This window comes from Solenopsis invicta, chromosome 5 (genome assembly GCF_016802725.1).
Source record: "Solenopsis invicta isolate M01_SB chromosome 5, UNIL_Sinv_3.0, whole genome shotgun sequence".
In the NCBI taxonomy this organism is placed as follows: Eukaryota; Metazoa; Arthropoda; class Insecta; order Hymenoptera; family Formicidae; genus Solenopsis; species Solenopsis invicta.
In genome coordinates this window covers 4,565,664-4,627,500 of record NC_052668.1, presented here as the reverse complement: position 1 = coordinate 4,627,500, position 61,837 = coordinate 4,565,664, and the positions used below count along the sequence as shown (strand labels likewise).

Sequence of the window (61,837 nt, the reverse complement as noted above, 5' to 3'; positions counted from 1 at the left end):
ATAATTATTAATAAATAATAATTATAATATAGAATAATTAAAGATAATTATAATTATAAAAAAATATACATGCCTATTAGATAAAAATGTTAATTCTTCTTCTATGTTATTTAACACTAATAAAACATTGTTTTTATTTAGCCGAAATCTCATTTTAAATTCTATTTCATCTAAATCCTGGAAATAATTCATACGTAATTTAAATCTTTTGGGTCTCCTATTTATATATCTTATTATATCTTCATCATCAGATGATGATAAAATATTATATGCCATGACTCCAAAACTAAGAATAAATACAGATGACAATATGCATAACTTCAAACAATCTCAAATGTCGGCGTTTTGCGTTGCCTTTTGCTTAAACGCCGATCAAACCAGTTAACCAGCCAAAAATGGGCGTTCAGAGTGAACGCCGTTTAACTCACTTGAACTTTCAGTAAAAACTTGGTGGAACGCAAAATGTCGTTGATCGGCGTTTAAACTGTATTCAAATTTTGAACCACGTTAGAGGAAACAGGCATATATGTTTGAAATTGTAAAATTAACATTTTGTTAAAAATTTAAGTTTCTTCACTTATTAAATACTGAGTCAGCTTGGTTCATGCCGAGTGTTTGTCATGGTTCGCGAAAATATCACGACACCGTGTCGCGATCTCTAACACGGAAATACTCGTATGTGCCATCGAAATGGATCGATACTATTGGTCGACGTATGTTCCTTGCTGGGCGCAAGACGGTTGCTGAGCGATCTACAAGGATCAATGCAAAAAGGGAGCTCGAAGGTCCGTGCGATTAAGAAGTACGCTTCGATATATCGTATACGGCTCAAGCTGCAGTGCTTCCGCGTAATTTGTTACGTGTCATTAACGATTCGTCGTATCGACTTTTGATTGTATGATCGAGTACAACGTGTATCGCGACTGGTCGCAAGAAACGCTGAAATTTCGGGACACTACGCATTTCTCGATTCGTCGAGAAGCGGGTGCACCGTATCGGCATTGCGTGCGGAAGTACGAGGTATGTTCGGAAAGTAACGTTACGACAAATATTACAAATCGAAAAATGTGAATTTATTTATGAAACTTACATGGAATATTACGTAGGTATATAACTATTTTTCAACATAGTCACCATTTATTTCCTTACATTTAGACAGCCGCGGGATCAATTTTTTTATGCCCTCGTTGCACTCGTTTTCCGCCAACTTCCTCTACCATTCGTAGACCGCGTCTTTTACCTCCAAATCAAACGAAAATTGTTTTCCACTGAGATGCTCTTTTAGACGAGTGAAAAAGAAGAAATCAGAAAGTACAAGGTCCGGACTATGGGATGAATGGTTTAAAACATCCCAACCAAACTCTTTTCGTGGGCGAAGGGGAGGGGGAGATTAAAACAGGGACACGCGGGTAAACCTAACCGGTATTTCTGCGTAATCAATGTTTAAATAAACTGTGATAACGCGAAGACCATGTTCTTGACCAATGTTTAAATAAATTTGACACCTTTGAAATGTACCGCGTGTAGGGTGAGGAAGGGGGGAAATTTTTCGGGTCTCGCGGAGGACCTAACCGGAAACAATGTCACGCGGGTGGATTAGAGTCCTATATAAAGAGAGAAGCGACATTGAACTCCCACCTCAACCTTCAGTATCCAATTGAGTCCTCCATCGCCGTTTTGGGACCGCTCTAACGTCATCAAACACCATTCGTATCATTCTGCAAACAGCTGTGGTCACAATATGGCTGCTCGCTTAGCCAATCAAGTATCAATCAGATTACCAATCAGAGCTTTGGACATCAATGTCGCTTCTCTCTTTATATAGGACTCTAGGGTGGATCAAACCCTGGTGGGGCAAGGGGGGGGGGGTTAATCGGGGACACGTGTATGATCCTAACTTTAGTTCTGCGTAATCAATGTTTAAATAAACAGTAATAACGATTCGAGGACAATGTTCTTGACCGAAACCCGACATCTTTGAAATGTGCCGCGTGGAGGCAACTGACCATTTAATGTAAACATGGACCATGTACTTGTCCCTCTTTTTACATAAACATAATAAATCACATTGCAAGCATGGAGGAAGTAATAAGGTGTGCTTATGCGCACGTTTCTTGCAATATCCAATCACAGAACGTGACAGAAGTCCGCCATGTTTTGCACTTTTGACTGTGTACTAACTCACGGAAACACACCGACACAAGAATCTGTTTGTATGAGTTCAAAATGGACGATTTTTGTCACGATGCGCAGAACAGACGAAAATGTGTCCGCAATACGAGCAAACCTTATTACTTCCACCATGATTGCAAGGAGGTGGGTATGACTGTACTTTTGAAATTGGAAATGTCTGTCATCACGAGGGGGGGGGGGAATAAGCGATAAGATGGCGAATATTTTGTGAGGTATGCGCGGTTATTTCCGCGGGGCCCGCCGCCGCCGCCAGGAGGGTTCCGATAGCGCACATCCCGATAGCCCACCAACCAATCATCTTGACTTATCTAACCCAACCTACGAAAAATCTCTAGGCATCTGCCCTTGTGAGTGGTTTGTGTGCTATCGAGATGTGCGCCATCGAGACCCGCCGGCCACCGCCGCCCCCCCATCGCTCGCTATCCTCTAATAATTTTTAGTCAAGATGGATGAAAGAGAGAGAAAAGCGCCAAACAGCTCTTTCAGCTGTGCTAATAACGCATTGAAATAATATTTAGATCTGTTTACGTGAGCTCTCTTTCGTGCGCGGTTGTCGCCCAGTGGCATGTCTAATCTTGCAAGATATCTTTCTTAGTAAAGAGAAGCGCCGATAGTCCGACTTTTAATGGCATGTGTAAATAATATTTAGTTTTGTTTACGTGAGTTCTCCCAGCAAACACAGAAAATAATAGTTATATAACTTGTGTGTGTCACGTTATATAACGAATTTTTACATTCTAGCAATATTATAGTTATGTAAAATTGAATTGTTGATATTACAACACAGTAACTTATAACAGTCATATAACTGCCGCTTATCAGATTTATATAACAAACATTTTATTTTAATAATATAACTGTTATAAAACTGAATTATTAATACGACTCCTCCTTGCCGAAAATGTGCAATTAAAACCGATTAAAACAGAATCCTTTTTAATTGATTTTAATCTGTTTTAATCGATTCAATCCACAAACGGATTAAAAAGTAATCGGTTTTAATTATATACGAATCGTAATTGATTTTAATATCGCTTTCGTGAATTATTTAAGTGTAATGCATAATATAAAATTTTTTTTTAATTTTAATTCATTTGCATTAAGACTCCTAAATACTCTCAGCAACCACGTTTCAAAATCCTGATATTAGTAGAGAGAAATGATATGCTAAAACGCTGAAAATTCTTGCGTGCTATTTTTTAAATAAAAAGCTATTTTGATAAAATAACGTTGTATATCATTTTTACTAATTTGTAAAATTGTTCGGAAACTATTTTTTTCTTGACGGTTCCCTAACAGCAAAACCATTCATATGTCGACTGTAAGTCGACTTTTCTAAGTCAGGCTTTCAGAGTTGACTGCAAGTCGACTTTGCATAGACGTCTGCAGACGTCTTTCAAAAGTTGACTTTAAGACGTCTAGAAAAAGACATTTTGAAATCGACTCGACTGAGCGCCACTGTAGTGAGCGAGCACCGCTGTCACCGCTGCTGCATGTAGCGCCAAGCGAGAGTCATCAAGTTTCTTGCAAGAGTCAATCCGCGTTGTTGTAATCCTACCCGTCTGTCGGGTCTTGTGCTTATTGAATAAAGACTATTAGCTGCAGCCGTTCGGACATACAAAATTCTCTTGTACTCTCCGCTATTTTTTATTATCCATCGGAGCGTGTGCAGCCATACCGGTCATATGCGATTGCCATTGTGAGCCGTTGTTGAGGGACAGACGAGTTGTGAAGTAGGACTATAGTATGTATTTTTTTGTAAAACCATATCAATTAGATATAAATCCGAATATTTAAACGATCAATTGCGAATATTTTAGTTTTGAGATCAGTGGTGCCGAAGCAGGTAAAAACACTGGAGATATGTGTATCGAGATTTCTCTGCCAAAGCATTTCCAATCCATATGGTATTTATGTCGGTGTCGAGGTTGAGTGGCACGAAAACTGGCAGAGTCATAAAGAATTTTACGTGACGGAGAAAAGAAGCTACAACTGAACATATTTACTACAAGTGAGCTTTGTCTTCAAAACAAAAATTAATTTGTTCATTTGAAAAACAACATACGTCAATAACTCTCACTTTTAGAGAATTAAAGATGTTTAGTTTTTACAACTGCAGCACTAAAATTAATTAAAAATTGATATTAATTAAATATTGTTATAGATATTAACATTTTGATTTTGACGCTCAATTAATTTTTTTTTTATTTAAGTTGAATTATTTTTTAAATGATTGATTCAATTGTTTTTTTAATAATATCACTTTCAATTTGTGCATTCTAATTGCAGAAAAGAACACAAGGAATGTACCAGCAATCAAGATAAACAAATTATCCCTCAATATCTTGAGTAAAACAAAGTGACATTCTTTATCCACTAGAGATTCGAGTTGCAGAATGCAAAATAAAAAAGAATATTTTATCTTTGCAGCATCTACAACAAAGGATCCATTTCTTAAAAAGTTAGCTAAGTTCTATAATTTATATAGAAAGAACATTTTACATTGACATTGTATAAATTTAGAATCTATACATGTATACAGGATATTTAACGAGAGGTGAGAAATAAAGATTTTTTTTCTTATGTGACGTCCATATAATATAGTTAAAAGTTTTTATTATTATTTTTATTATTATTTTTCTTAACAAATGCATCTGTATACAATAGTAATATTATGCGAGATAATTTTATATACATTAAGTTATTGTGATATACATATACACACACAAAGTTAAACAAATGCGCACAATACATATACACAGATATACACATTTATATTTGCTTTACATATTATAACAATTTTCTTTCTTTTTTTTAAATAAAACGAATCAAACAAGTAAAAAATGTTATAACATATTTTCCCAATTTCAATATTCCTTCCTTTACAACTGCATAGAATGTCTGTAGGATGGCTAACTATAGTCGACTTATAGTTGTCTTCAAATGTATGACTTAAAGACGTCTCTAAAAGTCGACTTATAGTTGTCGATTAAAGTGGGACATTGTATGACTTATAGACGTCTTTAAGTCGTCTAAAGTCGATTTATGGACGTCCATTTTCCAGACGTCTAGCAGTTATGGCCGACTCATAGTCGACTTAAAGTCGACTTTGTGCTGTTAGGGTTGTCAAGAATTATTAATTGCCAAAAAAAAAACATAGTTTTCGGACAATTTTACAAATTTGTTAACGTGATTTATAGTGTTGTCATCAAAATATCTATTTAAAAATGGTACATAAGAATTGTTAGCATCTCAACGTGTCACATCGCATTAAAATTTGATTTAATTATTGTTGGAATGCAACAATAGTTATATGGGCTTTCTGAACGCGATCAGAGGATCACTAGACAGCGCTAGTGTCTATTGTAGTGATGTGGTATGCCTGTGTGTGCGGTATAGCATTCCGCTCTTTGGCTTTGTTTCTTGTCTTAGAGTAAACCTTTACAATTCAGTAGTCACAATTATTATTCACACGTTTTGTAATTTGCATAAAGTATTTGTTCAGATTAAATCTGTATTGGCATTTCCAAGTGTAATAAAACAAGTTTTATACTGCCTATTTCCAAACATCATTCTTAACCTTTTATAGGTTATGGGCCCAGGTTACGTGGCATAAAGAGAAATAATGGCAGATTATACGCGGTTTAATATTACAAAACTAAACAATACAAATTTCCAAGTATGGAAATGTAAGTTAGAATTGCTACTGATAAGGGAAGACTTGTGGCATACGGTTAGTAAAGAGAGACCAGCAGCACCGGACGAGCAATGGCTCAAAGCGGATAGACAGGCACGTGCTACGATCGGCTTGTTGGTTGAAGATGATCAATTAAGGCATATCAGGGATACAACCAGTGCAAAGGAAGCATGGACAGCGTTGCAAAGTTATCATCAGAAAGCCTCGCTAACGAATCAGGTATTTCTGTTCAAAAAGATCTGTAGCATGAAACTCTCAGAGACCGGTGATATGGAAAGTCATTTGAATGCAATGCTCAATTCAGTGGATCAGCTCGCTGCTCTAGGTGAGGCGTTAAAAGATAAAATGATAATAGCGTTGTTATTGTGTAGTCTGCCGGAATCATATAACACTCTAATTACGGCGTTAAAGACAAGGTCGGAAGACGAGTTAACCATAGAGCTTGTCAAGGGAAAACTTTTAGACGAGGACAGAAGACGGAAAAATGCGAAAGATCATACAGACGAACGCGATGATAAAGCGCTTAAGGCACAATCTAAAAAATTTGTAAAAACTACACAAAAGCAAGACGCGAAAGATGTTACATGTTCTTTCTGCCACAAATTAGGTCACCTGAAGAAAGACTGCATAAAGTACAAGAAGTGGAAAGCAGGAAAGGAAAAAGAGAAGGCAAATCAAGCAGTTAACGAAAATAATGATTCTCACATTTGTTTCGGTGTCAAGGACAGGAGCCGCAGTAAACAAACTGGTATATTGACTCAGGGGCCACTAGTCATATGACCAACGACAGAAATTTTTTCGAGGTACTTAATACTTGCACAAACGAAAACATAACGCTGGCGAATGGAGATAATGCAAGAGTACAAGGAGTTGGAGATGGTTATCTCACTTGTAATGACGATAAAGGTAAACGAAATATAGTACAATTATGGTTAAAGAAGAATTATACGTTCCTACGCTAGAAGAAAATTTATTATCTGTAAGGAAATTAACGGAAAAGGGCCTTCAAGTAAAGTTTACAGCAAAAAAATGCAGGATAATAAAAGATAAAGTTACTATAGCTACTGCAGACCTTAGCGGAAATCTATACAGATTGCGGTTTGATCACAAGGCTTTAATGGCAGTAAACAAGCACACGAAAGATTGCCAACACATGTTACATAGGAAACTTGGTCACAGGGATCCAGAAGCGGTAAAACAGATGATAATACAAGATCTAGTAACAGGCTTGAAAATTGCAGATTGCGGTATTAGAAGCGTCTGTGAGACATGTATAAAGGGAAAAATGACGAGGAAGCCATTCCCAAAGAAGTCATCCAGTAAATCGGAAGAGTCACTAGATCTAATACACACAGATGTTTGCGGACCCATGCAAACGGTAACTCCTGGAAAGAAGCGCTACGTGCTTACCCTAATAGATGATTACAGCAAGTATACGGAGGTATATTTAATGGAACATAAATCGGAAGTAACGGAGAAGATCAAGGATTATGTAAGAAGTATGAAAACAAAAATGAAGAAAGTACCTAAAGTCATTCGATCTGATCAAGGCAAAGAGTACGTAAATGCAAATTTGAAGAATTTTCTACGCGAAGAAGGCATCGAGATGCAGTACACCGTTGGATATGCTCCAGAGCAAAATGGTACAGCTGAGAGGAAAAATAGATATCTAATGGAAATGGCAAGGTGCTTGCTGATTGATGCAGATCTACCAAACAAATATTGGGGAGAAGCGGTGTGCACGGCTAATTACCTACAGAACAGATTGTATACAAAGGTTACAGGTACGACACCATTTGAAAGATGGTATAAGAAGAAACCGTCGTTGCAACATTTACACATATTCGGCTCTAAGGTGTATGCACACACTCCAAAAGAATTAAGAAGAAAATTGGATGAAAAAGCAAAGGAGTTTGTATTCGTGGGTTATGCGGAAAATGCAAAAGGATATCGTTTGTTAGACACGAGTACAGATAAAGTTATAATAAGTAGAGATGTTAATTTTCTTGATGAAGGTAACGAAACTAAAGAAGTAATCATACAAAAGGAACAGAAACAAAAAACAAAGGATAATAAAGAAGTTATATGGAATCCATTAAAAAAGGAAATTGAAAATAAAGAAAGCATTCAAGAAAAAGAAGGTCAAGAAGAAAAGGAGACAGACATACAGGTGGAGAGCAACAGTGAGGATAAAGAGTTACGAAGATCACAAAGAAAAAATAAAGGAGTCCCACCAGATCGATATTGTAACCTAGCATATTATTCAGGAGGAGAAGAATCGTTTGAACCAGACACATACGAGGAAGCAGTATCTTCATCAGACAATATCATGTGGATGAAGAGCATGAAGGAAGAATATGATTCACTCATAAAAGCTGGTACGTGGACATTGGTGGACGAGCCTATAGATAAGAACGTCGTGGGATGCAGATGGGTCTACAAAGCAAAGTCAGATGCTCAAGGACGCATAGTGAGGTATAAAGCAAGACTAGTTGCGCAGGGCTACTCTCAGGAGTATGGAGTGGACTACACGGAGGTATTTGCACCTGTGGCAAGGCACACTACGTTCAGGACGTTATTGGCTGTAGCGAGTAAGCAGAATTTAACAGTTCGGCACTATGATGTAAAGAATGCGTTCTTAAATGGAATACTCGATGAAACGATCTATATGGCACAACCCAAGGGCTTCCAGGTAAAGGGAAAAGAAAACATGGTATGTAAGTTGAACAAAAACATTTATGGTTTAAAACAAGCTGCTAAAGTTTGGAACGAAAAGTTAAGTAGTATTTTAATTAAAGAAGGATATAAGCAAAGTTAAGTAGATTTGTGTTTGTATACTAAAAAGGTCAGTAATGATAAAGTTTATATGATGTTATAGGTAGACAATATAATAATAGCAAGTAATAATATAAAGTATATATCAAACATGTATAAAAGATTATGTAATCATTTTGAGTTAACAGATCTCGGAGACATTAGTTTTTATTTAGGTATTAATGTTACTAAGGATAAAGATGGTATATACAGCATTGGTCAAACGGGTTATATTGAGAAGCTACTAAGGATATATAAGATGGAGAATGCAAAGGAGTCCAAAATTCCACTCGACATAGGTTACAGAAACATGAAGGATGAGTCAAATAAGATTGAAAAGAAGAAATACCAAAGTTTAATTGGAGCGTTAATATATATTGCTACGAATACTAGGGTAGATATAACAGCTAACGTATCGATACTCAGTAGAAAAATGAATTGTCCTACAGAACAAGATTGGATAGAAGCGAAGAGAATAGTTCGTTATTTAAAGGGCACTAAGCATTTAAAGTTAAAATTAAGTTCCACAGAAAAAGATGAAAAGGATGTTCTAGTTGGATATGCGGACGCTGATTGGGCACAGGATATAGAAGATAGAAAGTCTAACAGCGGGTATTTATTCAAATTTAACGGAGGCACAATAAGTTGGGCCTGTAGAAAGCAGACGTGCGTAGCACTGTCTTCTACAGAAGCCGAGTATATCGCCCTAGCAGAGGCATGTCAGGAAGCGATATAGTTGCAAAATTTACTTAAAGATTTAAATGAAAAGCAAGTGTATCCAACTATAATATTCGAAGATAATCAAAGCTGTATCAAATTAGTAAATAAGGATAAGTACAGTAAAAGAACTAAACATGTCAGTACTAAGTATAATTTTGTAAAGGATTTAAGCGATACGGGCGTTATAAGTTATAAGTACTGTCCGACGGAAACAATGATTGCGGATATTTTAACCAAACCACTTGAGCGAATAAGATTAAGGAATTTAAGACAGCTGAGTGGTATGAATGGATAACTAATTATTGTTGAGGAGGAGTGTTGGAATGCAACAATAGTTATATGGGCTTTCTGAACGCGATCAGAGGATCACTAGACAGCGCTAGTGTCTATTGTAGTGATGTGGTATGCCTGTGTGTGCGGTATAGCATTCCTCTCTTTGGCTTTGTTTCTTGTCTTAGAGTAAACCTTTACAATTCAGTAGTCACAATTATTATTCACACGTTTTGTAATTTGCATAAAGTATTTGTTCAGATTAAATCTGTATTGGCATTTCCAAGTGTAATAAAACAAGTTTTATACTGCCTATTTCCAAACATCATTCTTAACCTTTTATAATTATAATTTATGTAATTCTGTAATTTTGAATTGAAATGCATTTAACAAGTGAGTTTTGGCGCCACCACTTGATGGCCACGCCGGAGATTTTCTCGTGAGTCGAGTGCGGCCACATGCGTTATATCTAGGCGCCACGGCGGCCGACTCCCCAGCTCATACTTCAGTGAGACTTTTAGGAGCTGCTTATTGCAACCTCGAGACGAATACTCGCTCTCACTTTTTTCAAACATGATGTGTGTATGTGTGTGTGTGTGTGTGTGTGTGGAACTCTGTTCCACATAAAATTTTGTATTTTTATGTGTAAATAACAATTTGTATTGTTATTTAATTTTGTACATAAATGAAATGTTTAATTCAAATTTAATCTTTTTTTAATCCTTTTTAACGAAAAAGATACAAGAAATATTTTTTATAAATTAAACATTTATTACATTTACATTAATGTATTCTGTTTTAATAAATCTATCTGGGTTTTGATTGGGTTCTTATTTTCAATCGGTTTTAATACTATATTTTCGGTGCAGAAATCCCGATCGATTCGGATTACTTTTTTTTATCGGTTTTAATCGTACATTTTCGGCAGGGCTGTATAACAAATATGATACAACTGTTATGTAACTGTTATTTTTTTTATGAGTGGGAAATTACAACTAACATGGATATTACATGTAACGCACATGTTATATTGCGTGTTACTTTCGATTTTATTTTATTAACATTGCCGTTATGTAACTGTGTTTGCTGGGCTCTTTCGTGTGCGGTTGCTGCCCAGTGGCATGTCTAATCTTGCAAAGTATCTTTCTTAATAAAGATAAGCGCCGATAGTCCGGCTGCTGCACGTTGAAACAATATCTAGATGATGCATGAGGGAAGCGTTAATATTTCGATTGATTAAACAAAACTCATGTTTCAGTTATGACCTAGTTTACACCAAACACTTGACACGCATACTAACAAGTAACTTTCTATTAAATTGTCTTAATTTCGACAATATGTGTAAATGTATACGTGATATCTATATTTAATTAATTATCTTGATTCATATTGTACCAGCTTAACATACTATTCATTAAATTTATTACCGAAATTAAGATAATTGAATAGAAAGTTACTAAATATTACGCGTATCAAGTATTCGGTGTAAACAAAGCCTATAAGTTTGGCGAATGTATTATACGATCAGTCTCGATGTGGATACCAAATCAGTTGTAATAGTAACTCTCTAAAAGATCGTATTATTATTTACTAAGAAAATAGGAAATGATGGAAAAGGATAGATTTTTAAGTACATTTTAAAGAGCATACTTTTTAAAATCCTTTTTATTGTTCATGTAATGCTTTGTTCACAATAGTATCAATAACATAAGCCGGCGGATCCCGATAGCACACAAACCACTCACAATGGCAGATGCCTAGAGATTTTCCGTAGGTTAGGTTAGATAAGTCAAGATGATTGGTTGGTGGGCTATTGGGATGTGCGCTATCGGAAATCTCCCAGTAGAAGCTATTAATTCGCACTCGATTTGTGAATTCGTATCGTAAGATCTGTGCAACATACGTATCGCTTCGCGTTTATTCATGATACAGTTCAAGCGCAATAAATTTACTAAATATTTATATTTTTTAGTGTTTTGTAATCGTGTTTTGATGTAGCATACAATACATGTGCTCGATACAATGTTCTAGATTGAATATAAATAGCACAGTTGCAGGCTTTAGGTAAATACAAGCATCGAGCAACGTTAATTTAACAATATTTTCATCGCGCAGTTTTACGATTTACACGCAAAGTTCGTGAATCGTTAACGATGATGATGATGATGCCTCTGTTGACTGGGCGAGTCGCTCAATATCCACACGTCTCTCGGGGTGCGTTCCGTTTTTTGCATGATGCGCATAGACGCATAGGGTAAGTGCACCTATTATCGTGGCGTTTTCTGAAAATCCCAACTTCAATGTATCTTAAAAAAAAATAAATAAATCAAAAGTTTAAACCTTTTTTTCTTAACGTTTATAAAAAAACTAAAAGAATATATAAATCCATCTATTATTAACAAAATGCAATTTTATTAATATTAAAATTAGTAAAAACGAAATGCGCTTGTCATCGTGGTCATGTACAAATCGTGTACCCGTTTCCACCAATTATCGTGTCCCAAATACCGTTGATGAAAAAAATGTATTTCGTAATGCTGATTAGTTCTCATACTGTGCTTACTTTGTGAGCTACTGTCATCGTGGAGATCGCGTTTTGACAGTTATCAAGAATTATGTGTATATCAAGTAAATTTGTAATTTATAATATCAAAAGCTGTGTATCACGCGCGTAGCATGAAAAAATGATAGAATGATAGTAAACTAAATACTTATGTGTCAAGTTATTTGCACTTTCATTGAAACGAGAATACCGCTGTAATACGAGTACCAACAACATGCGCATTGCACCTAATTTCGTGAGTAAATTTGATTTACTCATTAAATGTATTCATATTTCCATCTTTATTTGATTTTAATTTATTTTACTTTTGAGTTGGTAATTGTTAAGAATACCCACTGCATCTCCGATTTTGACGAAATTAGGCTCATTCGAAGCGTTTTCACTCAAAATGAAAGAATCTGGCAAGAAAAAGTGTCGCTCTGGCCCGCGAACCGAAATATCAATCGTTAAAGTTAGCGATTGCACAGGTTAAGATACCTGTCATCTCGGCGTTATGTAGCGAACTGAGCATGCGCTGTGGTCACGTTTGCATGCTGCTGACCGCATGCGCATGCGTTTTAGTAACTTTGTGGTAGAAATGTGCACGAAATTTGAATGTAAATTTAACGTAGAAACAAATGAAATACAACATCCAGTCAATAAACAGTAGCTAGTACCTGCACGTACCTGCCACATCTACGATGCCACTAACGTTGTTTCAATTTGGACACCTTACAGAGTGTAAGGAAAAATTAATAGATTTTTTAATTCAACACGGTATTTTGAAAAATATAGTCAAGTGTAGTCAATGTGGCAGTGATGTAAATATTAATAAAGAAACGCTACTGTATCGATGTCAAAAACGATACACTGTTAAGGACAAACATAAAAAACGTTTAAGCAAATGCTGTACATTTAATAAAAATGGGAAAGCAGGCAGTTGGTTTGATCGCAGTAATCTTGACGTGGTAACTGTTTGTAAAATCGTTGCATGTTTTCTAATGCTGCGACATCCACGTCAAGATGACTCGCAGGAGGAAACTGGCGTGTCGAAACCTGTAATTGTGGACTGGTTCAATTTTTGTCGCGAGGTAATTAATATTTTTTTATATACTAAGTAAATATATATCATATATGTTAAAATACAGTAAATAAAATAATAACATTATTTCTACTTACAGGTTTGTGTGTTCTGGGCTGATAAGCATAGCGAGAAGCTTGGTGGCCCAGGACGCATTGTAGAAATCGACGAGGCAAAACTTGGCCGACGTAAATACAATCGGGGTCGACTCGTCAAAGGCCAATGGATTTTCGGAGGATACGAGCGAGACACAAAGAAGATTTTCGTCGTTCCAGTGGAGGATCGCACAACGGACACACTTTTAAAGTGTATAAAAGAGTGGGTTTTACCAGGAACCACCATCGTGTCAGATTGTTGGAAGTCTTATGATTGTTTACAACATGAAGGCTTCCAACATCTGACAGTAAACCACTCGTATAACTTTGTCGATCCTCAAACGGGTAAGAAAAATTTAAAATATATCTACCGTTAATTTTTGCTTAAGTATATTATATTAATATTTTTGTATTTTATATTTTAATACATTTTTATATTTACAGGTGCTCACACCCAGCATATAGAGCGTGTTTGGAGAGAGATTTGGGGAAATATCCCAAAGTTTGGAAGAAAATCTGAACATTTTGAGGGATATTTATCCGAATATCTTTTCAAACGCGCCTATAGCCGACTGGAACGCATCGAAGCCTTCTTTGATGTCATCGCTGAGATGTATCCTCCGCTGTCCACCTGCGAGCCTGCAACCAGAGCCGAGCAAAAACCTGCAACTAGTGGCGAACAACCCAGCACTAGCACGGCTTGCTAATGCGTTATTTAAGTTTGTCCTTAACAGTGTATCGTTTTTGACATCGATACATTAGCGTTTCTTTATTGATATTTACATCACTACTACATTGACTACACTTAACTCTATTTTCCAAAATACCGTGTTGCATTAAGAAATCTATTAGTTTTTCCTTACACTCTGTAAGGTGCCCAAATGTACTGTGCAATATTTTAGTGGTATTATAAAAAATTTATTATATACTAATAATTTATTTAAAAAATGTTAAATAAAAATTTTGAAATTTAGAAATCTGTACAATATTTCTTATAATAGCCCAACCTGAATCTTAGTTTTAAATAAAAAATTGTTTTGCATGGAAGTTGAAATTACCGATGTCTGTTTTACAGTGAAATTAACTTTTATCATAATTTACATGATATAAAGCACTTTCCACGTGGAGCGAGGTCTATCCCCATCCCACTTTCTCCACCCCCAGCGTACCCTCCCCCACAGATGTCTGCTTTGCAGCCAAATTAATTGTTATTTTAATTTACATGATACAGGGGACTTTTTACGTGGAGCGAGGTCTACCCCCACCCCACCTTTTCCACCCCCATCCCCACCCTTTCCACCCCCACTCCATCCCCTCCCCCCGCGCGCGCGAGTGAAAACGCGTCGAATGAGCCTAATTTCATCAAAATCGGAGGTGCAGTGAGTATTCTTAACAATTACCTTTGAGTTAAATGTGAAATAATTTTTTTCTATAGGTACTCTTTTTTTAACGAGCTATCATCTATTTTTCGAAACGGTAGTAGGGCAGGCCACGATAATAGGTGCACTTACTCTAGAAGTTCGTTCCGTTTCTCTTCATGCGCACTCGCTGCATGCATGAATCAATTTACCGCCAAGAGTATGACTCCGCTTCTTCCGGTGCATGAGACTGCATGACGTGCCTCACCTCGCGAGTTGAGGCAGTTCATGCCGCTTATGCATTTAGTATATTTTAGCGCGAAATATAAAACTTATAGGTTATATTTGTGTGAGCTTGCTAAAAATGGCAGATGATAAAATTATTCTTCCAATTCTTTTTGGCAAAAAAGAAGAATTGTATACCGTTATGGTATCACCTGAGCAATATAAATGGATAAAAGATGGAGGTAAGTTTTGGAGATGTTATTCTTTTAACTTACAAAAATTTCAGAGAACGTCCCGTTGCCTACGTTGCAACATGGTCTTTTGACCACGTTGCGATTTACCACAATCATTCACAGCGGCCGGTGCCTAGGATTTTTCTACTATTCAAGCGCTGTGAATAGTTGGTGGTCAATTGCAACGTGGTCAAAAAACATTTACCCATACTTTTAAGAATATTATGATGTACTTTTGGAAATTAATTGAATGTTTTCACTCTTATAAATGCTCTATTAGTTTCTTGTTATTTTCTAGATCAAGATGTACTTCAGAAAATAATTAATGAAGAAACAGAAAAAAGAAGTGCTACTACGATCCAACAAATTACAAATTCTAATGATTGTAATCAAAATTTTACAAGTCTAAAATTAGATTCAATTGAAGGTGATAATGTCAAAGAAACTCAAAAAGAAAATGAACCTGAAACAACATTTACTTGGCCAGAAAAAGCTGTCATGCTCTTTTTAGAGTTATATCGTGAACAAGAACATGAATTCACTACTGGGTTAAAACGTCATAACAAAATATGGTCCGAAATTGCTACAGAATTGCAGAACTCAAATTATAACGTTTCTAAAATACAAGTTCAAAATAAGATGTCAAGCTTAAAAAGAACTTATAAAAAAATTAAAGATTCGAATGCTAAGAGTGGAAATCACAACAGTTCTTGGACATTCTATTCCATTATGGAATCTTTATTTAGCAATAAAAGCTGGGTTTGTCCTTCAGCTGTAACTAGCAGTGATGGACCAGCTGAACCCAGTGCATTTCCGTCAACATCTGCAAATTATGAAGCCTCACAATTTTCTTCATCTACGGATAATTTAGAATGTCAGGATTTTGTCTAAACCTAAAAAAGGGAAAGTAGAAATGGTCTTGGAATCTTTCATATCAGACCTAAAAACTAATAAGGATCAGACAAAAGAAGAGAAAAGAAAAGAACGACTGGAAGGAGAAGAAAAAAAGGAACAGAGATGGCAGATGATTGCAGAAGAAAGAAGACAGATGCATAAAGAAAACTCAGAAATCCAAAAATCCTTTGTTCATCTTCTTGGTAAACTTGTAGAAAAACAAAACGAATCTAAATAACTTTCTTAATTTTTTTTTCATATGAGCAATGTTTTGATACTTTAGTAGTTGAATATTTTTTTGAAATTAAAAATATGGTTAAAATATTGTATAAGTATTCATTGCAAGATTTTCTTTATTTTATGCATTGTTTACGAATGTTTAGTTTATTATTTGTGAGTAAGTTCTATAAAGTTCCTATAAATTTTCTTTAAGATTTCTTTAAGCGTTAAGTTTATCTGTATTTTTATTTGCTAACGATACTTGAAATTCCCAAATAAAAAGTATTTTAGTTTCATGTATACCAAAGAAGTAATTAAAAATTGTTGATAAAATTTCTGTATTGATATAATATTTTTTTTTAATATAAGTAAGCCATTTAATAACAGTTGGTTTTCAGTCCGTTTAAACTCGATATGTAAAATATATTAAATTATATTAATAAAATAAATAAAATATTTCGTTACTGACACATGTTATTTTTAAATAAATTACTTCTAAAATATTTTGTCATTTTTTATTTATACTAGTAATAGATCAACGCGATGAGATGAGGTTACACGTTCATTCGCCTATCCTACCATTGTTGCACAATTAAATCACGATACACCTTTATTAGTTCTTTTTTAATTATATATTTGTTGTTATTAATTACTTTTATAATTAATAGAACTCTTCAATTTACAATTCTTATTATTCTGCATATATAAATTGTATTTGGTACCTTTTACATAAAACTTTTTGCAGTAACAAATATAGGGAAGCAATTATTAACACAAACATATATATATATTCGACAGTTTTATATTATTAGTAGATATACAGTATTGTTATAATGCACAAATTTGTAAAAAATTGGGCAGTTATAGTCTGCCTGGGATAAATTGTACATTTTTTTATAGACATTCATAAAAGTTGAGCAATTAATTTATTTAATGATGGTAATGATAAATAGCATTGCTTTTTATGTTAGGAAAAGATATCAAATAACTTCGCGTTTATGTTGTCATTCTACTTTCTGAGTAGTATAAATTTATAATCTATAGTATATCTAAAGTATAGCTATCTAGTATAGTTATCTATAAGACAATTATGATTGCTGTTCCTAACATTATAACTAATATGAAATTATAAAGCATGTTCATTTCTAGCCCACATTCTTAATTCATTCATAATTCTATTCCTTTTAATATTGCCTGATTCTGCTCCAGCTCCTATTACATCAGGTACAGCATTTTCTTCATTTGGATATACCACAATTGGAAATTCATCATTTCGTAGCATACAGAAATTATGAAGAACGCAACAAGCTAGTATGACCTGTGGTATCTTTTTTATATCAGTCAGAGATAGACAATCCAATAAAATACGAAATCGTACTTTTAATAATCCAAAAGCTCATTCTATAGCCATCCTAGTTGAAGACAAAGTATAATTAAAATTTTTTTTACGTGCTGTAAGATGGCCATTATCCCTAAATGGAACCATTACATGCGAATGAATTGAATATGCAGCATCTGCTACAATGTGAGTGTCCAAAGGAAAATACTCGTTTGGTACCTCAATGTAATGAGCCAGTGCAGAATTTCTAAACATTCTTGCATCATGTACTGAAACAACATGTCCTGCATAACAATGGCTGAATATGCATTTTGCATCGCATACAGCTTGCAAGTGAATCGCATGAAACTGTTTCCTGCATATGTATGAAGCAGCATCTTTTGTTGAAACTCTAATTTTGATATAAGATCCGTCAAGAGTGCCAATTACACTAGGAAAACCTCTTGCTTTTGAAAATTCTTCAATGGTGCGATTTAATGCTTCATCTCTTGGCCATCGAATAAATCTTGGTGCAAGACAATGTAAAGCATAAGTTATGCGTCTTACTGCTCTGAATGCTGTGGCTTTTCCAACACCAAATTGTACATGTATTGATCTGTAAAAACAAACGTGTTATATATTTCTAAAGCCAAAAACAAAAAAATATTAGATTACTAAAATTAAAGCAAATACCTGTAAAAATTTGGAGTAGCCAAAAACCATAATGCTATCAACAATTGTTTTCCTGGATGTATTTGCTTTCTTCTCATTGCATTGGTTCGACATAAAGCTGGTTCAATCAAATGTAAAATAATTTCATATGTTTCGGGAAACATTCTGTAACAAAGAAATTAAATTCTTGTATAATAATAATGCAATATTAAATATAATACAAAACGTGTCGTTTTACAATAGGCCGAAATAAACAAGTAGGAGGATTCAATTAATTCTGAAAAAGGAAACAAATCAATTATACACAGAACTCTGACATACGTATATGATTATTGCCTTTGATTATTGTTAATTTTGCTCTGCGACTGAAGAAGACATTGTCGAAATGTTTTGCTTTTTATTAATGCACATATATAAATTAATTACATTTAATATCCTCTCACTCATTTATTTCAACCTATTGTAAAACCACGTTTTGTCCTTATGAGCAATATTAAATATTTACTACTTGCAACTTACCTAGGGTAACTGGCGCCCGTGCGGGGACTACCGCAAACTCAATGAGGTAACCTTGCCAGATCGTTACTCAATTCCTTTTTTGCAAGACAGCACGCATTTTCTGCATGACAAGACTATATTCTCCACCCTAGACTTGGTGCGCGCATTCCAACAAATACTAGTCCGCGAATCGGATATTCCAAAGACCGCAATTATTACACCATTTGGACTGTTTGAATTTCCGTTTATGACTTTTGGGCTGCGTAACGCGGCGCAGTTCTTTCAAAGATTCATGGATCGGGTAACCGCGGAACTTGATTTCTGCTTTACGTATATTGATGATATCTTGATCACTTCATAGAATGAAGTACAACACAAAGAGCACCTGAGAGTACTCCTCGGCAGACTTCAACAGTACGGAATCGCAATCAACCCCAATAAATGTGTTTTTGGTCAAAAAAGTGTCAGGTTCCTGGGACACACAATCAGCACGGAAGGCATTAGACCCCTACCTGAAAAGGTCCAAGCCATCACCGATTTCCAAGAACCAGCAACGGTTAAAGGACTTCGACGCTTCTTGGGCATGCTCAACTTTTACAACCGATTTCTCAAAGACGTTGCAACCATGCAGGCGCCATTGCTCAAGGAAATCTCCGGACGTAAACGTTGCAATAACGCAAAAATAGTGTGGACCCCGGACCCTCAGACAAGCTTTTCAGGAAGTTAAAAAACACCTTGCTCAAGCCACCTCACTTGCATTCCCTGATAGTAAGGCAACACTCTCGTTGCAGACGGACGCCTCAGATACAGCGATCGGTGCAGTATTGCAACAGCGCAGCAACAGAATTTTACACTTAGTTTCTTCACACTTAGTTTCCTCGACACGAGTCTCGAGGAAACTCACACCCACGCAAACTAGGTATAGTGCGTATGATAGAGAGCTGTTGGCTATCAAGCACTTTCGTTTCATGCTCGAAAGACAAAATTTTTACATCGTAACAGACCACAAGCCCCTCGTATTCGCATTTAAGAGGAAATCCGATCAAATGTCTCGCAGGCAAACTCGCCAGCTGCTTTTCATCTCAGAGTTCACGACTGACATTCGCCACATCGCAGGCGCCGAGAACATCGTAGTAGATGCTTTTCCTCGCGTCGACACCATCGTGATGCCAACCAGCCTTGACATGCAGGAAACTGCAGAAGCTCAATCCTCAGACGAAGAACTGCAACAGTTGAAGTAATCCGCAGCAACATCACTAAGGCTAAAAAAGTTTACCCTATCGGAGACAGCATCCACCATCTTCTGTGACACCTCGGAAGATGACATCAGACCGTACATCCCTGCATCATTGCGCAGACAAGTGTTCGACATGGTGCATCAGATGTCGCATCCAAGCGGCAGAGCAACGCATCGACAAATTTCGCAAAAATTTGTGTGGCCATCTATGGCGAAAGACATTAAAGAGTGGGCCCGTACATGTTTAGTGTGCCAGCAATCGAAAATCCATCGGTACAACCACGTTTCGCCCACTAAAATCCCAGTGCCTGACTCACGTTTTGAATGTGTGCATATTGATATTGTCGGTCCCCTGCCTCCATCTAAAGGTTTCAGATATCTGTTAACGATGGTCGATCGATTTACTCGTTGGCCCGAAACCATTCCTTTGCAGGACTGCACTACAGATACGGTGGCAAAGAACCTTTTCACTCGCTGGGTAGCCAGGTTCGGTTCCCCACGCCTGATCACAACTGATCAAGGCTCACAATTCGAGGCACAATTGTTCGATGCTCTAGTCCAACTTGTTGATTCGAAGCACTGCCGAACAACTGCGTATCACCAGGAGTCCAACGGGATCAACGAGCGATGGCATCGCTCCCTCAAGTCCGCATTGATGTGCCATGGCGAAGCTCAAAGGATCGACACACTACCAGTGGTTTTGCTTGGTTTGAGAACCTGCTTCAAGGAAGATTTAGGCACCTCCATAGCGGAATTAGTCTATGGCACCACGCTCAAGGTCCCAGGTGAATTTTTCTCCTCCGGGGAAATGCCGAGTAACCCACGGATTTTCGTTGAGGATTTCCGCGTAATTATGCAAAAGCTGCGACCTAGACCGACCTCGCATCATATTAAACCTAAAACGTTTTTCCACAAAGACTTATATAATTGTTCACATGTTTTTCTCAAAGTAAAAAGTAGCAGACGCCCCTTAGATCAGCCGTACACCGGCCCACATAAGGTTTTAGAGCGCATCTCGGATAAAGTCTGTTACCGATTAGATCGTCTGGGCGTACCGGTTGGAAACGTAGTTAGTAATAAGAACGCGTGTGGCGCTACGTCGGTTTTTGTGAGACATGGCGGATGAAGAAGATCGTCGCACATGGCGATCCGTTGAAATAAAGTTGTTACATTTGGAAAATCCGTCGAGTCTAGTCAGTTATCATTCCAAAATAAACATTGGCGCCCAACAGCCCGAATCTCGCCCACAGTCGGTGAGTCGCAACGTAAATCAGCATACGTCGGTCGGACACAACGGCCGCACGACACAAGCACGCACACACACACAGCGTGCTAGCCTGGACGCGTCGTAACAACGACGCTAGGAAGCATACGTCGGTCGGACACAACGACCACGCAACACAAGTACGCACACACATAGCGTGCTTACCCGGACGCGCCGTAACAACGACGCCAGGAAGCAGTGCAACGGTCGGACACACCGACCGTATAACACACACGCACACGCACACAGCGTGCTTGCGCAGGTGCGCCGTAACAACGACGCTAAGAAACGCAACTCAGCAAGGATCGCAAGGATCAGTGAGACAACACAGTGAGACAACACAGTGAGACAACGCAGTGAGACAACACAGCGAGACAGCGCAGCAATATGCACATCGAAGCGTTGCATCAACAAGGCAACGCAACATCATATCGAGGCTCGATTCGGTCACACAACGTGGGGCATCGAGGAAAACAGGTTAGTGAGTCGCTTCCCATAATTCATTTCCAATAATATCCTCCTTTCAATACAGTCGTAACTTGTAACACGTCAGTAGTATAAATATTTGCAAAATGTCAGAATTAACAGAACTAAAGCAACGAAGAGGTAGGGTTAAAAGTCAAGTCACCAGATTACAGAGCTTCTTTGAGGCTAACTCGGAATGTTCAGCAGCAGAGGCACAGGTTAGGCTCAAAAAATTGGAAGAACTCTGGAATTCATTCGAGAAAATTCAGCAACAAATAGAGGAAATAGACATGCAAGACGGCGTGCCAACGGAAGACGACAGCGAGTAACTTTCGAAGAAAGATATTACAGCATAGCAGCTAAGGCACAGCAAATAATCATCGAAAAAAGGATCGGTTACAAGCAACGTTGCAACAGCAACAACAAAGAGACAGCAGTCACAATCAGGCATCAACCAGCGGGCTCAGACAAGAGAGCATCCCCTATCGGGAAAGGCGAAACAAACCAAAGCTTCCCGAGATAAAGCTCCCAGAGTTTAGTGGAGAATACATCAAATGGTTGTTTTTCAAAAACAGCTTTGAAACCACAATACATAACGATAGAGATTTAACAGGACCACAGAAGTTTCAGTATCTCATCGGAGTGCTAACAGGGGAAGCACGAAAGGTCATCGAAGGCTTCAGCAACGAAAATTACGAGAATGCTTGGCAGCTTCTAAAAAACACATACGATAATGAAATGATGATCATAGAAACGCATCTAGACGCATTATTCAATTTTCCGTTTATCACAAAGGACAACAAGGCCGAATCAATAAGGCAGCTCATATGGCACATACAAACGCACAAATCTTCGTTGAAATTCCTGCATCAGCCCGTGGATCATTGGGATACGATAATATTGCATCTGTCAAAAAAGAAACTTGATTACATTGAACAGCGCGATTGGCAGGATCGTGCAAAGAATCATACGCCACAGAATATGCCGAAGTTAGATGACTTTATTGCATTTCTGACAGAACGCTGTCAGAACACATTACGCATGCTAAATCAAAACAAGATTACTCAAACAAAACAGCAGCCGTCTCCCAAAGACAATCAGGAGAAGAAAACAGGAAAGAAGATCGTATTAGCAGCGACTTCACTTCAGTGCAAAATTTGTAACGAGGCACATCAAGTGTTCCGTTGTAACAAACTGTTGAAATTGACTCCAGACGAGCGTAAAAAATGCATTATGGAAAAGAGGTTATGTATCAATTGCCTCAATACAGGACACCAAACGAAGGAGTGTAAAGCATCAACATGTAAAAAATGCTCAGGCAGGCACAACACGCTCTTGCATAGAGAGGAGCACAAGAAGACAGAAGAGGAAATCACAACAGCACCAATTGTCGTACACTGTACAAATGCAGTGAATGTATCAAGCGCAGCGCATAAAAATACAAGTGCGCATCACATTCTCTCCACAGCTCAGGTTTATATTCGAAACAGCGATGAAAAACGAGTAATCTGTCGTGCATTGTTAGATCCAGGGTCGCAGTTGAATGTTATAACAACGGATCTACTGCAAAGGCTGAAATTACCATGGACTAAAGGTGACGAACCAGTCAGTGGAATAGGTCGAGTCAAAACAGACATTTGCAAGGTCGTGAGAATCAGCTTGGAAGCAATTCATAACGACTTCAAGACGGAGCTCGAGTGCGTCGTCTTGCCAGCCATAACGGAGCAAATTCCGCAAAGGAAAGTAAATTCACACGAGATAATAATGCCAAAGGGAATACAATTAGCAGATCCGGCTTATAAGGAGCCTGGAGAAGTTGATTTACTTGTGGGATTAGGTTTATATTGGAAACTAGTCATCGGTGCACCAAGAAATCGCATTGATGGTCAGCCAGCATTACAGAACACTAAATTGGGGTGGATCATCGGTGGCAGCTTAGATTCAGGTAACTCCAAGGCAACAGATCAAGCATCAACATGTTTAGCAATCACGAATGATCAACTGTATCAACAAGTTGAAAAATTCTGGAAAGTGGAGAGTCTTCCGGAAGTCAGGCACTACACAGCAGAAGAAGAAGCTTGCGAAAGGTACTTCATAGACACAACACGGAGAGAACAGGATGGTAGGTTCGTTGTCCGTCTACCTACACGACCAACGGTTCAACTCGGAAATTCGCGAGATCAAGCCCAAAGGAGATTGCAAGCAGTCGAGCGAAGCTTCCAAAGGAATCCAGATTTGCAAAAGGCATATTACGAATTCATGGACGACTATGAGCAGCAGGGTCATATGTCAAAAATTTCAGAACAAGAGTTTCAAGAATACAAAGAGGTATATTTCCTGCCACACCAAGCAGTGCTACGACCAGACAAGTCAACAACAAAAATCCGTGTCGTATTCGACGCGTCATCAAAGACGACGTCTCTAAATGACAAGCTCCTCACGGGGCCCAATTTGCAAAATAATCTTTTTAAGGTATTAATAAAATTCAGAATGCTTCCATTTGTCATAAATGCTGATGTAGCACAGATGTTTAGGCAGATATTGGTTGATAAGAGAGACAGGGCGTTACAGCTCATCCTTTGGAGACGCAACTCTAACGAGAAACCACACATTTATCAGCTAAATACCGTTACCTACGGAACTGCAAGTGCACCGTATCATGCGATGCGTTGCATCCGGGAATTGGCGATTCAGCATCAAGAGGAATACCCGATGGCATCAAAGGCAATAATCGAGGATTCGTATATGGATGACATACTTTCAGGAGGTAATACACGTCAAGAAGTAATCGAACTCCAACGACAGCTGTTCGAGTTGTTACAAAAGGGGCAATTCTTTCTTAGAAAGTGGAGATCAAACGATCGTCAAATCTTGCAGCCTTTACTAGATCAGCGGCATGGTGAAATGCTTACGTTAGACAAAGATGAGGCAAAGACGTTGGGTCTTTTGTGGTGCTCATCAAGCGATACGTTGCAATACAAACTGGATCTGCCAGTAAGGAAGAGCCTTACGAAGAGGACTGTACTATCACATGTATCGCAAATTTTCGATCTATTTGGTCTACTCGGACCTGTCTTGATAAAGGGAAAGATCTTCGTGCAAAAATTATGGGCAGACGATTTGCAGTGGGACCAACCGTTACCCCTGCAACACCAAGCAGCGTGGCATGATTATTACGAGTCATTGTCAGGGCTCAGTTTAATTCGGCCACTACGAAATGTCAACCCAGATAACATTAGAGGAGAGTCCGACTTGTTTGGATTCGGGGATGCGTCTCAAAGCGCGTTTGGAGCGTGCTTGTACATTGTTAGCACAAATCAAAGTGGCAATACAAGTTCGCATCTTCTTTGTGCCAAGTCCAAAGTGGCACCGCTGAAAACACTCTCTCTTCCTAGATTGGAGCTAGAAGCAGCACTTCTTTTGGCGCAATTGTACGACAGCGTTAAGACTGCTTTAAAAGGGAGAATTCGTCAAGTTCATTTATGGAGCGATAGCACAATTGTTCTTCGTTGGATAAAGATGCAACCTCACGTTCTTAAGGCTTTCGTTGCCAATAGGGTGGCGAAGATACAGGAGTTAACGGCAAGCGAGGCTACATGGCGACATGTCTCATCGGAGGAAAACCCTGCGGATCTTTTGTCTCGAGGTGTCGCTGTCCAAGAGCTCGAGATTAGTGATTTGTGGTGGCACGGACCAAACTGGATTAAGAGAGATGATCGATGTCCAGAACACATGCAAGAGCCAAGTGAGAGTTTACCAGAAGTAAAGGCTCCGGCTATCACATTGGTTACGACACAAGTAACACCCTCATTTCCTTTATTGCTGAAACATGAGTCGTTCGGCAAGATATGCAGGATAATCGCGTATTGTTTTAGATTCATAGATGCCGCGAGGCGCTCAGCTGATAAAAGCAAGCCGAATAAGCAGCAGTATATGGCGAGGTCAATCGGCATCGAGGAAATGAACAGAGCAGAGAAAGTTATTCTCAAACAGACTCAGAGGGAAGGGTTCCCTCTCGAGCTGCGAAGCTTAGCAAGCAATCAAGACTTGCCGCGAAAAAACAAGTTAAAATCACTCAGTCCGTTCATAGACGATGACGGTCTGATACGGATTGGAGGACGACTAAGGCACGCACGCCTATCAGAAAAGCAGAAGCACCCCATCGTTTTACCGGCGAGGCATCGTCTGGCGCTACTCATTTTGCGCGAGGAGCATATACGCATGTTGCATTGCCCTTCAGAACAGCTGTTACACAGCGTGCGACAAAGCCTATTCACGGGTGGAGATTGGCGCAGAAAATAGTAAGAACATGCGTTAAATGTTTTAGATATAACCAAAGAATACCAGATATCAGCATGGGAGATCTGCCCAGGGAACGGGTCATAATGCCCACGAGACCATTCATGGTAACGGGTGTAGATTACGCCGCACAGTGGGGCGATACGACCAAAAACCGGACATCGGGACAAAAAAGTAATTTTTAAAAATGTGTAGTTTCATCATGTTTTTCTTATTGTACATCCTCAAATTTATAGAAAAATATATTTATATCATTAATTTTGATTGGAATTCTTGTTGAAATTATTTAATAAAGTTCATACTTGAAGTAAGTAGTGACGATGTATCAATTCGATGCATATTATTTAGAGAAATCTCCCATTAAAACTAAACTAAAACGATAGCGGAAATTTTTTTATAACAAAAAATTAACTTCAAACTTAATGTAAAAATTATTCTTATATTGAAAAGTTATTCGGATATATCTAATAAATATATTTAAAATAATGGAATTTATACAATCGGAATCCAATACTTCAAACTACCAAAAAGTTTATGGTCCAATACGGTCCAACATGCGCAATACACTAATAGATTGCAAAAAGTGTCTAGTTTACAGAAACCTATCATTGTTCCCACCTTTGGGCACCTTTTTTAATAAAAAATTAAGTTTAAAGTTATAATAACGTGGTGAAGCATTATAACAGAGTTCAAAATTATTCTATACTGTCAACAAATCTGTCCTACACAATGTTTACATATTCTCTCTCCCCCCTCCCCATCAACCCCCTCCGCCCCTTTCGCTTCCCCCACCTCCTCCCAACCTGTCCTCCGCCCCCCTCTCTTCCGCTCGCTCTCTCACCGGCTCCGCTTTATCTTTACTATGCCCAATAGATGGCGCAGTCTTTTTCTATTCTCGTAGTTAAGATTCACGTGCAATTGTATATATTAAACATTCTGCAAGGGGTCAAAATAATCTCTCATCTTTATGTACCTGAGATTTATTTGTGCCGAAGGAGCCATCTATGTTAATAGACGACAGTTAATACATAATAAGCTTTCACCTAAAATACTAATATTTTTATTTTTGTCATTTGCAAAAGATTTTGTAAATTTAAAATCATGAACGATTTTAAAACAAATGGGGATCTATTTACTCTTTTGAGAAAAAATAATCTAGACATATCTGATTATAAAAATTTAACGCATTTAATAACGAATAAACTAAAAATTCATTTACCTCCAACTGTCTTTGAAGAATTGCAATATAAAATATCAAATTTTACAAAACATTTGAAATCAAGATGGATACATAATAATCGTGATAATGCAAGATTTATTAAGAATAATAAGACATGGTTAAGTAAAGAATTTGAGATCCCAGATAGTATATCAAAATTGATTACTAGTTTATCTCACTCACTTCCAAACACATCAAAATCTTTTGAAGAGTTAAGCGAAAGTCATAAACGGAGAAAAACGCAGGAGATAAGGAACAATTCAGAAATGACTAATTATATTGTGGATAGAGAATTAAAATCGAACGATGCAAAATTTATATATGATTTTATTAAAAATAATCCAAAATATGCTAAACAGGTGAGACAATTCTGTGAAGAAATTAGTAATAAAACTGTACCAGTCGATAAAACAACTGCGCTAGCTACATTTGTCTCTGCAAAATTAACTCGACATCAATACAATATTGTACAAAATGTAACGAAACTTGAATATATGATGTGACCTAGTTATTTTCAAATTCAAAAAGCAAAAAAAAAGTGTTTACCAGATTTGATCGAAGTATGTGATGATGGAGTAAAAATATCATTGCAGAGTCTCCTAAATCACACTGCTCTCAGATTCATGAAATTATTAAATTTTGAATCAACTAATTCAAAAAATTTGATAATGATATTTAAATGGGGTTGTGATGGAGCATCTGACCAGTCTCGTTATAAAATAAATTTTGACGATCCATTGAAAAATGATTTTAGTATACTAATAAGCAGTTTTGTGCCGATAAAAATTTATAATTCTGATAATAACAAAGTATTATGGCAAAACAATTATCCTTCTTCTACCCGTTTTTGTAGGCCAATTCAATTCAAATTTGTTAAAGAAAAAAACATGAAGTTAAATCTTTCATACAAGATATTGTAAATCAAATATCTTCATTGACACCATCTATCTTAGAAGATAGTATTTTTATTACTCATAAACTATTGTTAACTATGATTGATAACAAAATATGTAATATTTTAACAGATACAAATTCATCTATGAATGTTATATATGTAACGCTTCTCCTAAGCAAACAAATAATATTAATTTAGCAAAAACTAGAACTGTAAAAATGGAATATTATTCCTTTGGACTGTCATCTTTGCACTGTTGGATCAGATGCTTCGAATGCTTATTGCATATTTCATATAGACTGGATATCAAATGTTGGGCAATTAGAAATAAAGATGATAAAAAAAGAACTGACGAAAGGAAGAAAAATATACAATCGGCTTTAAGTCACACATGGGTCTTTTAATAGATATTGTGAAGCAAGGAAAAGGCACTTCTAATAATGGCAATACAGCAAGAAAGTTCTTTGGTAATCCACAACTGTCAGCAAAGATTACAGATTTAGATGAAAACTTAATAATTAGATTTTCAATTCTTTTGCAGGCCATTGCTAGTGGGAAGAAAATTAATATTTCCAAATTTACTGCGTTTGCTTTTCAAACTGCTGAATTATATGTTTCTCTGTACCCGTGGTATTACATGCCAGTCTCTGTTCATAAACTTTTTCTTCATGGAGGAGATATAATTGAACATGAGGTAGTACCAATTGATCGGCTATCTGAAGAGGCTCAAGAAGCAAACCACAAATGTTTTAGAAAGTACAGAGAAAATTATTCTCGGAAAATGTCACGAAAATCCAACAATACGGATATTGTTAACAATTTGTTAATCGCATCTGACCCAATTATTTCATCATCGCGGAAATTTATCAAGAATAAGACAAAAGAATTTTCTGAGAATGTTAAAAATCTTTTAGAATTCAATAATAATGATATTGATCATAATGAATAAAATGCTAAACTTTGTTTAGATATTCAATTATTTTGAATAAAAATAGTTTTTATTGTGATATTTTTCGCAAATGTGAGAGGCAAGGAGACTCACATTAAACAAGCACTCCAAAGGGATCAGATATGTGCCACGTCCTAGTCGTTGATCCTGGATAACGCTAAGAGCACAAAAGAATAAAAGTTAAATTAAGATAAAAATGTAACAATTAAAAAAATATATAACAATATATAAAAATTGTATAATAGAGAAAAAGAAAGTATGGCTACTGCGGAAGACAGAATTGTCAATGGAGTATCGTTATGCGGTGTCGTCAAATTTTATTAAAAAATCACGTCCCAAATAATACATATTACATAACTGTCAGGCTACAATCTCTTAAATAACTGTGAAAAATATAATCGTTTAAGTTTCAACATGCTCAAAGAAAAAATTATTTTTGTAGTTTAATATACTTTTACGGAACACGTTATGTATTTAAAAATAATGTTAAACTATGCATTTATCTTTTTTTTATTTATTTTACTTCACGTATTTACTAAATTTTGAATTGTTCTTCGAAAAATACAAGGTAATGTCCGGTTTTCGGCCCTATCGCCCCACTGTGCGCCGGCCCGTTTCAACTTCGAGAAAGTCGCCGACGCGGACGGCTCCATGTATCAAAAGACTATGTGGCCTTATTCATTTGTTTTAGCACCAAGGCTGTGCACTTGGAAGTGGTGACAAGTCTCACAAGTGAGGCATTTATAGCAGCGCTGAGTCGTTTCACGGCTAGACGTGGACTATGCGCACAACTATTTTCCGACAATGGAACGAATTTTGTAGGAGCCTCTCGAGAGCTCCAGGAAATTCAAGAATTTCTAGAGAAAACAGAACCAGAGATAAAGTCTTTTATGGTCAAACAAAGGATCAATTGGAGCTTCATTCCTCCCAGATCTCCTCATTTTGGAAACACGGCCGTGAAACTTATGAAGCGGCATTTGTACACGATTACTCAAGGAAAGGTGCTTACCTATGAGGAATTCAATACTTTAGTGACTGAGATTGAAACCGTTCTTAACTCACGTCCTTTAACGCCATTGACCAGTGATCCATCAGATTTTAACGTACTTACTCCTTCTCATTTCCTTATAGGCGACTCACTCACTCAACCTGTTCAACATTGTTTGCTTAATGTTCCGGATAATCGTTTGTCTTACTGGCAGCATTTACAGAAACTACGTCAACAGTTATGGCAGCGCTGGCAACGAGAGTACTTGCAGGAATTGCAAAGGAGGAGCAAATGGTTTGTTTCTGACGCTAATGTTGGAGTGAACACTCTCGTTCTACTCATCGAGGATAACGCTCCCCCCTTCAAGTGGCCACTGGGTCGAGTGGTTGCGGTGCATCCCGGCGCGGATGCTAAAGTTCGAGTCGTGACAGTCAAGACATCGACAGGGTCCTACAAGAGAGCTGTCAAGAAGATATATCCATTGCCCTTGTCGAATGACCATACTATGTATTAAAATTGAAGACTCTATAGAATAAGGCTTAGTTTCATTTTAAATTTAGTTCAAACCACATTGTTTAATTTCAAACAAAGTTCAGTTCAGTTCAAATCACATTGTTTATGTTAACGTTCATTTAGTCAATTATTTAGTCATTGTCATTTCAGTTTTGAGTTATATTGAGTTATATTGAAAGAGGATCTTTCAAGGTGCCCCGGAAATGTTACCGATTAGATCGTCTGGGCATACCGGTTGGAAACGTAGTTAGTAACAAGAACGCGTGTGGCGCTACGTTGGTTTTTGTGAGACATGGCGGATGAAGAAGATCGTCGCACATGGCGATCCGTTGAAATAAAGTTGTTACATTTGGAAAATCCGTCGAGTCTAGTCAGTTATCATTCCAAAATAAACAAAGTCTTTGTTTTGGATATGAACGGTAAACGCGTTAATGTTACTATTGATAGGCTTAAGCCTGCCTACTTAGCAATCCAAGACCCGGATACCTCTCAGTCAACTACATTTCCGGCGTTAGCCGGTGCACCGAGCCAGCAAGAACCAAGAACATATTTCGGTCCAGCGACCAAGCCAAAGACCGTCAGATTTAAACAATAATTCGCGCATTAAGAAAAACTCTAATGTACAACTTAACGTTAAGCATTCAAAAAGCAATAATTTTCTTTTTTTTTTTTTTATTATACCATATTGTATTTACTATTATCCTTGTTCTTCTATTCCAGTATTAACTAGTATTTTCTTACATTTACACTGGGAGGGGGGGGGAGTACTGTGGCGTTAGGAGCGCTAGCGGCGGTGCTGGTTTGTTCCGTTTTTGTGCGCTCTCTCTCTCTCTCTCTCGCTCGCTCTCTCTCCGTGCATGGCGTAACCTGATGCGAACGTTCGCAAGCGATAGCGTAATATTTCCTAAGTTTTATTTGGTAAGATTAATCTATTTCCTAATCAATCCTCCGGGATCATTTGTGATGTTAGCTCAGATACCTGTACCCATATTCGCGTAGACTTTACTACTCTTGTACAGTAGGCCTATAAGTTCCCGAGAGCTAACCTCGAATCATAGCCGTTGAGGCTCGAGCTGTAAGCACGCGATCATGTCCACGTACTCGAGGGGTTTATTTGTCTTGACGATTTTAATAAAGCAAACTATTTTATGTAAAGCCTAGCTGCTTAAACATTCATTATAACTCTCCATTTCCTGCCCGTCGAAATACGCCAGTGATTGGCCACCACGACAACGTAGTAGCCACAACATCGCCATCCGCAGCGACATCTATCTAACCTAGTCCTAGGCCAATTATATTACGGTATACCGACGGTTCACCGAAACTTCGTCTTACCGCGTAGATTAAGTACACCCATGGTGGAAGTAGAGATGGTGTGCGCAGTTTGCAAGCGTCTCTCTCTAATTCTTTGCCCTCTCACTTATTTTTTGATCGTAAGTCCCCACGTGTACCAACCCTATTGAACTCCGTAAAGTTGCTACAACTGAATGTAGTTGTTTTTGTTGCACACACGTCATTTAGTATTCTATCGGTCTCTTTTTATCATATACGTGCGTGAATGTCGTACGATTGCATTTATCATATAATTATAATAAAATATACATTAGATTCGACATAAAAAACGTATGGAAGATGCCGATAATTTTGAAAAGAAAATGTTAAGACTCATCTCCACGATGCTAAAACTCGGTGCAATTTTTCGGGTTGAGAACTGTGTGATCAATTAGCTTGTCACTTTTCCGTAAAAGCTAAACGTTGATTGGTTACAAACTTTTCGATCTGAGAACTTGGACCAATTTCTAGCCATTTCTAGCATCCGGGCTTTTATAAATAAACTTTTGCATAGTAATCAAAGAATATCGTAATATTATTACAATTTCTAAGAGCTGGTTTCAAAATCTCCAGTTTGTGACCAGTTCAGTACCAATTGTAATTGATTATTTCTGGTCAATTTTATTTAACGACAACTACGGTATGTAAGATAACAATAAAGTATATAAATCTAAGATAATATTAAAGAAAAAAAACTAATATAATAAAGGATAATAATAAACGACTTTTATTTATATGAAAGAAACTCTGATATATTTAAATCAATGGTTTCGCGCTCGTGTTATAAATCACAGATTAATTATAGGCCGTAAACGAGCAAGACGGTTGTTAATTTATTAAATCTAAAAAGATTGCGAGTACGGAACGTTTCGGTCTTACTTGACCTTCTTCAGCCGTAACGTTAACATTAATCTATCATTTTTTTGAACATATTTTTTATTTATTTTTTTACTCGTATATAAGTACGAGTTTGTACCAAACATTAATTACAATATTTCATCGAGAATGCATTGATAGTATTCGGTATTTTCTTTAACAAATGTAATTATTTTGTGTTAAAGATCGTAAGAAATATATCCGATAATTCTATTTAATATCTCGCAAACGTTCGTCCCTTCAGATTCTCGCATTCTATAAATTTCATATTTGGCCACAACTTTCGTTCGTGGCATTATATCTCAGCTTAAGACACGGTTTCAAGAACAACTCGTATTTGCGTGTATGCTCAAATTCCGCGTTCGCATACCGATAACTAGGAGGCAATCTCGCCTGATATTGTAAAGCTAACGGTTGCCCCACCATCGAATAGGCAAATTCGGGCGCGGATAAGAATTCCTGTCGAACCCAGAGGCCAGAAGCGAGTTAGCAAGCGCGCGGTTGAGACGTATTATTATAATTGCAATAGAAAAGACTTAGCCGAATTTCCGTGGTTACGCGAAAAACTCTTGTGCGAATTAAGGAGCGTCGTACATTTTACGAACGTGATCACAGTGTACACGACTTCAGTAAAACCGACTTATCAATTTAAAATTGTGTAAAACTATATAACTAATCCGTTCGTCACTCGATCATCGGAGTGTAACCTCACCTAGTGGTGCGAGTGAGTGCGGCGCGAATCGGCGTCTCTGTAAACTGCGACTTAAATTTAAAACTGTACCTGACAATTAACAACAACCTGTTTTTACAAAATATAAACTTTGTGTGACTGTGCAATCATTAACGGTGTTGCTTGATCCACCATCACCTCATTCGCTTATCTTATTCCTTCCGTCTCTATCGCTTTCTCCACTTACTCAGTCTCGAACCGCTCTTGCATTCTCTCGCTTTCTCATACTCCCGCATTCTACTCGCATACTCTCTCGCTCACTCTCCTTGCTTGTGCTTGCTATGGCGCTTGGTCTCCGTTCAACCACGCATCGAAGCCGTGCTCCTCGTCTCGCGCCAACACCCCGCGTTCTCGCGGAACGGAACCAGCCATTCGTTCTGCCGAACTCGAGCAAACGGAGCTCAGTTCGCGAACATTTTGAGTATTACATAATTTTCTTGAGAAAAGTAGTCACCATGAAAATTTATAAAGCATTTTTTAACAATTTTACTAATATGAATTAATTCATCAGAGGGATACATTATTAGATACTCTTCAGAGACATAATGATATGTATCAGGTATCAGAGAAAAGGACACAACGAACATATAGCAGGGTATGACAAAGATGCAATCAAAACAGTTGTAGTAACCTGATATCATCATTTAGTTTTTCGTAGTTGGCAGACCTGGGGACTTACGGTCTCTCGATGCGAGAAAGGGGCGTGGTTTCCGAGTTTCGCGCACACCATTCCTACTTCCACCATGAGTACACCCAAGGACTTTGATTCTGTCCATGGGAAAATTTTCCAAACTGAGAAGTCACCACTTTCTACATACTCGCAGTTCATGATTAATGAAACGATTAAAGCTTATTGATCGTTACGTTAATCATGAACTGTAAGTATGTAGAAAGATAGCGACTTTTCAGTTTGGAAAATTTTCCCATGGACAGAATCAAAGTCCTTAGGTGTACGAGGGCAGTCCGATAAGTACTTAGCCTACAAAAGAAAAACGAAAATTTTGGAAAAGTGGCGATTTATTTCTCAACATAGTCTCCTTTTAGCTCAATACACTTGACCCAGCGATGCTCCAACTTCTTTAACCCATCTGAAAAGTACGTTTTCTCGAGGTCTGCAAAGTAGGCCTCCGTGGCAGCGATGACCTCCTCATTCGACTCAAGTTTCTGCCCGGCGAGTGACTTTTTCAAGTTTGGAAACAAAAAAAAGTCACACGGGGTCAAATCTGCAGAATACGGTGAATGGGGCAGCAGTTCGTAGTGCAATTCGATCAATTTGGCCGTGGCGACGGCGGAGGTGTGAGCTGGTGCGTTGTCATGGTGGAAGAGCACTTTTTTCTTCGCCAAATGGGGCCATTTTTTTCTGCAATTCGGCGTCGAATCGGCCCAATAATTCGGCATAGTAGAGCCCTGTGACCGTTTTGCCCTTCTCCAGGTAGTCGATGTAGATCACACCTTGTGAATCCCAGAAAACGGTGGCCATCACCTTACCGGCCGATAGGACAGTCTTCGCCTTCTTCGAAGCACGTTCGCTGGGTGAAGTCCACTGTTTCGATTGTTCCTTGGTCTCTGATGTGTACCAGTAGATCCATGTTTCGTCAACGGTCACGAAACGACGCAGAAACTTCTTCGGATTGCGCTTAAACAGCGTCAAACACTGCTCTGAAGTGGTCTCACGGTTGCGCTTGTTGTCCGGAGTGAGCAAACGCGGCATCCATCGCGCCGACAGCTTTCTCATGCCCAAAATTTCATGCAGGATATGACCCACGCGGTCTTTTGAGATGCCTACTGTTTCAGCTATCTCGCGCACCTTCAATCGGTCTGCCAATACGAGATCGTGGATTTATGTCACGTTATCCTCCGTGGTAGCCATTTTCGGGACACCAGGACGTGACTCATCAAAAACCGACGTGCGACCACGTTGAAACTCATTAAATCAATTTTTGACGGTTGCCACCGAAGGAGAAGAGTCACCGTACACAGCATCCAAGCGCTCTTTGATTTCACTGCACAATTTCCCTTCCAAAAACAAGAATCGAATCACCGGCCGATATTGCTCTTTTTCCATTTTTCTAAAATCCGCGGACACGCTCGCTTCCACATGCGGTCAAAACAAAACTACGAGTCCGATTTGGCTGAAATTTTGACAATAGCCGTCTACGAAAATGTACTACACGATAGTAAATCTCTCTTGCGATACTGGCACCATTGGGCGGTGAGGCTAAGTACTTATCGGACCGCGTTCGTTTCCTACATTCGATCGTTGGACGCCCGCATCGCTAAGACGGTAACGACAGGCATTTATTTATAATTCGCACCTCGCGCTTACTACCGTCTCTGCTCGTTTGCATTCGCCCGTTACGAGGCATTCCGTTTCAATTTTGTTACAATTCTGTTCCATTTTTTAATTCTGTTTCAATTCTGTTTATTTTACATCATTGTTTTTGTATCAGATCTTTTGTTTCAATAAAACTATTATATTTTCTTTTCTATCAACCCGAGTGCGATTATTTCTCCGAACCCGGCAATCCGGCGAGCTGATCCGTAACCGCCCCCCCCCCCCCGTTTCTCCCGAACCGCACAGAAGTCACTAGCGTTACATGTTCATAGAAATTAATTTACATATTTATTGAATTATTTCTTATAATATGATAGTATTTATTTGCATTGATAATGAGGTTGTTAAAGTAGTTGATAGCTGGATAAAAAATAGTTTATTGAAAAAGTAGTAATTGATCACTTCACTTATTTAAATATTTTTGCATAAACAATATTTTTGGTTTTGACTTTAATGTATTCAAACTTCAACGCACTCAACCTCCCACGGGGAATTCCGGTTATATGACGTCATTTGCATAAACAAAGAAATTCTAAAATTGGCTCCAACAATTCTCTTAAGAATATATTTCTGAATATTTCTATTAAAAAAATTATTTAAATCGGTTAAGAAATACGACCTGTAGACGATTTTGAACAGAGTATTCTTCGTTTCGACCACTGTGTGGGGATCTAACTTTCAAACCTTGTAATTCGGAAAATATTTGAGGAAAATAAACTTTGTTGTTTTGAAAAGCTCTTGACATCAGCTATTCTGGAATAAAAAATTATAGTAATTATATACTATAGGTACGGCGATCATCCATCCTTTATTTCAAAGAACAGTCTTTTATTTTAAGTAGCTGTCCTTTAGATTTATTCATTTCTTGAACTCAATTTTGTTTTCTTTTTAAATTGTATCCTTTATATAACAATTTTGTCCTTTATTTACAAAATTAGTCTTGATTTGAACACAGTTTGTCTCAGAAATGAAAAAGTGAAGTTAATTTTGCTACATTGAATTACTATTGGCACTTCTGCGAAATTATTTACTTAATTTAACTAGAAGTTGTTGAAAGAAAAAAATATTTCAAAAATTATAAAATTTTAAATTGTTTAAATTTTCCTGACTCAAACGCTCCTACTAAGAGAATGTTATCAATAACAAATAATATTTGGAGTAAAAGAAAAACCCAACTGAAGTTGACACTCTTGAAGGTGGTATTATTTGTACAAAATGCAATTATAAAATTGTTTAAAATTTTTTGATTTTTTAAAACAATTATCATTATTTTTTAAAACAAATACATTTTTCTCAGAATTACATTTAAAAAACTCATTATTTTTGTTAAAAGATATATATATATATATATATATATATATATATATATATATATATATATATATTAGGTGTTGGAATTAATTCGTAGCGTTTTACGAGAGATGGCGGGGATACTAGAGTTTTCTGTTTTTACCGTCAGAAGCAAATTTATCTTAAATCAGTTGTTAGGTTAGGTGTTATTTTTACGACATCTTACTTTCACTTGTTAATAACATCAAGTTATAATTATTTAAATATGTCTAAATTTATACCAAATAAAGTGTTTTTGCGGGGAGTTTTATTACATTACTTTCATATGAATAAAACTGCTGCGGAAAGCCATAGGATTTTAGAAGAAGTTTACGGTGAGCAAGCTTTAGCTGAACAAACGTGTCGGAAGTGGTTTGCGCGATTCAAGAGCGGTGATTTCGACTTAGAAAACAAGGAACGACCTGGACAGCCAAAAAAGTTTGAAGACAAAGAATTGGAGACATTACTTGAGGAGAACTCAACTCAAACGCTCGAAGAGTTGTCCACATCGTTGGGGGTTGACTTTTCAACAGTGGGAAAACGACTTAAAGCGTTAAGGATGATCCAAAAGGAAGGACATTGGATCCCATACAAATTAAAGCCGACGTTGAAAGGCGTTTTTTGACTTGCGAGTTACTGCTTGAACGGTACAAAAGAAAAAGTTTTTTACATCGGATTGTTACGGGTGATGAAAAGTGGATATATTACGATAACCCCAAGCGCAAAAAATCATGGGTTAAGCCTGGACAACCATCATCATCAGTACCAAAACGTAATATTCATGGATCTAAGCTTCTTCTTTGCCATTTGGTGGGATCAACGGGGTGTGGTTTACTACGAACTGCTGAATCCGAATGAAACCATCACTGGGGATCGTTACCGACTGCAATTGATGCGCTTGAGTCGGGCATTGAAGGAGAAACGGCCGGAATGGAGCGAAAGGCACGACAAAATTATTTTGCTGCACGACAATGCTAGACCGCACGTCGCAAAGCCAGTGCAAACGTACCTGCAAACACTGAAATGGGAAGTCCTAACCCACCCGCCGTATTCTCCAGATATTGCTCCTTCGGATTATCACTTGTTCCGGTCGATGGCCCATGGTTTGTCCGCGGAGAAATTTACTTCTTATGAAGAATGCAAAACTTGGATTGATTCATGGATCGCCTCTAAGGACGAAACGTTTTTTCGACAGGGTATCCGTCTCTTACCCGAAAGATGGGAAAAAGTTGTGACAAGCGATGGAAAATATTTTTAGTAATGTATTTTTATATTTAAACTTAGAATAAATCGTTGTTTCTCTCTAAAAAAACGCTACGAATTAATTCCAACACCTAATATATATATATATATATATATATATATATATATATATATATATATATATATAAATACTATTGTTAAAAATGTATAAAATATAAATATATATACATAAAAATAATTTTTTTTATACATGTAATTATATATTTAGTTGAAATTCAGATTGGTTTTCATTTTTTTGTTATTTCAAACCTATTCCAAATTTAAAGAATTTATGCCAACGTCAAAACAGTTTAAAATTATCAGAAAATTGCCTTTCTTTGACATACAACACAAGAAAATTTTGAAATGCTTCGATTGCTAACTACCATAAAATGATTTAGAAACATTTAGAAATAGCCTTAAAATTTTGTCCTTTATTTTCTCAGAGAAAATATGGTCACCATAACTATAGGGGAGCCAGCTCCAATCATGTTGACCTTGACATATGTTATAGAAGCAGAGTTGTTTATACTAAACAACTTTTTCTTAAAAATTAAATGGAGCTTTCGTACAGTTTTCGAAATATACTTAGAGATAGAAAAAACAGTTTTTTTTAATTATTTCAGAAAATATTCATTTTAGAAAAAAATGTGTCAAATAAAAAATAAAGCTTATAAAAAACTGTACAAATAAGATTCTATACATATTTTACATAACTCCTATACTTCAGTCGTTATAATCGAAAAACTATTTTAAAATGAGTTTTTCTTATTTTCAGCACTTTAGCGTGAAAAGTAAACGCTTGAGCGGGGAAGGGGCTTGGCCCTTTCTTTGCATCCCCTCACCGACTTACCTAACCCCACACAACCCCAAATTTTCTGTGACTGACTTCCACATGGGTTTGGGACTTTCCATGCAAAGCGAGGTCCACCCCCTCCCCCCAGTCTGGGAGCGAAACAAGGTTTACAGATATACTGTTCCACATGTATTTGCAAACAGTTTATGTACTAACACGCACGCACGCATGCACGCTCGCCCGCCCGCCCGCCCGCCCACCTGTTCATCTTCAATGTACAAACAAATTTCAAGATTTGTAACAAATGTTCTATAATGTTCATCTTATCGTATTTATGACATATCAACATACATACTATTATACCATATGTTACTAATTACCAGTGGTGTAGGAATAGTTATTTATTGTAACATTCGCCACGATAATTATCCAAAAATCATGAGGTAATGATCTCATGACTTTTGTAATAACAAAATGTGTATCGGATCGCATTTTTTATGTAATAGTTTCATGAAACGTTGTAAGAAGACAAAAGTTTCAGAACATAAATTTTGATTTAAAGCAGGCATGGCCCACAAACTAAAGCTCGAGCTTCTCCGCTTCCCCTTCCACACGCGCAAGTCGCGTGCACATACTGTAATATAGTAAAAACCGGGAGCGGCTATATGGAGGGAATAGGTAAATCGCGGGGCCAGAAAGGAAAGAAGCAGCCATGCGAAGAGGGAGCATGTTCTCCTCCTCGCGTGCTCCGTGGGCACCCATGGAGCCATACTTGATTTAAAGGCTCAAATTGCACAGTTACAAATTCAGCATATTTTAAAAATTAATTACCAAATAAATAAATATGCTAGCCTCTGTTCCCGTGAAGAATAGAAAACTTATCGGACGCAGACACAAAATAGTCTTTACAAGCAAAAGTAACCACGATAAATAGCTAGAAAAGAAGGGAAAAGCGGTTTTGGGGGTATTGAAGGGTCTTCTCATGGATAAAAAATTCTGAAATAAATCAAGGAGATAGTTTTCATAAAAATACAACTGTAATAAAATAAAAGAGTAGCAAGTTCTATGAGAGCTAAGATGTTACAATTTTTTTTTCAACTTGTAAAACTAGAATTTCTTATCAAAATAAAAAACAAAAATTTGTAGTTGCGTGTCTGAATAATATCTACTACCAGTTCAAATTTTAAATCAATTCATTAAAACTCGTAGAAAAAAAAATTACCAATTAACATTTTTTCAATGTTATAAACAATAGGAAGAACTTGGAAATTCGGGAAACTTTGTTTTCTTTAATGACAAAAAAAATGGGCCAAATTTTAAACAAATTTATTGAGGCGGGATTCAACTCTTTTTATTCAACTAAAGCCTTTCAATTTTGCGTAACGCTCTTAGTCCGGAGATGTACTCTTACATTTTGACCTTCAGTACAATGCTCGATTAATTTTAACCATTTTTTTTCTTTTATTATTATTTTCTCTTATTATTCACTCTTTGTTTAATCTTTAACACCATAAATAAAAACTCTATGCAGCCAAAACATTCGGGAAGTTTTATTCCCTGCAATCTTCAGGATTTCTTGTTGTTAATGAACATTTTAATAAATTGTTATATAGACCTAAGATCACTTCTTATTTATTCATGATTACTTATTAATTATGTTTGTCAATTTTTTCGAAGTATTTAATTTACCTTGATATAAATCTGAGAAAAGTTTTTCATACTTAATGTAATTAGTTGTATTTAAACTGTTTATTTAAAGAAATCTTTGTTTAGAGTGTAACATTCAATTATTTTTCTTTATGTATCTAGTATATTCTTTTCTTTAAGTCAATTTGTTTCAAATATTTTTAATCATTATTTTCAATCTACTTTAGAAATATGAAATAAATATACAACTCATACAAATTACATATATGTATTCTTTGTTTGATTACAAGCATTTATTTATACAAGTTGCTATTGTAAAGTATGTGCAAACTTAAAACTAAGTATATTTAATCTTAGAGTACTTCCATGCTATCTATATCCACTCCTATGTCGAGAAAATCATCAGTATAATCTTGAACCTGTCTTTGTACCAATGGATGTTCAGAATGATCTGGATCATCCGTTACAGGACTGGGTGGTGGGTTTGATACCGTACGATCAGAATCTATTGGCATTCTGTCCATACCTTCACCTCGTCGCAATCTCGCTTTTTCTGCGATCTGTCGCGTCGATAGTTCCGCTCTTGTTAGTAAAGCTGGTAAATCCTTCTCAGATCCATCTATGGATAAATTACAATGCAAATTATATATTTATATTGTAACATTTCCTTTACATACAAAATTTTATATTTTATTTGAAATAAATATATTATACACTCGACACCAAAATTAAAGCATCACTTGTTCTGACTTATAAAAATAAGCAAAATTCAAGAAAGTGTAATTTTGTCAAAAAAGATAGTTAAAAAAAAATTATAAAATTATTTTAAAACTTGAAATCTCTAGTTTCAAGATTGATAATTCACTAAACTATTTATAAATTGTTTACAAAGTTACACAAAGTTCAAATAAAATGCGTCAAATTTCAAAATTTTTTAGACTTTGCAAAACCCCATAATGAAAAATAAAAATTGCACGCAAAGTCGTACAATGCTCAACAAATACGCAAATTAAAGATAAAGATTTACGCTTTCAAACACTATAAATTGTATTTATATGCAATTTTTATTTCACGTGGAACATTGTTAAGATTGTATAAACTTTTGACAGATTTTTTTACGGAATTTACAAGCTCTATGGCGTGAAATAAGAATCCTGTGTTGGGATTCTCTAACTCGTTATGACAATTCGGTATCGTTACAATGTCGTTGCGCAGATATTATACATGATAGAAAAACTGCTCAACGCAGCTTTTTGTCGTTATAAACATATAACAACATGTAATGACCTGACTTTGCGCACGGTCGGTGTTGATTCGGTGGACGAGGACGTGGGTAGGTCGTAGAGAAAACTAGACGTGTTTTTAATGATAATAAAGTAAATCGATTCATTGTAAACAGAAAAGAATATACAACGAGATCTTCGCGAAAGCGGCGCGCGGACGAACAAATGGAGATAACGTCAGACGGATATGATGAAGAACTTATTTCTACGCGTGGACAGATGAAACGGAAAAGTAATGCGCGGACGGATAGAACGGAAAAATAACGCGCGGACGGACGAGAAAGAATCGCGACGCTCAGATGGACGGATAGACAATTACGCGCGGACGGACAAACGACAAAGAATAATCGCGGAATATGTACAGGCAGGTGATTCCGAGACGAAATTCTCCGAACTCGGAATCCCTGCTACAAGTCGGCTCGACCTTGCCGAAGACCGCGGCCACGGTCACGGACGCGCGGATCCAGTGACGATACAACTCGCTAGCGCGGTACAGCTGTACGGTACAGTGCGATCGCGACGCGTAGCGGTTAATACCGCGTTGTTGCGACGGTGGCAACGACTCACGCCAAAATCTCTTGGTGGAGGCGCGGAATTCCACACCCCAGATCGTGAGTCGGTGCCGACGGAGAAAAGATCGGATCGTGGTTTCTCCGGTCCACCGAGATTTCTCGGTTGAGCCCAAGGCGCTTGAGCCCGTAGAAACGGAGGCGGTCATGAAGTTCGTCGCCAAGATCTCTCGGCAGAAACCAAGTTCGCTTGATTCGGATCGGAGCGGAAAGGTTCGCGTCTTCTTTTCGGACAGGACGGTTCGGAGAGAAGCCCTGTAGAAACGGCGACGATTATATAGCTGAATTCGAGAGAAGGGGCGGCGCGAAGGACGGACAATTCGGTAACAGAGAGGAAGTCCTCGCCACTCGAGATCGGCAGTGACCGGCACTTCGTTCGCTTTTCAGGCGCGTGCGCGCGAAGATACTTTCGACGCGCGGATGCGTGTTCGCGCGCGCTACGCTGGTTGGAATTCTTTGTTGGCGCCGTGCGCCGGTTGTTCGACTGTCCGGCGGGTATTTGGCCGGACAGCGCGAAACAGTGGACGGTCCGAGGGGGGAGCAAAAAAACGGTTTGTTACAAACATAACGAGTTAGAGAATCGCGCTACTGGACGGGATCCAATAGCGCACGGTGCAATTAACCTACCAACCAATCATCTTGACTAACCCAACCAACAAAAAAACTCTAAGCATCGACCGCTGTGAGTGGTGTGCTATCGGAATTCGCTCAAAAATCCTACCAAAATGAGGTTTACAGGAGCATTCAAAAACGTGAATCTTAACTTTGATTTGCGTACTTGTTGAGCGTTGTACTATTTTTATTCACTGATATATTCAACACTAAAGCAAAAATCTTGCTTCAGTGTTGAATAATTCAGTGAAAAAAAATCGTACAACGCTCAACAAGTGCGAAAATTAAAGGGAAGATTCGCGCTTTCGAATACTGTAAACCGCAATTTTTATTTCACGCCATGAAATTTTGCAAAGTTTGTAAAAAATTTTGAGATTTGACGCATCCCCATTTGAATCCGCATAACTTTGTAAACAATCTGTAAATTGTTTAATGACTCAATCTCAAAACTAAAGATTTTAAGCTTTAAAATGCTTTTTTAAAAATTTTTTTTCCAATCATGTTTTGACAAAGTTACACTCTCTTGAATTTCGCTTATTTTTGGAAGTCAGAACAGGTAATGCTTTAATTTTAGTGTCAAGTGTATTTTACCTTCAAAGTTTCTCATTAATTCTTCGGTCTTCTGTCGTCTTAAATTGGTAGTTTTCTTTCGCTGTTCGCCGCTCTCCTTTTGGTCATAATAAAATATCTCCCTTATTTTTTCTTGAGGAATATGTTCGTTATTTTTTACCAACCAAAAGTATACTCCACCGGCAGTCCTTCTACGGGATCCATTCATTATTAACATTCCGCCATCTTCTTCAATCTTTTTCGTTTCTTGGAAAAAATCGATAGCTTTCTGTTTACCAATTATATCCACCACACGTCCTACGATACATAAAACATATTATGAACAGAACACCTAATAAGTATGTGTGTGCGTGTGCGTGCGTGCGTGCGTGCGTGCGTACGTACGTGCGTGCGTGCGTGCGTGCGTGTGTGTGTGTGTGTGTGTGTGTGTGTGTGCGCGTGCGTGTGTGTGTACGTTCATACATACATACATACATACATACATACACGCACGCACGCACGCACGCACGTACGCACCCATGCACACAGGGTATCCCGCATATAAGTGGCCATCCCCATTCATCTCATAAACTAACAAAGATAAATCCAATAAATGTAATATCAAATTAAATGGCATGAACTAAACTTTATTGTGAGCACAGTGGTTACTTAAAGAAATTATTAAAGACCGGAGACATGCATAACTTTTGCATGATAAAGTGATATTTCTATATGATAAATGTTGTAGCGTTTTTCTAATGAGTATAATGATGTATGATTTATCAAAATTATTTTACAAATTACACAAGTTATGTCGGTTTAAAGTTTCGCGGGCGACTAATACCATTTCAGTTTCGCCCCTGCGGTGTGGCTAACTTTTAACTCCCGCTTAAGCGATTGACGTGTAACATGTTGACATCTGATTATAATATTCGTGTCGGTGTACGTAAAATGTAAATAATAAGAATACAAAAATCTACAGATTTATAACATTATTACATCAAATATTATAAAGTTGAGTTCATTAAATTTAACATTACGTTTATTGAGTCTATCTCTGTTAGTTTACGAGATAAATGGCGGTGGCCACTTACATGGGGCACTATGTATACACATACAAGATACACAAAAAAATGTATCACAATTTCTAAAAATTTATAACATTATAACTTAAGAAAGTTAACTAATCGATCGGAGTAACGCGTTACTTACAACACCATTACAGTTACTATTATCGTTACTCTTATCACAGTAAATACAGGGTGCTTTCCAGCAATGGAACAGTCATACACTGTATTACACAGTGTCGACTTGTAGTTAGAACACTGCTTCTGTCAAAGCTAGACATATTCAACTTCCCACAGATAAATATCAAGCATTTGACATCTTTTCAAAATCAAACAACAGCAAAAACTGAAGAATATTCGCTAGGAAAAACAGCATCCGCTCCCAATGATACCAAATGTAAAAATCTAGTATCTGTAAGCGACACAAAACTAACTACATAGCATTTTAGTTGCGTACGATTATATCGACTTCTATGGCCGGTATTCATAGTCGATTCTTATATTTAAGATCATCTTAAGTATCATCTTAAGATGCCATCAACCAATCAGAGAACCGTATTAGCATCTTAAGACGTTACTTAAGACGATCTTGAAATAAGAATCGTCTATGAATACCGGCCTATCACAGCTAAAAAGCTGGGTTGTACACCCAGCGTGTTTGATTCTGTCCATGGGGAAATTTTCCAAACTGAGAAGTCACCACTTTCTACATACTTGCAGTTCATGATTAATGAAACAACTAGAGCTTATTGATTGTTACGTTAATCATGAACTGTAAGTACTTAGAAAAAAGATAGCGACTTTTTAGTTTGAAACATTTCCCCATGGACAGAATCAAAGTCCTTGGGTGCACACTGTTACACAGTATCGCCTGTGTATATGCATAGCTGGAAAGCACCCACCATAGCGCAATTCACTGTCAGCACCTTTAATGTTAGCGTGTACGAAATTGAACTGTATATGCGTGAGCTAAATAGCTAACCAATCATAAGTCTACTCTTCGTTGCTGCACTTAAATATTCTATCTCGCATTCACCAAACATCAATTATATATCTATTTCGTTTAAAATACGAGTGTGCAGTTATTTCCAAAAAAGTGCAACACATTTTCTTCGATTCATTTTTTCAATGAGTTTAGCCTTGCTTATAGAGCAGATAAACGTAACTAGTTAGATCCATAATTAGGATTACCAAAACAAAGAACGATGGCACTTTAGGGTCGAAATTTGCCCATAACGGGGAACCTGTGAATTTAGTATATTTTTATGTTTTTGGGTCTACTGAATTCGAATATAAAATTTAAAATTGTCCAAAGTGCAGGGAACTTTATGAAAATATGATATTTCTACACAAAAACCTAGTTTTGCGATACATGTTTTCTAATAGTAATTTTGAACTCAAAGATCTCTTTTTTTATGAATTTCTTTAAAAATGGATCTTTTAAATTACTATATCACTAAATCATTATATACTTTATAATTATGCATACACACATATTCATATACATATATATGGTATGTGTATATATACAGGGTGTCCGTCCATAAATGTCCGAGCAAATATCTCGTAACTGGTTGAAGTTAGAAGAAAGTTTAATAAGGAACATTTACATGGTTTTTAGTCGGCTACAAAATGCACGTAAAGAAATTTTTTTTACTCGTCACCTTTTTGAGTTATGAAGGTCAATGTAGGTTTTTTAAATGGGTACCTATAATTTTTTTTGCATATTTACATAGTAGAGGTAATTTTCAATCAAAATTATATTAGGAAAAAAATTGCTACGACGCATCGTTTACGAGATAATCGGCATGCAAAGTATTAAAGTAATACTTTGGATCGAGTATTGTTGAACAAATTTGGAATATCAAATAGGTTGAGAAAGTAAACATTGTTTTTTCATGAAATATTTATTAACAAATTAATTAAGAAATGGTTCGAAATTGTTACCATCATGATCGATACAGCATTCAACGCGTTTTATAATGTTTCTTATTGTTAACTGCATCATTTCTGTTGTAATACTTTCAATAGCTCTAGTGATTTTATGTCGTAAATCTTCTTCATTTTCAGGAATAGTTGCATAAACAATATCCTTAATATACCCCCAACTTCTGTTGTAATACCACATCTCGAGCATATCACACTTTTCCGTAATTGTAAACATTGTTCTCACGCGCTCGTATGAAGTCTGTTATATCGAACAGGATCGCTGACCTTCAACTTTTCAAAATACACGACTATTTGATTTGTAAATAAAGTATTTGTATAGCACGTAATATGAATTACAGGGTAGTATGAGTTTGTTAGTCAATCGTCTACATACGAGCGCGTGAGAACAATGTTTACAATTACGGAAAAGTGTGATATGCTCGAGATCTGGTATTTAAGTATGCGTAATGAAAATGAAGCACGATTACTTTATCAACAAAAATATCCAGAACGAAGAATACCAAATAATCGTACATTTCGACGAATTGAAGATCAATTGCGTCAAACAGGATCGCTAACAAGACGACGTACAATCCAAACAGATGAAGAAAAAGAGACAAGTGTGCTATTAAGTTTTATTGAAAACAGACGTACATCCATAAGAACAGTAGCACGTAATTTAGAATTATCGAAAAGTTACGTACACGCTGTACTAAAAAAATTCAAATTCAAACCGTTTCGTGATAATTTAGTACAAGCTTTACATGAAGGAGATGCAGATTGCCGATTAATGTTCTGCCACTGGCTTCGAGTTAATTATCGCACTGACTTTGGTTTTCTTAATAAAATATTATGGTCCGATGAATCTTGTTTTTCCAATTGTGGTATGGAAAATCGACATAACGTGCATACTTGGTCCAATGTGAATCCACATGCGAAAAGAGATAAAGGTTTCCAACGCAGATTTTCGGAGAACGTATGGTGCGGAATCATCGGAACAAAAATTATTGGACCTTTCTTTTTCCATGGTCATCTTAATGGTGACAAATACTTGGAATTCTTGCAAACAACTTTCTCAGATTATTTACGCGATCTTCCATTATCAGTTTTTCGAAATATTATTTTTCAACAAGATGGTGCTCCAGCACACAATACACGTGCTGTAATTAACTTTTTAAATAATAGATTTCCTAATTGTTGGATGGGTACTAATGGTCCTGTACGATGGCCACCGAGATCTCCGGACTTGACACCTTGCGATTTTTTCCTTTGGGGGTATATTAAGGATATTGTTTATGCAACTATTCCTGAAAATGAAGAAGATTTACGACATAAAATCACTAGAGCTGTTGAAAGTATTACAACAGAAATGCTGCAGTTAACAATAAGAAACATTATAAAACGCGCTGAATGCTGTATCGATCATGATGGTAACAATTTCGAACCATTTCTTAATTAATTTGTTAATAAATATTTCATGAAAAAACAATGTTTACTTTCTCAACCTATTTGATATTCCAAATTTGTTCAACAATACTCGATCCAAATTATTACTTTAATACTTTGCATGCCGATTATCTCGTAAACGATGCGTCGTAGCAATTTTTTTCCTAATATAATTTTGATTGAAAATTACCTCTACTATGTAAATATGCAAAAAAAATTATAGGTATCCATTTAAAAAACCTACATTGACCTTCATAACTCAAAAAGGTGACGAGTAAAAAAAATTTCTTTACGTGCATTTTGTAGCCGACTAAAAACCATGTAAATTTTCCTTATTAAACTTTCTTCTAACTTCAACCAGTTACGAGATATTTGCTCGGACATTTATGGACGGACACCCTGTATATATCTGTGTAACAAACCGCCTTTCCGCTCCCCCCTCGGACCGTCCACCGTTCCGGGCTGTCCGGCCGAACAACCGCCGGACAACAGAAACCTGGCGCATAGCGCCGAACAGAGACGCGAATACCGGCGTAGCGCGCGTTGACGCATCCGCACGTGAGATCTGCGTGGCAGATCTCCGCGCGCACGCGCTCGACCGGAGTGGCGACCGCCGGACCGATCTCGAGCGGCGGGGAGCCCCCCCACCGATTCCGTACCGTTCCGTACCCCCGCACCGCCCCTGCTCTCGAGATTCGGGTATATAAACGCCGCCGCTCCGAGAATCGAGCGGTCTTCTTCTCCGTCCACTCTCCTGTCCGTGGAAGAAGCCCTCCTAGCGCTCACCAGGGAGTTAAGCGCCTTAGCTTCCGCCAAGAAGTCTTGGCAAGAGCCGTCCACCTTCCTGACACCGCCGATAAAACGGGCTCAAGTCCACCTTGGGCTCCACCAGGTGATCCTGGTCGGCAATTCCCGATCCGCCGTCCCCGCTTGGGTATCGACTCACGACCTGGGGTGTGGAGTTCCGCGCCTCTACCAAGAGCTCTTGGCGTGAGTCGATCACCACCGCCGAACATCACGGTATTAACCGCTTCGCGTCGGGAATCGCGATCCGCGTACAGTCGCACCGCGCGCGTCACTCACGGCCGTGGCCACGGCCTTCGGCAAGGCCACGGTCTGCGCGCGTCAACACCGATTCCGAGTTCTCGGAAAACTCGAGGCCGGAATTCCGCGAACCGAGCCGTGTCAATAGCTCTATCCGATACCGCGGCAAACACATTCTGTATATACCATTCGTCCGTCCGCGCGTTCCGTTTCTCGTTTGTCCGTCCGCGCGTTATTCTGTAAATTCTGTTGCGTCCGTCCGAGCGTCACCGCCATCCGTCCGTCCGCGCGTCGTGGCTAAGCCACTCCGTTACTCGTCAACTGTACATATATTACGCGAAATAAACTCACTGTTGTTATACCACCTAAACCGGAAAAAGTCTAGTTCTCTTGGCGACCTCACTCCGCGTCCTAGTCCGTCGCGCTCGCACCGCCCCGTGCGCGGAAAAAGACGGGTCGTTACATCTGTATATACATAGATACATACAGGATATCCTATTGTATTTTTATTCTCTTTTTTTATATTCTTTTATATATTTTTTTTATATTTTTTTATATTTTTTTAAATATTTTTATATTTTTTATATTTTTTTATTATATTTTATTTTTTTCTTTTTTTTATGTTTATAAATCTTTTTCTGATTCTTCTAATTCATCCGATTGTAAATTGGATGGAAAAACATCGTCTTCATGAATCCCTGGTTTATTAATTCTATCTTGGAATCTCGCGTAACTAAAAAATCAAAATATCATAGTAATATGTGAGCAACATGCAAATATATGATATGGTTATTTAAAAGACCCATTTTTAAAGAAATTCATAAAAAAGAGGTCTTTGAATTCAAAATTACTATTAGAAAACATGTATTGCAAAACTAGGTTTTTGTGTAGAAATATCGTATTTTCATAAAGTTCCCTGCACTTTGGACAATTTTAAATTTTATATTCGAATTCAGCAGACCCAAAAACATAAAAATATACCAAATTCACAAGTTCCCCGTTATGGGCAAATTTCGGCCCTAAAGTGCCATCGTTCTTTGCATAGCTGCATAATCGTATGCATAAGAAAATTAATTGTCCATTAGCACATGCATAAGAAAATGAACCAATCAATTTCCTTATGCGTATGTAGCTATGCGACAGTATGTGCTTTCCCCTTTACGCTCTAGTAAGCTCTAATTAATCAGAAACTATCAAGTATGTAGAAAGAAAGTGACTTCTTAGTTTTTGTTTTCCCAAGGACAGAATAGATAACTGTGGGTGTACAGTCGTGAGCTAAAAGATTGCAACACATTTTCTTCGATTGTTTTTGGAATGTAGACTTGTTCATCGAATGGCGAACGTCATTGGTTCTTACCTGTGGATCCAACCAATTAAGAATCGAACCATCTAACCATCGAAAAAAATGTGTTGCAACCTTTTAGCTCACAACTGTATAGTGCTGGTCATTAGAGTTGCGACACTTTTTTTCGATGGTTTTTGGAATGTAAAGTTGCTCATCGAGCGGCAAACGTAATTGGTTCTTACCTGTGGATCCAATCAATTACGTTTGCCAGTCGATGAGCAAGTTTGCATTCCAAAAATCATCGAAGAAAGTTCAACTTTAATGACCAGCACTGTACAATTGTAAACAGAATAGCTGCAACACTTTTTCAATAGTTTTCGGAATGCAGCCTACTCACCAAGTGATTGAATATAATTGATTCTTAACTGTAAATTCAAGTAATTATGTTCACCGTTCGATAAGCAAGGCTGTGTTCTAAAACACATCAAAAAAGTGTTACAACTATTTTATCCACTGAACACGATGCTAGAAATCATTCCGAGATCTCAGACAAAGAGAGAATTGGCCAATCGTATTTGAATAATTCGGTCAAGTGATTAATGCGAATGGTCAATTTTTTCTCTGTCCGAAATCTCAGATAGATGTCTAGTATCGCGGACATAAAGCTTAAGAAACAATCACCCGGCGATCAGATTGCATTCCAAAACTCACAAAAAAAAGTTGCAATCTTTTTACTTCTGACCGTACAGATGTCTGCTCCCGCCGATCGTTATTGACATGGGCATTAAAATATATGACAAAAAGCGCTACAGGAAAAAGAGAAAGTATGATAGAAAATCAGTTATGTGATTAGTTACCTACTTAGTTCGCACATGTGCAGTTCAAGTTCGTACACGGTGAAATTAAAAGAGTTACGCTATTGTATATATTGTGCAGTTACTTTAATGATCTACATGTTTCTGTCTGTAATGGTAACATAACATTTTTTACAGCAAAGTAAGTTAATATTAACTTAATAATAAAGTTAACTCTTAAACACATTAATGGATCTGGGAGATTTCTTATGAAATTTTAATCTTTTACTGTATAAAGACGAAATGAGATAGGAGGTATGGACCACCGCACAAAAATATTTAAAATCTTTCCTTTAGATTGATATAGTTGATCAACTTCAAACAACACGGCAACAAAGTTTTATTGGGTTTAACGGGACTCATATAAAGTGTGAATAATTTTACATAAAAATAACCGAACAAAACACGTTCAAACAAGTCTGTTCGTGTATATTACACCCGTATACTTTGTCTAAAGTTCAAATACTATATAATGCTTTGGAAAAGGGACTTTTGCGCGGAGTTTAAAATATATCATGAAACACATCAATTTTCAATTTTAAACATCTCGAGTTAATCAAAACCTCAAATATCTCATTTTCGCCTTGTTACATAATTATACTTTTGAATAGAATGACAATGATAATCTTTTTTTTTTAAAGTAGGACTCCTTAACTTTAAAACGCTATATTATAAAGTCTTTAAAAATTGTTTGTTGCAGAGATATAATTTTTTCAATTATACTTAAGTAAACAATTCAAGATTTAACAAAAATTCAAGTAAATATAGGCTAAAGTAAATTTTTTAATAAATTTTTCAGGTTTGCTTAGTGATTTTTCCTTTATAACTTCACAATAAATTATTTTTTGGCAATGCCAATTGTGTAGTCATATTTCTAAGATTCAAAACTTTTATTTTTAAAAAAATTGTTGAAAAATATTGATCAAAACCAAAGTTATAGCTTCTTAAAGTTGAGTAGGGCCAACCAAACAGAAATGTGTCAACGTGATTCTCCGGACCAAATGTGTTTAAAGATTAATATTCTTTTTTAACTAAATTAAGTTAATGGCTTACAAAATTAAAAGTTAATTTTAAAAAACATTATTTATTAAGTATATGCAAAACTTTTAGTCCTTTTTCCAACCAACTAATGTAATTATTTTAAATTAAAATATTTTCTCATCGTTTTGTATTTTTGTAAGGTTGATATTGAACTTTCTAAAACGCCATTCATTATAATTCGATGATGCACACAATATTAAAAATAACAATTGATACAATGAGCAATAAAAAAACTATATTTGACACTACATTCAATATGAAAACTAACAAGAAAAAAATGTTGCTAAAGCATGTAAATCCATTTACTCGGTTCTTGGGGAAAATTTTGTGTCTCTTAGTACACTGCCCAGCAAAAAAAGCGTACACTAAAAATTTAAAAAAAAATTTACCAAACTTTAAACGCTTGTAAAATAGGAAATATTTATAATACAGGGATGTTTCAAAAACGAAATTAAAGCTTGAAGCCTGTACTTTAAGAAACTTTTAATGCCGATTAAGTGGCATGATTAATTTGCTAATGACCGATGACATAACAAAAACTTGTAAAATCAAAAAATAAAACGTGAAGTTTCTAGAGTTGCGTGGAGTGAAGTAGTTTACGTAACTTGATGAGGTAAAAAACGTAAAAGTTTGAAATTTTCCCTTTAAAGTGCGCTTTTGCAGAACTCGGTACGATAATTTTTCGAGAAGTTATGCCAATCTGAAAAAAATGATTTTTACGAAATAATAATGAATTATGAATTGCAATGCCACCGTTATCAATGCAAATTACTACAATTTTGTCCAAAACATGTTGGTTTGAAAACGTGCGCGTGTGTGTGTGTGTGAGAGAGAGTGTGAGTGTGTGTGTGTGCGCGCGCGCGCGCGCACGCGTGTGTTTGCATACCACAAGGATAAGGACCCCGTCATCGCTGGCAACTTATATATGGAATATGTGGAGAACTCCACACTCGAATTAATCCGAGTGTGGAATTTCAATATTTGAAAGGTTCTAGCCGAATAGGGAGAGTTAAAATCCCTTCTCAATGGATTTGTTTGAAATTTGACCCATCCTTTTGTCATTAAAGAAAACTAAGTTTCCCAAGTTTTCAAGCCTCAGGCTTTTTTCATAACCTCAAAATAAATGTTTTTTGCTAAATAATTTTTTTTTCTGCAAATTTTTAATGAATCGATTTTAACTGGTGATAGATATTATTCAGATCCATAACTACAAATTTTTGTCTTCTATTTTAACAAAAAATTTAAATTTAACAAACCAAAAAAATATTTTAAATTGCAATATCTCGTTTCTCATAAGACTTGTTACCTCTACATTTTAATCATAGTTGCATTTTCGTATAAACTACCTCCTTGATTTTTTTTAGAATTTTTTTCCATGAGAACACCCTTAAATACCTCAAAAACCTTTTCACCTTTTTTGCCTAATTTTCATGGTTACTTTCAAATTGACTCTAAAGTTATTGGACAGAGCCACGATATAGTTTTTGTAAAGACTATTTCGTGGCTCTGTCCGATAACTTTTCTATTTTATACGGGAACAAAGTCTATCATTAAGCATCATTAACCAATAACTTAAAAAATATCATGTTTTTACTTGTTTTTGTCATTTTCGTATATTTTAAGCTTGATTTTTTAATCTATGTTCACATCAATTTGCTTATGCATCTAGATAATTTTTGTTATTATTCAGCATAATCAAAAATGCCAAAACTTTTTTAACTCAAGAACAACATATTTCAATCGGTTTCCACAATGCCATTCTAGTAAATACAAAGTTGTCATTGTATTAATGTTAGTTGTAATTTTCCACTTAGCAATGTTACATAACACACTCTATATATTACATTGTTGAGTGAGAAACTATATTAACATTTAGATAACGGTAACTTTGTATTTGCTGAAAATGTTTTCAGTAGATAAAATCTTTTTCCTCTCAATGGATAACATCTAGTTTGGGAAATACTAAACATTTACAGTTCAAATCAAGTTCAGTTCTTAAAACAAAGATTATTTATTGGCTGTCTGCAATCTTATTATTAAATAATTTTTTAACAATTTTAAAAATTATTTGACCTGTAATGTAAAATCAGTATTACGTAAAAAGAGAATATGTCATATAAAGAAGGATTTGATTTATTTTCAAATATACAAATAAGAAACGGGTTTAAGAGCGGTACTAGGTGTTATATGCAAGGGTCAATAAACTAAAACATTATTAATTGAATATAATAAATGTTTCGACTTTTAATTATCATTCTTCTTTGTTGTAGAAACAAATTTCAAGATCTGTAATAAAATTCCGTAATGTTCGTCTTGTATTTATGACATATCAAAACACATACTGTGTAACTAATTATCAGTGGAGCAGAAATAGTTATTCACTGTAATGTTAGCCTTGATAATTATCCAAAAGTTATCAAATTATTACAAAATGTGTACCGGATCGTATTTTTATTGGTCTCATAGAACGTTGTAAGAAGACGTTCGGTTTCGGAGACAAAAAAGAAAGTTTTTGGAACATCAATTTTGGTTGAAAGGCTTAAACTGCACAATTACAAATTCAGCATATTTTAAAAATTAAATAACAAATAAATAAATGCTGAACAAGTCAAAATATTATAAATGTAAATTAGAGTCAATTTGAAATTAAAGTAACAAGAAAAATAATTATTGTACCTATGAGTTCTGAAAATATATTTTCAGGATTTATATTAGCATCTTTAAATGCTCAAAAACAAATTTTAAAAATATGCTGAATTTGTAACTGTACAGTTTGAACCTTTCAATTAAAATTGATGTTCCAAAACCTTTATCTTTTTACAACGTTCTATGAGACTATTGTATAAAAAATACAATCCGATACACATTTTGTAATAATCTAATAACGTTTGTCTCCATAATTAAGATAATTATGGAGACAAACATTAAATAACTATTTCTGCATCACTGGCAATTAGTTACACAGTGTGTATTTTGATGTTATAAATACGACAAAACAAACATTATTGAATTTTGGTACAGATCTTGAAATTCGTTTCTACAACAAAGAAGAATAATAATTACAAGTTGAAACATTTATTATATTCAATTAGTAATGTTTTAGTTCATTGAACCTTGGATATAATATTAATTATAAGTACCGCTCTTAAACCCATTCCTTGTTTGTATATTTAAAAATGAATCACATCCTTCTTCATATGACATCTTCTCTTTTTATGTAATATTGATTTTGTATTACAAGTCAAATAATATTTAAAATTGTTAAAAAATTATTTCATAATGAGATTGTAGACAGCAAATAATTAATCTCTCATGTTTTAAAAACTAAATTTGATTTAAACTATAAATGTTTAGTATTTCCCAAACTAGATATTATACATTGAAAAGAAAAGAATGTTATGCACTGAAAACATTTCCAACAAATATAAGGTCATCGTTATGTAAATGTTAGTATAATTTCTTAATCAACAATGTAAATGTAATATATCAAGTGTGTTATGCAACATTGCTGAGTGAGAAATTACAACATTAATACGACGGTAACTTTGTGTTTGCTAGAATGGTATCGTGAAAACCAATTGAAGTATGTTGTTCTTAAGATTTAAAAAGTTTCGGTGGCATTTTCGATTATAATGAGTAATAGCAAAAATTATCTAATTGCATAAGCAAATCGATGTAGTCATAGATTAAAAAATCACGCTTAAAATATACAAAAATGACAAAAACAAGTAGAAACGTGATATTTTTTAATTTATTAGTTAACAATGCTTAATAATGGACTCTCTTCCCGTGAAGAATCAAAAAGTTATCGGACAAAACCACAAAATAGTTTTTACAAGCAAACATAACCACAAAAATTTGCCGAAAAAGATAAAAAAAAAGGAATTTTTCGGGTATTTAGGAATGTTCTCACAAAAAAAATTCTTAAAAAAAATCAAGGAGGTAGTTTGCACAAAAATGCAACCATAATTAAAATGTAAAGGTGGCAAGTGTTATGAGAGACAAGATATTACATTTTGAAATATTTTTTCGGCTTGTAAAATTAGAATTTCCTGTAAAAATGGAAAACAAAAATCAGTAATAATGGGTCTGAATATAATTCACCAACAGTTAAAATTTCAAATAGATTTATTAAAAACTTGCAGACAAAAAAATTATTTACTAAAAAAAATTTTTTTTAAGTTATGGATGATAGGAAGAAGCTCCGGACTTAAAAATTTGGGAAACTTAGTTTTCTTTAATGACAAAAAGATGAGTCAAATTTCAGACAAAACTAACTGAAGGGAGATTTCGACCCTCTTTATTCGGCTAGTAAAGCTTTTGTTAGTTTTTCTAACCCCCCCCAGTAAGCTGAGTGAGCAAAAAACAGGTCATATTTTATTTACAAAACGAATTGTTGTAATGAAATGAAATTTGGCCCATAAAGGTTTTCGGTGTCGCTGAATTCGAATCTAAAATCAAAATGACAAAATTTAAAATGGCTGCTCTAATATGGCCGACGTAAACAGAAAATTATTTTCTAATTTTTTAAAAAAAGGTCATATAAAGAATTTTTAGGTCGTTAAAATGAAATCTGACGTGAAAAAGACAAATTGAAAATGGCGTATCCAATATGGCCGATATAGATGCGAAATTGGTTTTTAATATGCTTTTTAATGTGTAATTTGTAATAAATTAATTTTATTGGGTTAAATATAGAACATATAAGTGCACAAAAAACTAGAATGTTAATAATTTTTACTTTTTAAAAATTAACATAATAATTATAGTTTCTTTTAAAAAAAAATAGAAATTTTCAAAAATTTCAAGTTTAACACATTGATCCCGTAAAATACGCAAACACATTTTCGGGTATGGGAGACTTTTTCAACTTTGAGAAGTTATAACTTTGGTTCCTATCAACATTTTTCAACAATCTTTTTTTTCATATGGAAGTTCAAAATCTCAGAAATGTGATTGCATAATCGATATTGCCGAAAAATGACTTATTGTTATGTTATAAAAGAAAAACTATGAAGCAAAAATTAGAAAATGTTTAAAAAACCACTTTTCCTTTCAAAAATCATATCTCCGCAAAAAAAAACTTTCAAGGACATTCAAATACGGTATTTTAAAGCTAAAGAGTCGTACTTTAAAAAAAAAAAAAAATTATGTTGTATTATGAGGTACTTTTGGGTGTCTAAAAATCCACTTAAAAAAAAAAATCATACCTTTGCAACAAAAAAACCTTTAAAGACTTTACAATACGGCGTTTTAAAGCTAAAGAGTTATACTTTCAAAAAAAAATTATGTCACTGCCATTTCTATTAAAAAATATACTTACGTCACAAGGCAAATATGAAGTATTTTTTATAAACTCAAGGTGTGTAAAATTGAAAATTGATGTGTTTCATAATATATTTCGGATCCTACGCAAAAACTCTTTCTTTCACGGCATTATTGTCTTTTAACTTTAAACCAGGCATGGGCCACAAACTATAGCTCGAGCTTCTCCGCTTCCCCTTCCACACGCGCAAATCACGTGCACATACTGTAGCATAGTAGGGACTGAGAGCGGTCGTATGGAGGGGATAGTTGGATTGCGAAGTCAGAAGGAAAGACAGGAAGAAGCAACCATGTGAAGAGAGAGCATGTTCTCCTCCTCGCATGTGGGCGCTTCGTGGGCGCCCACGGGGCTATGCCTGCTTTAAACAGAGTAACATACGCGAACGAACCTGTTTGAATGTATTTTGTCCAGTTTTTTAACATAAGATTATTCACAAAAAAGTTTCATTCACACACTATATGGGTCGTATTGATCCCAACAAAACTTTGCTGCCGTGCCGTTCAAATTCTATTTGAAATTCTTCTTGACCAAAAAAGTTGATGAATCATGTCAATCAAAAGAGGATATTTTAAACTTTTTTTACGTCCTAATCCAAACCTCCTATCTCATTCCGTCTTCACATAGCAAGCGTTCAAAACTTTGTATAGGGTCTCTCAGACCCACTTATGTGTTTAAGGGTTCAACAATGCAATAACAAAATATTATGCCAAGTTGTACCGATTTTATTCTATTAAAAATCAGTTCTGCAATTATTTTTGTGTAATCTTACCCAAATTTTACAATCAACTTTAACCAATTGTCACAATCAACATTTTTGTATAGCGCATTCTAATATTGAGTGTGTTACGTATATGGTCGATTGTCTCAAAAATTAAATTATACTTTTTAACATGTATTTCTTAGTGCTAATCAATTAAAAAATAGAGTTTATAAATATTTATAAATATAACAATAGAACAATTCGTGAATACAAATGAACAATGTGAATGACAATGTATGTTGTAGATACAAAAGTATGTCCCATATTAGTAAAAATCCAGAACCACAAACAAAAACATGATAGGATATCGATTCCATTTTGCTTTCTTTGTGTTCTTTATTTTTTCTGGTATTTTTAATATTTTGTATTTTTTGCATTTTATTTTTAACTTTTTAAAATATTTCATATATTAATAATTTTTATTGTTTATACACGCGCGCACAAATATACGGTTCGTGTTGAGCAGAAATTTTTTTTTAATGTTATATCCTCCATTTGTTTATCTTCAAGTCCATTGCAAAACACTAATAATTGTAACGTTTCCGGAAAAAAATTTCTTATTTTTTAATAGAACTTTTCGGTAACTGGAAATTTAAGGGTCGGAAGAAATTAGGAGAACGTGTAACAGATGGTATTATAATTAATTCGAGAACATTCCATTTTTCAATTAACTAAAATCTAAACTAGAAAATACATGTTATAAACTATAATTCAATTTGTGAGATAATCGACCACATAAATAACAAACTCAATATTAGGACGCGCTATACAAAAATGTGGATTGTGAGTAGAAGATTAAAGTTGGTAGTTATTTTCATGTGAAATTACTCAAAAATAGTTGCAAAACTAATATTTAATAGTATAAAAACGGCACAACTCAATATAATTTTGTTATTGCAATTTAAACTTAAAATTTTTGCAAAATTTTATTTTTCTTTAAAGAAAACTATATAATTATGTTAATTTTTAAAAAGTAAAAAATTATTAATATTCTAATTATTTGTGCACTTATATATTTTATATTTAACTCAATAAAATTAATTTATAACAAATTGCACATTAAAAAACAAATCGAAACAAATTTCGCAACTACGTCAACTATATTAAATACGCCATTTCAAATTTTGTCATTTTAACGTCAGATTTCATTTTAACGACCTAAAAATTCTTTATATGACCTTTTTTTGTGAAATTAGAAAATAATTTTCTGTTTACGTCGGCCATGTTAGAGCAGCCATTTTGAATTTTGTCATTTTGACTTCAGATTCGAATTCAGCGACACCTTTATGGGCCAAATCTCATTTCATTACAGCAATTCGTTCTGTAAATAAAATATGATCCGTTTTTTGCTCACTCAACCCACTGTGCCCCCCTCCAACAGATAGCAAAACATTTGAATATCTGCTAAGTTGCCGGCTATGGACTCCGTGGTTCGTCAACTCTACAATATTTAAAGACTCCAAATCCTCCTTGTAGTGTGTGTGTGTGTGTGTGTGTGTGGCGTGCGCGCGCGCACATGTATGTGTGTATGTGTATAATACACACACATATACGCACGCACTCACACACACACGCACGCACGCACGCACGCACACATATCCACATACATCCACACATCACAAGGAGGGTTTGGAGCCTTTAAATACTGTGGAGTTAACAAACCGCAGAGTCCTTATCGTGTGGTATACATATACACATACACACACATACGCGCGTGCACACACGCGCACACACATACGCGCGCGCACGCACGCACGCACATACGCATGGATATGTTTTCAAACAAACAACATGTCTTAGACAGAATTGTAGTGATTTGCATTGATAACGACGGCATTGCAATTCATAATTCATTATTATCTCGTGAAAATCAATTTTTCTGGGAAATGGGAAAAATTCAAAAGCTCAGAAAATGGGTGTCATATAAATTGTCGCAAAATGACAATATCCGTCGATTGAGTACCAACATATATGTATGTTTCATTATTTTCTAGGCAACGCAAGAAACTTTTTTGTGTAAAATTGTTACTAACAATAAAAAAATGCATTATATAAAATAATCCTAAACGAAAAGATTCGTTGGTAGACCCCGAACAATCTTCTACAACAATGACAAAACAAAATATTCACAGCAAAAAGTTTTTTTGTGGTTTTGGTGAAATGCAAAAGGTATAATTTATTACAAGTTCCTTCAGATAAGTGTGTAACATTACGTCCCTCCGCCGCGCCACACTCCGGTCCAAACGCCGAACGCAACGCGTAAGACCGAGCACGTGCACACGCTCGGCTAAGCTTGCCACGATCACGCGCTACCGTGCATGCCGCGCGCCGCGTTTGGCAAGCGTTCCTACTCCGGCCGGCCCAACCGCGCGCGCTGATTGGTACATGCGACCGCGCGGACCACTATATAAGCCGGCAGCGGGCAGCCGAAATCAGATCGCTCCAAGCCACCGACTCGCACCTACTCCGCTCCTGCGCCGGGTATCCTCGACGCTCCTTAGCTTGGGCATTCTCAAGCACTTCCTCGGGAACGGGCATTCTCGTTCTAACTTTCTCACGACGGGCATACTCGTCGGTCCTAACGGCTGGGAATACTCGGCCAATCCCATCCTCCGTCCGCGACGGGAATACTCGTCGTTTCCGCGGCTGGGTATCCTCGGCCAATAGGAACCGTCCGTCCCTCAATTCCGTTCTCGGGGATTCTCGAGATCAACACCGTCGTCGGGAATGCTCGACGCCGTCCTCCGGCTTAAACCGCAAACCTGTTCCCCACGGGGTGACAACACTCCGCGGGGTAAGACCACTTAGGTCTCTACCGTCGACCACTCTCGCGTATCGCGGAACCATCCGCTGCACCGCCGATTCCGCGATCGCGACCGTCCGTCGCGCGGGCCAAGCACGGCCCGTTTAACCGCAAGTTAAGTAGCCGCTTCACGGCAACTCCGATTATTACTTCCGAGCGCCTGGCGTATAATGCCAGTCCGTCCGTATCTGAAATTATATGAGTCCGTTCTTTTATATTAAGTTACGCCGCCAATTATATATTTTGTCCGCGGAACCGATGATTATTTCACCGAACGACTCCGATTGCTACCTCCGAGCGCCTAGCGCATAACACGCGTCCGTC

General features: G+C 36.4%; 4 protein-coding genes and 1 long non-coding RNA gene across 9 annotated transcripts in view; 3 read left to right on the top strand and 2 right to left on the bottom strand.

The window, feature by feature from the left end:
- Positions 1–3,512: 3,512 nt before the first annotated feature.
- Positions 3,513–4,776, top strand: LOC120357877. The gene is made up of 3 exons (XR_005574883.1): positions 3,513–3,937; positions 4,014–4,204; positions 4,483–4,776. It is a non-coding gene; the product is annotated as an uncharacterized LOC120357877 (long non-coding RNA).
- Positions 4,777–13,173: 8,397 nt separating this feature from the next.
- Positions 13,174–13,826, top strand: LOC120357783. The gene is made up of 2 exons (XM_039449280.1): positions 13,174–13,327; positions 13,418–13,826. Exons 1-2 carry the CDS (start codon positions 13,238–13,240, stop codon positions 13,787–13,789), a joined length of 462 nt encoding a protein of 153 aa, XP_039305214.1. The 5' UTR covers positions 13,174–13,237; the 3' UTR covers positions 13,790–13,826.
- A 1,018-nt stretch (positions 13,827–14,844) lies between these two features.
- Positions 14,845–16,809, top strand: LOC105203401 (trihelix transcription factor GTL1). Its single transcript, XM_011172188.3, has 2 exons — positions 14,845–15,237; positions 15,527–16,809. The coding sequence occupies exons 1-2, from the start codon at positions 15,135–15,137 to the stop codon at positions 16,117–16,119; spliced, it is 696 nt and encodes a 231-aa protein (XP_011170490.1). The 5' UTR covers positions 14,845–15,134; the 3' UTR covers positions 16,120–16,809.
- Positions 16,810–17,121: 312 nt separating this feature from the next.
- Positions 17,122–19,982, bottom strand: LOC113002714 (putative nuclease HARBI1). The gene is made up of 2 exons (XM_039449279.1): positions 18,353–19,982; positions 17,122–18,275 (listed from the first exon to the last, which is right to left on the bottom strand). The coding sequence occupies exons 1-2, from the start codon at positions 18,493–18,495 to the stop codon at positions 17,738–17,740; spliced, it is 681 nt and encodes a 226-aa protein (XP_039305213.1). The 5' UTR covers positions 18,496–19,982; the 3' UTR covers positions 17,122–17,737.
- Positions 19,983–41,197: 21,215 nt separating this feature from the next.
- LOC105203907 (phosphorylated adapter RNA export protein) overlaps positions 41,198–61,837 on the bottom strand; it is a 101,637-nt gene continuing 80,997 nt past the window's right edge. For all 5 annotated transcript variants that reach the window (XM_011172831.3, XM_026138913.2, XM_039449890.1 and 2 more), the window contains 2 exons: positions 44,001–44,276; positions 41,198–41,564 (listed from right to left, as the gene is read on the bottom strand). In XM_011172831.3, the coding sequence (XP_011171133.1) occupies positions 41,299–41,564; positions 44,001–44,276 (542 nt within the window). In that variant the 3' untranslated portion in view covers positions 41,198–41,298. The remainder of the gene's footprint in view (positions 41,565–44,000; positions 44,277–61,837) is intronic.

Excerpts from the sequence above, each read along its gene's own strand:
- LOC113002714 (XM_039449279.1), bottom strand. The coding sequence starts at position 18,495 with ATGTTTCCCGAAACATATGAAATTATTTTACATTTGATTGAACCAGCT. Across the intron at positions 18,276-18,352 it reads GCTACTCCAAATTTTTACAG|ATCAATACATGTACAATTTG; the intron begins GTATTTGCTTTA and ends TTGTTTTTACAG.
- LOC120357783 (XM_039449280.1), top strand. The coding sequence starts at position 13,238 with ATGCTGCGACATCCACGTCAAGATGACTCGCAGGAGGAAACTGGCGTG. Across the intron at positions 13,328-13,417 it reads GGTTCAATTTTTGTCGCGAG|GTTTGTGTGTTCTGGGCTGA; the intron begins GTAATTAATATT and ends TTCTACTTACAG.
- LOC105203401 (XM_011172188.3), top strand. The coding sequence starts at position 15,135 with ATGGCAGATGATAAAATTATTCTTCCAATTCTTTTTGGCAAAAAAGAA. Across the intron at positions 15,238-15,526 it reads TAAATGGATAAAAGATGGAG|ATCAAGATGTACTTCAGAAA; the intron begins GTAAGTTTTGGA and ends GTTATTTTCTAG.